Here is a 62,640-nt window from a genome sequence, read left to right on the forward strand (position 1 = left end):
AGACCAGACGGATTCGCTGACTAACCGACTCCATCAAACCTGGAGACGCCAGCTATCACGAGCTCCCTCGAGTCCATCCTTGATCCGTGCCATCGCACAGGCTTACGGTGGACCCTACCTTCTCGCAGCACTCTTCAAGCTGATTCAAGACATGCTGCAATTTACTCAACCCCAACTCTTGAGACGTCTGCTCAGCTTTGCCGATTCATTTTCGCCCGGTAACGAACCCGAGCCGGTCTATCGGGGGTACATGATTGCCGCCCTCATGTTCAGCTGTGGGCTGATCCAGACCTTGTTCTTGCATCAATACTTCGACCGCGTCTTCGTCACCGGGATCAGGGTCCGCTCGGGTCTGATCGGAGTAATCTATCAAAAATCGCTGGTCCTCTCAAATGAGGAAAAGTCAGGCAGGGCCACGGGCGATATCGTCAACTTGATGTCAACGGACGTCAGTAGGATCCAAGATAGCTGTTCCAACGGACTCATCCTTGTCTCAGGCCTCTTCCAGATTACTCTGGCCTTCATCAGTCTCTACGACATGCTGGGATGGCCCATGTTGGGCGGTATCGCAGTCGTGCTCCTGAGTATTCCGCTCAACATTGGTCTGGCCCGACTTCAATCTAGGCTACAGAAACTACAGATGAAGAACAAAGACTCGCGCACTAGGTTGATGAACGAGATTCTCAATAACATCCGGTCGTCAGTGCTCTTTGCCTCTCTTCTTAAATGAAATCGGTCTGTCCCAAGATTGTATATCAAATTGACGCTGTCTTTCTCTGCACCTTCGTGAAACCTCAGGATCAAGCTTTACACTTGGGAAAACGCGTTTACCCAGAAGCTTTTCGCCATCAGGAATGAAAGAGAATTAGGAATCCTCAGAAAAATTGGTTATCTATCTAGTGCCAGTATCTCCCTGTGGAATTTGTACGTTGACATTCTTATCTTCTAACACCAAGCAGCTGCCAACTGACGCGCTTTCTGATCTTCACGATACATAGTATTCCGTTTCTGGTAGCTTTTTCAGCTTTTTCGATCTTCTCACTCGTTGGTGACTCACCTTTGACCCCCGCCCTAGTCTTTCCAGCCATTTCGTTGTTTCAGCTATTGCAATTTCCTCTGGCGGTGCTACCAATGGTCATCAACCAGTGGGTAGAAGCATACGTTTCAGCCAATCGAATCTGCAATTTTTTGACAAGCAAAGAACTTCAACAAGATGCCGTCATACGATCTGAACACACTACTGAAGCACAAGGGCTGCCCGTCGAGGTCAAAGATGCCAACTTCACGTGGTCTTCTGGGGCAGATGCTACCCTTTCGGACATCAGTCTCAGTGTGCCACAGGGCGACCTTCTAGCCGTAGTTGGGCGCGTCGGCTCCGGGAAGTCGTCTTTGCTTTCTGGGATTCTCGGAGAAATGTACAAGCTGTCGGGGAAAGTCCAGCTGAGAGGCAAAGTTGCTTATGCGGCCCAGACTCCTTGGCTACTTTCTGCCACTTTGAAGGAGAACATCTTATTCGGGGCCGAGTATGACAAGGAGCTTTACGATAGCGTGATCGCAGGATGTGCACTGGTAGACGATTTAGCGATGCTGAAAGACGGCGACGAGACTCAGGTTGGCGAAAAGGGGATTGCTCTATCTGGCGGCCAAAAGGCGAGAATCAGTTTGGCCCGAACGGTCTATGCGCGCGCCGATGTTTACCTACTAGATGATCCTCTGAGCAGCGTTGACGCTCATGTGGCGCGACATTTGTTCGATAAAGTGATCGGCCCCACTGGCCTTCTCCGCAACAAAGCAAGAATTCTTTGTACCAACGCGATCCCCTTCTGCCAACAAGCCGATGAACTGATCATGGTCCGTGACGGAAAGATCGTGGAACGTGGGACGTTCCAAAGTGTACTTGCCAACCAAGGCGACTTGAGGAAGCTAATCGACGAGTTTGGCAAGAACACGTCTCAGGATGACATATCGGACGATCTCAAGCCGTCTGATTCAACTATCGCGGTTTCCGAGAATAGCAGCAAATCCTCAGCCAGCAAACCGCGTCAGGAGTCTGTTGCATTGATGAGACGACCACTTATTACCACCTCCAAAAATAACCAGATGCCCATTCTGAAAACGCGCAAGGCCCCTGGAAAAGTGTCTGAACATAAGGAGAAAGGCTCAGTCAAATACGACGTCTACAAAACGTACTTGAGAGCGAACGGCGTGTTTGGTGTAGGGATTGCATTGGGCTCAGTTGTAGTGCAGCAAATCCTTTCTCTGGCGACGACTATATGGCTCAAGAATTGGAGCTCAAGTAATCAGACTCACTCGGACGACGACGGACCTCACCTGGGATACTATTTGGGAATCTACGGCCTTCTGGGTTTCCTCACCAGTGTAACGGCTTTTGTGAACGGTGTCACTCTGTTCTCGATCTGTGCGGTCCGAAGTGCAAAAGTCTTGCATGATCAGATGTTTGCAAAGGTGTTGAGGGCTCCCATGTCATTCTTTGATAGTTCAGTGATCATTCCTTTCCATCCGATTATCTCACTTGATCATTCGCTAAACATGCAACTTGACTTTTGCAGCCACGCCTGTTGGGACGATTTTGAACCGATTTTCCAGGTGGGCCATGGCTTCAAACGCAAATCTTGCGATGTCTATATACTGATCTTTTGTTTCTCGATGATGATAGGGATGTGTTTGTCATCGACGAAGTACTGGCTAGAGTTTTCAGTGGATTTCTCCGCACTTCCGCAGGTCAGTTTGCGGTCCGTCCCTCCCGAGTAAAACCGTATAAGCGTACTAACATTTCCTTCTGTTCGATTCGGCAGGCGTTGTTAGTGTTGTGGCCGTGGTTTCGTGGGCTGTACCACCGTTTCTTCTGGTTTGCATACCTTTACTGCTAATCTACAAGGGTATCCAATCGTATTATCTGGCGACTTCCCGGGAAATTAAACGCATTGATGCTATCACCAAGTCTCCAATTTTTGCAATGTTCGCTGAGACATTGACGGGCGTGGCCACAATCAGAGCTTTTGGAGAACAAGTAAGAACACGTGCGACTTGATTATCATTCAACTTTTCCACTGATTTTTCATTTTCCTTTCGAAAGGGCCGGTTCGTTGTAGAAAATGAGACCAAAGTGGACCGCAACCAGGAAGCATGTTTTGCTTCGATTGGTGCAAACCGTTGGCTCGCCGTTCGACTAGAACTGATCGGAAATGTAATGATCCTCACTGCTGCATCCCTGGCAGTGACAAGTCTAGCGGCGAGCAAACCTCTCGACAGCGGAATGGTCGGGGTCTTGATGTCCTACGCACTTTCGATTACTCAATCACTCAATTGGCTTGTAAGGAGTGCGACAGAAGTCGAAACAAACATCGTGTCTTGTGAACGAGTGGTCGAATACACTAAATTGAAACAAGAGGGCCCTTGGGAGACTGACGAGCACCATCGGCCAAGCCCCAGTTGGCCAGAAAAAGGAGAAATCGTCTATGAAGGAGTTGAATGTCGTTATCGAGATGGGTTGGATTTGGTCTTGAAAGGCGTTGACTTCAAGGTCCAAGCACAAGAAAAGATTGGAATCTGCGGTCGAACAGGCGCTGGGAAATCAACAATTACTTTGTCGTTATTCAGATTGATCGAGAAAGCGGGCGGCAGGATTCTTATCGACGGCGTAGACATCAGCCAAATCGGTTTGAACGATCTGAGATCAAAGGTATCGATCATTCCTCAAGATTCGCAATGCTTTGAAGGTAGCTTGAGAGCCAACTTGGATCCTGAAGGCTTGAAAACAGACGAGGAACTGTGGAAGGTGCTCGAGCATTCAAAGTTGAAAGCCCATATTCAATCCTTGGTAAGCCTGACACATAGCATCGCTCTGCCGGAGAAAATGCCCAGGGCAGAATAATTGAGATTGTTTTTCTTCCACCGCTCAATTCACAGGAGGGCGGACTGGACGCAAGAATTGAAGAAGGTGGAAATAACTTGAGTAATGGTCAACGACAACTGTTATGCTTGGCAAGGGCAATGCTCTTGAAATCGTCCAAGATATTGGTGATGGATGAAGCTACTAGTTCAGTGGACCCCGAAACAGATGCCGATATCCAAGCAGTAATCAGAAATGAATTCAAATCGTATACCATCTTGGTGATTGCTCATCGGCTGAAGTAAGTCACGTCGTCGTCTTGCCCATCCATTCCCAAGCCTAGAGAGTCTTTTTTCTAACTTATGGCGTGCCACGCATTACTATTAGTACGATTTTGGATTGCGATAAGATATTGGTTATCAATAAGGGCAAAGTAGTTGAATTCGATTCACCGGATAACTTGATGAAAAACAAGGAATCGGAATTTTGCAAGATGTGCCAGGAAGCTGGCCTGATCAATTAACTCGCATGTGTGCGCCCACACTCATCCTTGTCCATACAGATAAATTCCCGCAGACTCTCCATCATCCATACTCCTCCCCTCCGTTGACCCACGATGTCATTTTACATAGACAACACAAATCCAGGAAAATCATAGAAATTGTGTACCCCTACTTTCCTGATTCATTTGTCTCACTCTTACCCGCATTTTCTTCCACTTCTCTCTCTATCTCTTTTCCCTTTTGTGAGTATCATTACGACTGTGATGATGATGATAAACGGTTGGGAATGATTTTGTTTGAGACATGACTTTGCTTTTTGTGGAATCTCACATTATTGTGCCCTTGTCCCTGCATCTAGCTGCGAAGTGATTCCTTCAGGACTGGGCCATTAACACAAAATATCCTATACGGAACGTGCACCAGAGCAATGCCACTGTCTCTCATTTCAGAATGGCTATCGCAAAATCGCAACGGAGCGGGTTGGGCAGGAGAAAGTGTTGTGCATGCACGTGTCCCGGTCATGGGAGAACCAACATACGCGCCGCTGTGCCTATCAGACTGGATTTAAGGCACCGCCGTGCACTAATTGGGAACATTTATCCAGGACCCTGGAAACCCCCTATAAATGTGGGCAATGTCAAATCCAGAATTTTGGCAAGATTCATACATTCTTGAAGTCCATTCATACATGTTTCATGCCTATGCAGGCCTATGCTCAGAGAAATTCCAAATTTTTCATATATATTTTCATGCCTAACATTCTTTTCACAAAGTTTGGGAGTTGTTTTTCCAAGACTCTTTTTGTTGATACAACCACTTTAATGTTACAGCTCTTCACTTTTGTTGCTTTGAAACATGAGTTGAAAACAGGGGGTGAGGTTGGTTCTACCTGGCAAGGGCCACTTGGGTATCTTGGAAGGAGAAAATCAAAGTCATTGTTGGTTGGAATTGGCCCAAGTTCAGTCATCATGAAGGCCATACTGAAAGAAGTGTTAAAGAGACTTGTAGTTGCATACATATCCGCATAGGACCTCTGCGGTATATGTAGCTTCAAGGATCAATGAGGTCCCATTCGGGCCTCATGGGTGCATTGTCACGCCTTCAGCGGTTCGTAAAGTCGGGATTACCGATCGTCCAACATGTCCAGCCGGCTGCAATCGGTGACGGTCAAAGTGCTGCATTCCCTTATTCTCACCCATTCCTTGGAGGCAACATCTGCCTAATGGTACTCTTCCTCATAATCACAAAACCCCTGGCCAATCTATTTACTATGTTTGATGACTAGACTGTCAAGTCATCAAACATGGGCAGGTCCGTCCCCATCTCAGCTTCTGACAACTCCCACTAAAGCCTCGAGTCCGCAAGCTGGGCGCAGTTCCTAAGCTTTTCAGCCTCTTCGTGCTGCTTGATTGGTAGTTCCGAATCCAACCGAGAAACGCTTGACGAACCATCAAGGACATCCGAGCAGATCTGAATTCAGGGGCAAGGGTAAGACTCACCTTTGCTTTGCCTTACTTCGCCTCGTAACGATCCATCACCTGGTCCATTATTGGGCCCCAGGACGACCACCTCAAGCCATACGAGAAATCCTACCTCGAAATGAAAGTATAAGTCTCCCAATCACTTGATCCAGTAGGGTGTTCACACGGCTAGCTGATACTTGTTAACATTCCAGTCATGCGCGTCGTATTTGGCGAAGAGACCAGGAGATGTTTTGCAGGTGATCCCTCCGAGATGGTACGATTACCAAACGCACTAGAAGCCATGATGACTGAACTTGGGCCAAATCGATGCTCTTTCTGCGAAGGCGTCGTCCGTCGAGAAGTAACAATCTTCAGCCTCCTCAGACCCCACTTCCCGAATTCTCCCATGAGTGTCGGAATGCGTAAGCTGGTGTGTTTAATTTCTATTTATTAATCACACGGAATTTGATTTAACTGCTCGCATCAGCTCGCATCACTTGAGCAAGTTGAGCGTTTGGATTTTGAGCGACACACCCGAATCGTTTGGTCATGTCGTTTGATCGATCCATGCGCTTCAAGGGTCAAGTCCAGCAGCCGATTGGACTTAATTTCCCAGCCACCCCATCGCCATTTTCGCATCTTCCGCCTCTTGCCACGGCTTTCAAGAATACATCCTCCGGCACTGCCAATCGAGGCTCAACCACTCCGGGAAGATGTTCGCTATCCTATCGCGCCGACGACCCCTTCTCGCTCTGGAACCCCTTCGATCAATCCCGCTTCGATCTCACCGTCTGCTTCAAGTATTCGCTCTACCTCCTCCCGTTCTTGGTCATCCTCATCAACGGCTCCGTTGATCTCTACAAGCTCTCCGCTCGGCCGGTCATCCAGCCCAAGTCGTCCAACCGAACCCTGATCAGGCTGTCGCAACTGACCTACATCAGCAAACTGCTCTTGATCATCGTGGTGTCAATCTTCCAACTGGCGTACTCCGCCATCCTCTTCGTCCGATCCGGATGGTGGGATCCCGTCGAGTGTCTCTCCAACCTTGTGATCTGTGCCAGTCTGTTGTTTGCGATCCCATCCACCTGTCTCACCAGCGATCCCAACGGTCATCGACCAGTTTGCTATTCTTTCACCTCTTCTTCCTCGTCACCTCGGCCATCGAACTGCGATCTCACCTCGACCACTCCTTGCTACACCAACACCCACATCAAACCGGGTTCCTCATCCTCAGATCTCTCTTGATCACCACCGTCTTCGTCCTCGAGTGTCTCGGCCCGTTCAAGTATGACGACCACACCTACTCATTCGGTGAAGATGGCTACGCGGCATTGCCCCAGGATGAGGCCGCTGACCGGCGCTCGGAATCGCCGTTGATTTACGCCAACGTGTTCTCCCGACTGACGTTTGGATGGATGACGCCGATGATGAAGCTGGGAAAGAGCCAGTACTTGACGGAAGACGATCTGTGGATGTTGCCCCGGGAAGACCAGACGGATTCGCTGACTAACCGACTCCATCAAACCTGGAGACGCCAGCTATCACGAGCTCCCTCAAGTCTATCCTTGATCCGCGCCATCGCACAGGCCTACGGCGGACCCTACCTTACCGCAGTGCTCTTCAAGCTGATTCATGATGTCCTGCAATTCGCTCAGCCACAGCTCTTGAGACGTCTGCTCCGCTTTGCAGATTCCTTTTCGTCTGGCAATCAACCGGAGCCGGTCTATTGGGGTTATGTGATTGCCGGTCTCATGTTTAGCTGCGGTTTTGTTCAGACTTTGTTCTTAGCTCAATACGACCACCGATCGGTGAGGACCGGGAACAGAGTTCGCTCTGGTTTGATCGGGGTAATCTACCAAAAATCATTGGTACTCTCAAACGAAGAGAAATCTGGCAGAGCCACGGGAGATATCGTCAACCTGATGTTAACAGACGTCAGCAGGATCCAGGAAGGCTGTATCAATGGAGCAATCATCCTCTCGACTCTGGTCCAGATCAGTCTTGCCTTCATCAGCTTGTATGACATGTTGGGATGGCCGATGTTGGGTGGGATTGCGGTGGTGTTCTTGAGTATCCCACTCAACATCGGTCTGAGCAGAATTCAATCAAGAATCCAGAAGCAGCAGATGGAGAACCAAGACGCGCGCACCACGTTGATGAACGAGATTCTGAACAATATTCGATCGTTAGTCATTTTGACCTATCCGCAACACGAAATGATGGAAGCTAACGAAAGTGACTGGCTCTTTCTGCATTCTTCCCACTTTGCAGGATCAAGCTATACACCTGGGAAAAAGCTTTCACCGAAAAATTGACCACCATCAGGAACGGAAGAGAGCTGGTCGTACTCAGAAAAATTGGGTACCTGTTGTCTGCAAGCATCTCATTATGGAATTTGTTTGTCCATTTTCGCTTGCTTACCCTGTACTTCCAGTCAAATGAGTTGCTTACGTCTTTCTGAGGAAAATGCAGCGTTCCATTTCTGGTGGCTTTTTCAGCATTTTTGTTTTTCTCACTTCTGAGTGACACACCATTGACCCCCGCCCTGGCGTTTCCAACGATTCTTCTGTTTCAACAATTGCAATACCCTTTGGGAGTTTTACCCATAGTCGTCAACCAGTGGATAGAAGGTTATGTTTCAGTCAATCGAATTTTAAAGTTTTTGACAAGTCAGGAGCTCCAACAAGACGCCGTCGTGCGGTCTGATTGCGCTACAGAAGAGCGCATGCCGCCCGTCGAGGTCAAAGATGCCAACTTTACGTGGTCTTCTGGGTCAGATTCTACCCTTTCGGACATCAGTCTCAGTGTGCCAAAGGGTGACCTTCTGGCCGTAGTTGGGCGCGTCGGCTCAGGGAAATCATCTTTGCTCTCAGGGATTCTCGGAGAAATGTACAAACTATCAGGGAAAGTCGAGCTGCGAGGCAAGGTTGCTTATGCAGCCCAAACCCCCTGGCTGCTTTCTGCCACTGTAAAAGATAATATTCTCTTTGGAGCCGAATATGATAAGGAGCTTTACGTCACTGTGGTCGAAGCTTGTGCACTGGTAGAAGATTTGGCGATCTTGAAAGACGGCGACGAAACTCAAGTCGGCGAAAAGGGCGTTGCTCTCTCGGGCGGTCAAAAGGCGAGAATCAGTTTAGCCCGGACCGTCTATGCGCGGGCCGATGTTTACCGGCTAGACGATCCTCTGAGCAGCGTTGACGCTCATGTGGCGCGTCATTTGTTCGATAAGGTGATCGGACCTACTGGTCTTCTCTGCAACAAAGCTAGAATACTCTGTACGAACGCGATCCCTTTCTGCCAACAAGCCGATGAACTGATCATGGTCCGGGACGGGACGATTGTGGAACGTGGGTCGTTCCAAAGTGTGCTGGCTAATCAAGGCGACTTAAAGAAACTGATTGAAGAGTTTGGCAAGAACACGTCTCAGGATGACATGCTTGACGATCTCAAGCCTTCTGATTCAACTATCGTGGCTTCAGAGAGCAGAAGCAAGTCTTCCATCAGCAACCTAAGCCGAGAGACTGTTGCATTGATGAGACGGCCATCTATCTCATTAACCAAGAACAACAGGCAAGTCCTGAAGACTCGCAAGGCCGCCGGGAAAATAACTGAACACAGAGAACAAGGCGCAGTCAACTACGACATTTACAAAACCTACATTAGAGCAAACGGCGTGTTTAGCGGTGCAGTTGTGCTGGGTGCGATTATTGCACAGCAAATAATCTCATTGATGACAACTTTATGGCTTAATAACTGGAGTTCAAGGAATCAGGACCAAGTGGGCGATCAGGGAGCTCACCTAGGATACTTTCTAGGAATTTACGGTCTATAGGGTCTCCTGACCAGCGTGGCGGCTTGCGTTGATGCATTCACTTCTTTTTCAATTTGTGCAGTCCGGTGCGCACGGACTTTTCATGACCAGATGTTTTCTAAGGTCTTGAGGGCCCCATTGACATTCTTCGATAGTTCAGTCAATATCTCCAATCTCGTCAATGATTCGTTGCTGATTCATTCTTATTTGCCGTTTTCATGACTATTCTGTAGCCACACCTGTTGGTACCATCTTGAATCGGTTTTCACGGTGAGACGCTACACTGACACTTTTTGAGTCGGTATTTAAGTTCTGTGACTGACCGTCTTTTTTTCCAAACCATTCTAGAGATGTGTTCATCATTGACGAAATACTTCCCAGGGTCTTCACTGGGTTCCTCCGGACTGCTGCTGGTTAGATCCCATCATCCGCTGTTTTCAGTTGCATCAGATTCACCTGATTGATTTCTCTGTGTCTAACAGGTACTCTTAGTATCTTTCTAGTGGTGTCATGGGCTGTGCCACCATTTCTCCTGGCTTCCATACCACTACTTTTTGTTTACAAGAGCATTCAGTCGTACTACCTTGCCACCTCACGCGAAATCAAACGGATTGAGTCCATCACGAAGTCTCCGATTTTTGTTATCTTTGGTGAAACATTGACAGGCGCTGCTACAATCAGAGCCTTTGGGGAACAAGTAAGCACGCAGGCAATTCGGTCTCGTTCAACCTATTCCGACTCATTTTTTTCTTTTCTCCAGGGTCGGTTCATTTCTGAAAACGAGGCCAAAGTGGACCGCAACCAGGAAGCATGCTTCGCCTCGGTTGGTGCAAATCGTTGGCTCGCCGTTCGACTAGAGCTGATCGGAAATGTGATGATCCTCGCCGCTGCATCGCTGGCAGTGACAAGTCTAGCCGCCAGCAAACCTCTGCAAAGTGGAATGATCGGGGTGTTGATGTCATACGCACTTTCGATTACACAATCACTCGCATGGCTCGTGCGGGTTGCAACAGATGTTGAAACGAATATTTTGTCATGTGAACGAGCTGCTGAATATACCGAATTGGAACAAGAGGGCCCTTGGGAGACTGACGAGCACCATCGGCCAAGCCCCAGTTGGCCAGAAAAAGGAGAAATCGTCTATGAAGGAGTTGAATGTCGCTATCGAGATGGGTTGGACTTGGTCTTGAAAGGCGTTGACTTCAAGGTCCAAGCACAAGAAAAGATTGGAATCTGCGGTCGAACAGGCGCTGGGAAATCAACAATTACTTTGTCGTTATTCAGATTGATCGAGAAAGCGGGCGGCAGGATTCTTATCGACGGCGTAGACATCAGCCAAATCGGTTTGAACGATCTGAGATCAAAGGTATCGATCATTCCTCAAGATTCGCAATGCTTTGAAGGTAGCTTGAGAGCCAACTTGGATCCTGAAGGCTTGAAAACAGACGAGGAACTGTGGAAGGTGCTCGAGCATTCAAAGTTGAAAGCCCATATTCAATCCTTGGTAAGCCTGACACATAGCATCGCTCTGCCGGAGAAAATTCCCAGGGCAGAATAATTGAGATTGTTTTTCTTCCACCGCTCAATTCACAGGAGGGCGGACTGGACGCAAGAATTGAAGAAGGTGGAAATAACTTGAGTAATGGTCAACGACAACTGTTATGCTTGGCAAGGGCAATGCTCTTGAAATCGTCCAAGATATTGGTGATGGATGAAGCTACTAGTTCAGTGGACCCCGAAACAGATGCCGATATCTAAGCAGTAATCAGAAATGAATTCAAATCGTATACCATCTTGGTGATTGCTCATCGGCTGAAGTAAGTCACGTCGTCGTCTTGCCCATCCATTCCCAAGCCTAGAGAGTCTTTTTTCTAACTTATGGCGTGCCACGCATTACTATTAGTACGATTTTGGATTGCGATAAGATATTGGTTATCAATAAGGGCAAAGTAGTTGAATTCGATTCACCGGATAACTTGATGAAAAACAAGGAATCGGAATTTTGCAAGATGTGCCAGGAAGCTGGCCTGATCAATTAACCCACATGCGTGCGCCCCCACTCATCCTTGTCTATACACATCGATACTCCTTCCCTCTGTTGACCCACGATGTCATCTTATGTACATAGACGACACAAATCCAGGAAAACCAAAGAAATTGTGTACCCCTATGTCACTGTCGCCCGCATTTTCTTGCCCTTCTCTCTCTATCTATTTTTCCTTTTGTGAGTATCATTACGACTGTGATGATGGTGATAAACGGTTGGGAATGATTTGTTTTGAGACATGACTCTGCTTTTTTTTTGGTGGAATCTCACATTTCTGTGCCCTTGTCCCTCCTCCAGAAGATGGTCACCAGCAAAATTAACCTTGCCCAAGGCTTTGCCGGAGGGACTTCATGACTTATCAGGAATTCTTGCATAAGAGATCTGGATAATTCACCACACTCATTGTTATATTCCTCATTACTCAGTAAATAATAGGGGGATTTAAAGTTGGCCATGCATGACTTGTAATTTAATTTTGTAAGTTGGTGTTCAAGGCTTTTCTTGAACACCAACTTTTAAAAAAACTTTCAAGCAGGTTTGGGGGGTGTAGTACAACTTGACTCGCATTCACAATTGCAACTGTGTTCAAGAATGAATGAACACCAACTTGCAAAAGTGCATGCAAGTTGCACCTGGCCAACTTTGAAACCCCCTAATTTTCAACCCCTCTTCACAAGACCCATTTTCCCCAAGTGGCATTCCTCTAAACAAAATTATCACCCATTTTAGATTCCTTCTATCAGGGAGGAGAGGCAGCTAGGATGATTCCTATGCTGACCTTGACCAGGGAAGAGAAAGGAAGTCTGAAGGTTTCTATTCCCGGCAAACATCAGAAAGTGGGGGTTCAGGTGCAAGCCCACAAACTCAGGGTTTTGGGAGAGCCTGGGCCGCGCGTGAACACCCTACACACTCAGAAAAACTGGAGAAAAAAGGAATGTTGATCACATCCCTACATTTCATACAGATCTCATTTTGTATCAACATAGCGCACTGACCCAACTGTCTTGGGACCCAATCAAAGCTACCTTTACAATTTTTTATCAGCAAATTGACCTTGATATGACTACACACAGGTGATTAATTTCTGATCTGATGGAAATTCCAAGAAACTCAAGAAAATGGATGTTTTAGAAAAATAAAAGAAAGGTGAAGATGGAGGCAAGGGTGGGGTGTCTGAAATTATATCAGAAGGAGGGCAGATGCAGGATGGTTTGGTATGGTCAGAGTTGAGTTCTGGTGGTTCAAAGGAAATCACTACCAAAACCAAAATATCCCTCATGCAAGCATTCCTGATAAGTCTTAAGTCCCTCTGGCACAGGATAGAGTCACCAGGGTGTATGGCTACTGCAGTGCCCTGTTGGTGCCCCAGTGCATGCCCTGCTGGTGTCCAACTTGCACTGTTGCGTAGTCAGGTCTAAGGCTCCCCCCACCATTTTTTCAGCAGCCTGGCATGGTGCTCCACATGGATCCCACAAACACCAAAAAGAGTTGACTTTTGAAATTTATATGTAGAAATGATTTCCAGGAACAGCAAGTAAAGAGCATATATTGATATAAATAACAGGAACAAAGAAGGTAGATGTATTGGACACAAAATATTACCCACTCCCACCTTTTTTAGGTTCTTGATGGTGTTGGAATGGAGGAGAAGAGAGAATGATCTTAGTGGACAAAGAATACATGTTGATATAGAAAAGCCGAAAATATGCACAACTCAGAAAAACAATAAACAAACATGGCAACATAACAGAAACAAGTTAGAAGACAATGAAAGGCCCTGTTTGTTAGCAATGTATTGCAAACATAATGATATAACTTTTGCATGACACCCTTTGTGACACCCAATTAAGTCCACTAAAACTTGATCAGGCGTCAGCATCACAACGCTTGTCACATATTGCTGACAAACAGGCCTGAGACAACAGGGTTGAATGGTTAAAGCTGAGAGAGTTTATGTAAAGATGTGATGAATTCGAGCGGAGACAAGATTTCGGTAGCCCCGTAAGTGATTTTCTTCGCCCCGCTGCCGATCCCGCCTGGCCCACCGGATCCTGCGGCCCCACCGGCATTGTAATTAGATCTGGCGGCGAATTCCTGTTGAGGTCGGAGTAATTTTGTCAGAGAAGGTTTGCAGAGGAGAGATAATAAAGAAAGGGGGCGGACTTGGAGGTTCGACGCCTCGACGTATCCGCCACCGCCGACGACGAACACGATCGCCTCAGAGAACGCGATCCGATTAGCCTTCTTATTCTGGTGCGAGGGGGTGGAGAAGGAGCGCGAGGCGCGCGGGTCGAGGGTGAGATAGTCGTCGATGTCCGCCAGGGCTTGGTTCGAGGCCGCCGCCGGGTCCATCAGCGCTTCGATCAGTCGGGTCACAATGAAGTCTTTTCGTCCCGGCAGGAAGTTCTTCACGCCTGAGAGGATGTTGTCGATCCCGCCGCCCAACCCGCCCTCTTTCAATCGATCGGTGAGCTGTATATTATGTGCACACATCCTGAATCAGTCCAGCCGCCATCTCGTTAGGCGTCTCCAGGAAACAAAAAAGACTTTACTCGGTTGCTGATCGAACTGAATCCTCTGAAAAGCTCGCCTCCTGGACCGGTTGATGCTGGTGGGGCAGCAACACTGGCCGAGGCTAAGGCCATCGAGTTGGTCATCCGCGATATCTCCCTGATCTTTTTCACATACTCCCAGGTGCCGAAGGTCTCGAGCCCGGACTCTTTGAGCAGCTTCTCGTATTCGAGCAGCTCGTCGTTGGACACCTCCTGGTTGCTGAGATAGTAGACCAGCATCAGCCGGAGTTTGTCAGTCGGATCTTTGGATGGATCTTTGAGGACCTCGAGCAGGGATTGCCGGGTCTGTTTGGTGATCGACTCTTCCATCTGGAACAGCGTATCGAGCCCTCGGTTCTTGATCCCTTGTAGTAAGGCCGTGGCTATGTTCATGTGTGTGTCTAGTGTCGTCTTTCGTGCGGTGAGTTCGGGTAGTGCGGTGATGGCTGCTTTGAGATGGGCTGCATTGGATGTGAGGTCGATTTGTGAGACATCATTGATATCTCCGATCCCCGTCGATCGAGTGATCTCTGCCGCATCGGATTTGTACCTTGGGACAAAAAAGGTTAGAAAACCATGGAGAGAGTTTAGTACGCGGATGTGGGCTTACTTTGTCAGTTCGGTATCGATCTCCTCTGCTACTTCTGGAAACGGTTTGGCCGAGTTTTTGGCCCAAAAGAAGTCCTTTGAATCCAGGTCGTAAGTTTTCTTCTGTAGTTTACCACTCTCAGGAGCCTGCAGGTTGGTAGAAAGTGAGTCAAAATGGGTAAGGAAGAAAAAAGAGAGGAAGATGTAGATGGACCTCAACAGTGACCCTGTTTAGTTTCATCTCGAGTACATCGGTGACCAAAGCTTGGTAGGTCCAGCTATGACTGATCATCGGGACAAGATCGAGGTTGCGATCGAGGATGACGAGGACGGGCCGGCTACCTTCGGAGGTGAAGACGCTGTTGGAGCGAGTGGAGAGCAGATAATCTCGGAGCTTGCTGTCGAGTTTTCTGGCGACCATTTCGGCGGCGTTCCCGCGCGGACATCGGATGATCGGCAGTTGAGCTGATGGTAGGACAGAGGGACAGGGGGTGGGAGCGAATGAGAAAGAGAGACGATCGAGGTTCTCGAAAAGGATTTCTCTGGATGTATAATGTATACACACAACTACACACCGATTGTTGCGACTACGCTGAAGAGTGATTTGGCGATCTGGTCGGCGATGGCTTCGATGTCTTGTTCGGATGCTCGGGGGTCGTTGAGGGCTTCATAGGTTGTTCTTTTGGTTAGCGCCGAGCTGCCTGGATTGGGGTTCGTCGAGCCGGTTGGAGAGGAGAGACAGAACAGATTGGGGTCGAGTACGATGAAGTCCAGAAACTGGTCATAAACCTGAGGAAAAGAAATATAGTCAGATCAAGTAAGAGTGCTTTTTGTTTTTGTTTTTTTTGAATGGGGAGGAGATGCAGACTTGTTCGATGAGTGAGTCCGATCTGTTTTCGACGACCAGACTGGCCAGTTCTTCGAGGAGTGGTCTGGAGAGGGTGCTGGTGAAGTTGAGATAGAAGGATTCATAGAGGCCCTTTTCGAGGTCGAGTGCGATCCGTTTGATTGATTCGCGGGAGGGGCTGACGAGGTAGACTGCGGGCACGTCTGGCAGCGGGGGGCGGTCGGCATTGAGTTGCATGTGGAGGGTGACGCCGAGTTCTCTGAGGTCCTGGACCCGCAGCGTGGTTGCCAGCACATCCTGGGACTGTTTGTCGAGCACGAGCACCTTCCAGGTCGGCAGGCTGGCGGGCTTCGTCGTCGTCGTCGTCGTCTTCTGTGTGGGCTGGTTGAAGCTGAGGAGTGCGTTGAGTGAGTCGAGCTGGTGGTCCCGGAGTGATCTCATCGTCGTCGGTGGTAGTTGGGGGGAGGCTGGGCTGGGCTGGGCTGGGCCAGGGTGTGTCTGCCATGCTCCAGATCGGGAGCATCCCCACCGCAACCCCACCCCATCCCACCCCCTCACCCCAGAACACTCGCCAACCCACCACGACCACCACGACCACCACAACACCCAACCTCCGATTCACGATGTGGCTGTCAGTCAACCCAACCCATCCCCTCATCAAAACTATCTGACACTGAGAAGATATGCGCTCCTCCCCCGCACAGAACGGACACGCAGAAGATCGGAGTCGGCATCACCTCGGCAGGAGTGATGTTCCTGATGCTGGGCAGCATGCTGTTCTTTGACGGCCCACTCTTAGCCCTCGGAAATGTCAGTATCCTCCATCTCAGGTTAGATTTCTCACCACTCATCCATCTCCATCCGCGTCCCCAGGCTCACAAACTAGACTAACCCTCAACCACCCCATCACCTCCTCCGCTCCTCAGATCCTCTTCCTCACTGGAATCACCTTCGTCATCGGCCCACAGAAAACTTACTACTTCTTTGCCAGGAGGAATAAAGTCAGGGGCACTCTATGTTTCCTAGGCGGCATCCTCCTGTCAGTCCCTCATCTCTCTCTCTCTCTCTCTCTCTCTCTCCAAAAGACGTACGATCATCGCTGACTAAACTTCCTTTCTAGGGTCTTCTTGAAATATCCCTTCTTCGGGATCTTGATCGAAATGTTTGGTAGATATATATCCATTCCAGCGCTTTTCTCTCAAAAAAAGATACCCCAGGGATGATCTCTAGGACTGACAGAAAATCCTTGCTTCATCACAGGATTCCTCAATCTATTCGGGTCAGTAAAGCCCGGCTCAAGACACGCACGAGAAGAGATATATTGATTGATTTGGCTTTTCACATCGCACAATCTGACCACCAAACCGCAGTGATTTCTTTCCGGTGATATTATCCTTCCTGAGACAAATGCCAGTCATCGGACAATTCTTGAGTCTACCTTATATCCGAGGCGTAAGTCTTACTCCCCACGTATGTTCTCGGCTATGGCTGATGTTTCTCGATCTAATCAGTTCACAGATCGGATCGCAGGCGTCCGTCAGAGTCCAGTCTGAAAAACTTCGACCACCCACTTCACATATCCCTACCTCTCCTCGCCCCTGGTTCACAGCCAAGACTTATCCTCCTCCATTGATCAACTTGTCCGCAAGAAAAAGATTGCCTTGTCAACTGAAAAAACCATAAACAATCATTTTCCTTTCAGATTTTTGTTTGTTTGTTTGCTTCCCCTTTTTTATTTCATTTTCGTGTTCGACATGCATATCCTCATTTGTTTTTCCGATCTGTCTCAGTCCAGTTGATCGATTGGGTTCTCGTTGTCTATAGAACATAGATGTGCATATATATGTACACAATGGATTATCGCTTCTTCTTCTCTTTTGATTGCATACTTAGCTACATAGATACTTACTGATGACCAGCGAGGATCTGGTTGATTTGACTCAGTATCTCAGAGTGATCTCATCATCACAAAAGCACGCAAAAGACAGCATTGTGGAAACTTCTATAAAGGCCTGTACCCAATCTTCCCTTTCCCAGATGTATTTCTCTCAAAATTTCTTGCAACTAAAACTGACCGTCACCAAAACCCAGTCTTCAGCCCAAATGTGAGGAATTTGAACAAATGAACCCTCCTCATTTGCATAATTAAAACCAATGGTAGAGGCCCTTCTTTCCTTTTGGTTCAAACTTGGCCCTGTTTGTTAGCATGATAAATGTAGTGTAACATGAAAATACAACAAGCAAAAGGGGAGGAATATAAGCAATAAAAGTAATTTGGATGAATGGGATTTGTTATGTATTCAGCTTGGTAGTACTAGTAGTTTACATTTATACAAACATTTGACAGAAAAAAATGACAGAAAAAAATGACAGAAAAAAATGACAGAAAAAAATGACATTCCACCATGTTTTTATGACGCTAACAAACGTGGCATTTTATGAAAACCATACAACTTGCCCAACCTTCTCTTATCAGTTGATAGTTTAGCCCACAGTCTTTGTACTATGTTATCACTCACTTGCCATCATGCCCGGTCACTCAAATGTTTACCAATTTCCGTTTGACTCTGCGGGCGCTCTTTCCTTCCACGGCTCGTCGTGACGCGACAAGAGACTGCGACCAAGCTGAGAGCTTCGGTGAAGCTACACAGACGGCCGGGGTGTGCTCTGCCGAGGCTCAGACACCCTCATAAGAATCAGAAATTTGTTAAGGTTACTATTCAGCCGCGACAGGTAAGAAAGACTTGACCAAATACAGACGCGTCGGACTAACATTACAACTTGCTGCGGTTGTCGGTTTTCGAACACGTAGCTGAAAAAAAATGAAGGCTTTCAAGGCCTCGTTAAAGGCAAAGCTGGACGTTTCTCCCTTGGATTTTCACTTCTCGACTGTCTACGGTATCGACGAGATTTTACAGCTCGCCAGTTCGTTCCCAGGATCGTATTTTGACAACATTGTCAAAAAAAGATGAGGTACGAGCTTATGTGCGGGGCCATCTGGATATTATTCGAGTCAATCCAACCGATTGTCCTGATTGGTGGTAGGGGGGCAGAAAATGCTGAGTTGATTGGAAGTTCTTGGCAGGCCGTAAGTAGTATTGTCGACCTGAGGAATAAACTCGAAAGAGATATGCGGAGTACTGACCAGCATTGACGCTTGCATGGCCAGCCTATCATGATACCCGAAGATTGTGCCAGTGATGCCACCCTGCAGCCCCATTCCTCATTTGCTGAGCCAGTCCAGCCAATCAGGACCGATGATGGTAAGATTCTTCAGACTCAGAATAACCATTCTAATCCTAGTGGACTTGAAACTCACTCTTCTTCTTCAATTTCTCATGATCCAGGTAGCCTAATTAGCCAACTTAATGATGCATTATTACTAGGTCAGACGATCGAATGTGAATCGCCTTTGCTATATCTTCCCAACCCACATGAGAGTGCACCGGTCCTAGATTCTTTAAAACACGCGCATCCTTCTCATTATCATTCATTTCAAGGTTAGCAGCAGTTCCACACGAGTATTTGCACATTAACGGCTTGATTCTCGTTCTCACGGTGTTCTACTAGTCGGTAGCACAGATGCAAGAGAGGCAAAAGAACATCAAAGTCTAAGACCAATGAAGCGCCAACGCTTGTATTCAGATGCTCTCGAAACCACGACCAGCACCTCGGCAAACCCGAACTCACCACCTTCGGTAGCGTCCGCACGCGATATAGCGGATGAGGGTAAGACTCTTCCTCGATCATCTTTCAACTCTCAAATATGAATATAAACGGGCTGACATCCGAACGTATTACATATCAGAATTTGTCGCATCTTTACTGAATGATCCGATGGATTTTGATGAGTTTGGACAGAGGCTATTTTCAGACTTTCCTGAAGCAAGCACGTCGGTGTTAGATCAGTCACGAGTTGTCCCTGCTTCTCACCATCAACTCCCTGCTGGTGAGCCTTTGAATCGGTGCACTGATTTTTTCTCAGCTTGCTTATTTGGTTTTTCGGATCACGAACTTGTCACCTAACAAGATTCAAGTGCTTCTCGACCTAACTTGGATTTGTCAGGGCAGCATGAGACTGGAATCGACAAACCCCGTACACGACAAATCATCGATCTCACGGGATCCCTGAAAGTAGAAAGCACTACTGGTGAAAGCTCTTCAACATATCCGACAAGTGGAAAAGGTATCGGCCCTGTTCCAAGCTCCTTCAATGTTGATGCGATCCCAGTCTACAAGTCATCTAGAACTCGAATCGTTAAAGTGTACGATCACATAACTTCTCATGTGCCCACAGCTCCATGGAATGATTTGCAAGTTCATGAGGGGGAAAAGCCTAGGGAAAAACAGTTTGAATATCTTCCAGTTGATATCATTGTTTGCACCACACCTTCAACAAAACCTGATACAAAAAAGTCAATTTGGATTTTGGACCCTAATCATTTCTATCAATCATCTACTACAATCAGAGGCCTGTTATTACATTTTCTTGAGTGCATAGTTTCGAATCAAGCTCTGTCATCAACAACCGGATTCAAAGATTTTAAATCTGGGATTCCTGAGCGAAAAGCGATGCTATTGTGGGTCGCAAAACAAATTTTCTGCCCCCAAGATAGTCTTCCAGTGATTGGATATGTTCAACCACATCAGCTTCAAAAAGGATTTGGACCAGTCCAGCAATGGATTATATGGTACCTTCATTTTCAAGATCAAGAACAAGCGTATGTCACCGCAACAGCAATATTTGGATTGTGGTGGAAAACTCAGTTCCCAGAAGAATGGCAAAATTTGATGAAAATCAATCATTCTTTTTGGGATCTGATGGCAGATTGTGCAAGGAAAATGCCCATTGGTCCCAATGAAACTCAAGCAATTGGATTCTTTAAAACAGAAATCACAAATCCTCCACCTGATCTTGCAGCTTTTAAACTAGATGAACTTAGAAGATTAACTCAGGAATCCCAATTTGACCATCTGATCATCAAGTCAAGAATCTCACCAGAGAAAGTTTTGACTGAAGAAAGGGGCATACTTGATAGATTTTGTGAGATTTACAAGGAAATGAACCAAGCAGCCAAGGAATTAAGATCAGAAAACGGGTTGCATACTATTTCAACCAAGGAAATTAATGGATTATCAGTTCTCTTAGAGCCCTGTCTACATCCTGAATCACAACAACCAACATTCTCAATTAGACTCATTGATCAATTTTCAAAGAATATAATTTCTTCAGAAATACTCCATGTAAGATTAACAGCTCTCTTAAAATCTCTCAGCTGGTGGCAAGAAAATTTCATCCAAGGATTGAAATTGAAAGGAAAGAAAAAAATCAAAAATCCACATCACAAATTTTTAACCTGGCTCAAAGGGATGTTTTTTGAAGCCAAGTATAGCTTACCTTTGTTTGGATTCATTGATCCAAAATTGGTAGACATAGTTGATGGTCGAGTTGACTTTGGTATCATACAAAGATTCTTGATAAATCATCTGACAATCCCAGAATCATCTGGCTCTGAGCCCTTAACCGCAACTGATTCAATATCTCTCATGTCCTATTTCTATTATTCATGCTTCCCCCCTTTCTGGAATGTTTTTGTTAGAAATAATGAGGACCTCATGGCATATCTCAAGGCAGGAATACAAAATCAATGCACCCCTGCCCATCAAGTTATTTGAGCTTTTTACACTGATAGTAATACATATATACTCAACTATCCACCATCAATTTAACTTTCCTCAATTCAAATCAAGACAATAATAAATTTGATTTCAAGACTTTTCAGTTCTACTTGTTGATCCATTCATTTAATTAGCTTTGAATACCCCTAGCAAATTGACACCACAGCACTCCACCTGCTTCAAGTTCTGCGGAGCATGTTTATTTTTGTGTAGCTGAAAACTTCCCTGCTGAGTCAAGATGATAATTGTGCAGCTTTGAGATGCCTATACTTAGGTTAGCCCAAATCAAATTATTCTGTTAGTGCACATGGCTGGGCAGAATCTCCTGAGTTTTTCATCCGGCCCATGCCCATTTCCATAGTCAGATGGAAATGGCTGTCCAGCTGCACCCCACCAAGAAACACTTTTCACACTGTAGAATCTTGCAGAATCTGTTGCCCTAATTTCCAGGATCACACCACACACCATGAACATTTTGAGGGGAATATTTGGCTGGTGAAATGAAGCTAACTTCAACAATTATTACAACCATGCAGTTTCAAGGGGAATATTATGGTAGAGATCACTATTGGAACCCACTGGTGGGTACCTGCCACTCTTTAACAGGTCCTGTCTGCCCTTGCAAGTTCCAGCTGGCGGGTGCAGGCCCATAGGGGTTTCAATTTTAGTAAAAATTTAGGCATGCAGCTGTGCCCCAACGTGGATATCTTCCAGGGCAGATAGGTACTTGCTGAAGGGTGACCGTGAAAGGTACCCACCAGCGGGTGCCAATGTCCATCTCTAGTATTACAGTATGGCCTAGCCCAGCAAGTAGAATCTGAGACATGGGCCCAATGATTTACATCCATAGGGGCTTGATGTAAAATTCAAATGATAGTTTTGGGCCCTTTGGAGGTTGTAGATTCTAGTTCTATAAGGGCTGAGGTTTCTGACCAGCCTTTTTTTCAAGCCCCACATTCCAAACCTTCCCATAAGTACATACCATAAGCCTATATTTATGGCTTTTTGACTTTGAACTTCATAACTATGGGTACATAAGCCCATTGAAATGTGGTCCAAGCCCTCATTTACCAATAGCTATCAAGTATCCAATTGCCCTTAAGCCCATCATGAACGGGCATTAAGCACTCCCTTGGCTTTCTTCTCTTTTTCTTTTTGACTAGACTTTGCTATTTTCCTCCTGGAATGGCCCTGCAAGATCTTTGCTTCCTTCTTTTTTTTCTACTTACATTGATGTTTTGACTGAGCTTTGCAAGCTTTGCTTTTGACCATCTCTTGGTGATACAATTGGCAATTCATCAAAATCTCATCAGTTTCCTTTCTGCTCCAGGTGATTTTTGCCAGAAGAGACAAGAATTACATAGATTTTCAACAAACATGTGGACAGATGGCACATAATTTGACTGAAAATTGTGAAGACAATCAACAGATTATGCTAAGTTGGACTGAAAATACCGGGAGCTTTTCCTCCCAAAGCTGAAAATTCTAAGTTCTAACTTGCCCCCCGCGGGGGGTCAGCTCTGTAGGGTGGGAATTGTTGATGATCACAAAGGGATTGTCTTTTTTTAATAGCAAGATTCAAATTGGAAGTGGAGCACTGCTAGTTTGCTTATACAGCTCTGCTTGCTGGTTTCAGAAATTACTTAACTCCCAGTGGCAGCCAAATTGGCTAAGTGAAAAGCTTCTGCTCTGCTGATTTGAAATTTTTGTGTTGCTGAAAATTTCCAAATGTTAACCCCCCTGATGTTAGTACTTTCAGATTACTTTACTCAATGTCATCTGTCACCTACTTGGCTCAGGTTTTTCATGGTGTTGAGGGTAACAAAGGTGACATAAGAGCTATGAGAGATGACAAGATGTCATGGACATGGTCCAGCACATTGAGTCAACGTGTAATTATCATTCAGTGAGGAAGGATAACAGTAAGGGGAAACAACTAGGGCCCCGTTTGGCTGCCGTGTTATACCTCATAAATGGTTGAATTTATGATGTGCAACCCCCGGGGGTTTGAAAGTTTTGGTGGCAACGGGGGGCAAACTTTGGGTTGCGGCGTCATAAATTCAACCATTTATGACGTATAATGGGGCAGCCAAATGGGGCCTAGACTATATACATGTACAATATAGGCTGAGTTGTGGTTTTATAGATTAGAAGCATACTGCATAAAGAAATGCTAGTACACTCTCTCAACACATGGTTGGCCAATGTATACTAATTCTGCAAAAATAGTACTTTGCGCAAAGCAAATTTCCCAAGAAAAAAGGGTTAGCTTTTTTTGTTGAGCAATTGTTGAAACTGCAACTGCCCAGGTTTCCATTTCTCTCCATGTCACACATCTTTTACTCATTTCTTCTCCTCCCTCCAGATGAATATGCATGTTCACCTTCTGCCCACAACTTGTCCCCCAGTTGTAATAGTTTATAAACTCTGCTTTACAGAAGAAATAAACTTATCTGCTTCTGCGCGCATTTCCCTGAGGTCTCTACAGGATACAACCTCTTGTAGCGTGTGCGCTTTTCCGCCACGCAAGCTAGCAGCTTTTTGCCCTCTCAGAGGGCTCCCTTGGCCTCTTTTTGTTGTCTCACTCAGAGCTCTCTGAGCTTGTTGTTCCTCAGGCCACTCTGCCCTTCCTCTCAGCCTCGACCTCCTGTCATAGCTTCAACAGCAATTAAAAGTGAGTGTCTTTGCTACCCCTCAATTGATTCCTTGAGGTGTTATGGACCCTCCTCATTCTTAAAAGAATGAATAATCATTGGGGTTTAGCTGCTTTTGGCAAATGACTCCTAAGCTTCAGGAAAAGAACTCCCAGGACTACGGAGCACCGGAAGGACAGCTTCTGGACGGCCAAACGGCCATCCTGGGACATAAGATATGGTCCAGGATTGACTAATTGGTGATTTTCACTTCCGCCCCTATTCTTTGTCTCCCTGGCAGTTCAGAAGTCGGTTCCTCCTAGGCTGGTAGGTACAGTGTATATCTACCGCCAAGGTCAAGGAGGAGTCCTCGCCGAGTGGGCACGGGAGTCGCGAGTCAGACCGGTTCCGGGGAGCCGTATCGAGCGCTCTAGCTGGCAGCTGCGGTCTGTGCCAACCGGCCAAGAGAAGCCTCCTGCATGAAGAATCAACCTAGGCCAGTTGGTCCACAGTACAGCATCCATTCGCCGATGAAGAATCATCCACCACTCAGCGAGCTTATGAGCCCCCGGATCCCCTTCACTCCACGGAGCTGGGTTAAGCGCGTCCCAAGCCCAATTGCCGGGGAAGAATCCACCTCGACCGGTCGGTACTGGCTGTATCTGCTTGCAGAGTGGGGCTCATCGGCTCCTTGCAGGTCGGTTGGCATTATAGATAGTCCCCACTCTCCAAGGAAGAATCATCCTCGCGCGCTGAGGAAAAAACATTGCGGAGTCAGTCTGCAATATACGGGCCGGAACTTAACACCAGTCCCTTCCGTGCTCCCGGGGTGCGAGTCCCTCCCGCCAGGTATGTACCGGGAGCTTAACTTAACTCTCTACGCATGACCGACAGGTTGAGGAGGTTTCCCACTCGGCCAGTGGCCGGCGCAGACTGTGCCCACTTGGCAAGGAGAACTCCTTAGGGATCGCCAATTGGCCAGTAGGCACAGACATACCCGCTCACCCAGTAATCCTCTTTGCCGAGTGGAACCTGTGCCGACCAGCCGTGATGGATTTCCCCCGGAGTGGGCAAGCAAGGAAGATGACCAGGCAGCCTGTCTCATGATCTGCTAGCTTCTCGTCGGCGAAATCAAGTGTCTGAGGCCAGCATCCTATACTCAGCCAATCTAGCCCAGCAGGCAGCACTGTTCCCAGCGATCAGCCAGCCCGTCGCAGTGCAAACCGGCTGAGTTTTCTCTACAAATAGCCGGTGATTACATGTGGTCTGTTGTAGTCTCACATCACCAGACCACGAGCTGCCTTGGTCTTCACTTTGGAACCAGTCCGGTTCATCTCACAAACTCCCCACCCGTTACACATTGAAGAGTCACTGAGCCAATACGCTGTTATTTCCATTGGTTCTAGTGAAATCACTATCTAGCCGGCACAAGGTGCCTCGGTGCTATGTAACCGAAAGAGCCCGCTCTGCTCTCTTCCCTTTAAAGAGACCCCTCTTTCCCTCCCAAAGTTCCAACCTCCATCCTCCTTCGTCTTTACCTCGTTACAATAACAGTTCTCTTTTTTAATATCCTGTTATTCTTTTATTTATTCTATTTACATATTCGTTTCGAGCTAGCCTCTTTCGATTATCAGTTCCTTCTTCATAATATATTTGTCCCTTCTTCGCATTAGTTTTACTGTCTGTTTTACCTTTATTTATAATAATTTTATTCTTGTCTTGATTTATTACCACAAAAACACGTCAAGTCAATCTTCCTTCACCTCAGCGTATCAACAAAGCAACAAGCAAAAAAATGGATTTCTCATCCCTCGTTCTCCTTTCAATAACAATGGCCGCCTTGAGTGGAATGCAATCGACTCAAGTCTCAGGAACACCGATTCCCCAGTATATTTATGGTGCTCCGCGCCCATATGGAGCAGTATGTTATTTCCTCACTTTCTTTTTGACTCCTTGCCCAACTAACTTCAGGGGTAGTGTTCAAAATGTTAACCTTTCTGTTCCTTCGGCGATGTTTTTATAGGTTTATCGACCTCCACCACCTCCCGCCTACTACGCCCCACCCCCACCCAGATCACCTACCGGAGTAAGTCATAAGCCGCCATTTGCAACATCGTTTTTCTGCTCTCGCGCTGACTCTGTCTTTCGGTCTACTTCCTTCCTCAGTTTTACGGCCGTCGAGAAGTCGCCACCTCGCCTCCGGGGACCATGATGAACCCTACAGTCGATCATACTACTACGATGACCTCAACTGATCCTGTGATGTTCCATCCAGCGTCCGCACCCATGACTGATTCTCACACTTCCAAGTCGATGAACACGATGGCTGCAACGATGATGAGCGAATCCACTAATGGAACAGCCAAAGTAAGGAAGGTCACTCCATGCATCTCTGAAGGACATCGTTGACATCCTGCTACTTTCCTTTCAGATCGCTCGTCGACAAATTTCTTCCGCAGCGTCAGGAGGAACCATGCAGATGGCTAACAATCCCGACGGAGGTATGATGCCCCATCCTATGGGCCCACCTGGAGCATTAGGTTCCCACATGATGTCCGCCACAGCAGGGTTTCCGGCAACTATGAATCACACTATGGCCTCAACCACCACTCTACCACCTGGATCCACTGTCAAGATGGCTCCTACCATCGCTTCCACGACCCAGCAACTCACCGAAGGCGTCGCGAAACCGAACATTCGTCGAGAACTTTCTTCATCGCCATGGTCAAACATGATGAATCAAACTAGTTCTGGCTCATCAAGCCATCCCATGACTTCCACCTATACCCCCTCTACAAGCGGAGCTGCGCCAGCTATATCAGCGAACATGATGCCTTCCAGCTCAAACTCCAACCTGGCAGCCGCAGCGTCTCACTTGATGGCCACTCAAGGTACCCAAGCGAATTTAGGACAGATGTATGGTACCACGCCTCCCGGATCGATGCAGATGCCTTCAGGCGGACCGAGTCAGATGGCTTCAATTGGATCAAACCAAATGCCTTCTGCCGGGCTGATGCAGATGCCGTCGACCGGGTCGATGCAGACGCCTTCAACCGGGTCGATGCAGATGCCTTCAACCGGGTCAATGCAGATGCCTTCAACCGGGTCGATGCAGATGGTCAGCATGAACCCCTCTTCCACTGGACCTGCTAGGACAGTAGCTCGCCGCGAATTTTATTCCACAGCCTCTGGAAGTACGCCCTCTGCAAACGCAATGCCAAGCACTGCTAGTACGACAGCCTCTGTCATGATGCCCAGTCAAGGCTACCCGGCCGCCATGAGTCAAAACTACGGCCCCCCATCCCAAATCAACCCGCCCAACATAAGTCAAAACTCTGTTAACCCGCCCAACATGAGTCAAAACTTTGGTAACCCGCCCAATACGAGTCAAAACTCCGGTAACCCGCCCAACATGAGTCAAAACTCTGGTTACCCATCGCAAGGGTACCCGGCCACCATGAGTCAACCATCTGGTCCTCCATACACCACTTACCCGTCTGCGCAAACTGGCTCAGGAACAGGTTCAACTTCAATGACAGGCTCCAGTCCATTCGGCTCAATGAAAGCCACATCTGGCGCTTATCCGATGATGAGCTCGGGATCAAGTCCTTATTCTTCCCCACTGAATTCGAGTGCGCCCATGGGTCAAATGACTAGCCAAAGTCCTTATGGGTCAGCCACCATGAATCCGAACTCGGCTGGAACCCCTGTCGTCTCGATCCAATACCTCGGCTCGAACCCCAGCACCTCAGCCCAAGGAAACCCCCTCACTTCTTCTGCATTGAATAGCCAACTTCCTCCCTCCTCTTACGGTTCTGGGCAGCCCAGCTCATCCCGCTCTCCAGCTGCTGCGCAATAGATCAGCTGAAGCGTTGAAACCTATTACCATGCTGAACTGTTGTGACCTCTAACCGTTTAATTTACCAATTTGTAATCGTGCTTAATTTTTGTTTTCTTGATTCTAAAGTGAAACAATAATAACAACTTAGAATGCAATAAAATATATCAAGATGATTACAGGAGTAAGAATCTTTTCCGGAAATTTGATTTTGTTCAGTGGTTGAGCAATGGACCAATAATCTTCCGTAGAAATATTCAGGAGCGGAGGAGAAAAAAAGTCACTTCAAATAATTTACATGCAGTCTATACATACGCGGCATCTTTTTCCAACTGTCGGCACAATACACGTGTGGCCGCGAGAGACTATGATCCCCAACTTGTTTTTATAATGATTTTCTTCGCCTCCGCCATCTCTTTTATCGGGTACTCCCTATTTTATAATTAACAGGAGGAGTTGAATTCCAGTGGGAACTTCGAGCATCCAGAGAATAGTTTGAAATATTATTGATTGATAAGTATGATTTCATCCAAATTCGATGATTGGCAAGTTATGATAAGTTTGGAATAACACATTGTTGACAAAGTCGCTGAAAGTTGAACCGGGCGTGCCAACGAAGGAAGTGGCTCTAGCCGCGACCATAGCATCAAGAAAGGGGACCATTAGTTTGCCGATTTCTGGATTCGATCTAACCTGGCGATCTTGAGAAAGTGTGATATCTTTCATCAACAAGAGATCAAAGTCGTTCAGAAGGTAAGTACATGGAAAAGCCTTGAAGAACGTAGCCAGAGCCGGTTCTACTTCCGGCAAGGGTGAATCAGTCGCAAGAAATAATGGTCGGTTGAACTTCAAAAGATGGGGCTTTGTGAATTTTGGCCTCCGGCATGTCATTTGAAGCCGATCACTGGAAATGAGTTCAGGCTGCCGTCGGCGATCTTGGAGATCGGACTCGAGTATTGCTTCTTGAAGTGAGCTGAGGGGAAGCTTCAAATGATCTGTGAGCAGTTTGCTGATGATCGTCGAGACAGTCTCAGTTGCGTGAGATCTAAAAAGGTTATCTCCTACTCTGACGTGGACGCCCAAGTATCCAATCGGAGGATGGAAGAGTTGAGAAGCTATTCGTCTCGACAACTTGAGTAGCACTGGATTGTTGAAGACCATTGCTCGACGGAAGCCCGAGCGAGCTTGTCGAGCAAGCGGATCGTTGCTAATCTTCAATCGACTGGTGCCAAAGAGAGAACCAATTTCGATCAAACTGGCATCCGAGTTGCCAAAGTGTTGATAAACATCGACAGACGAGTCGAATTTTCCCAGCTCGACTTTCTGCTCTACCACTTTCTTTCCAGCTTTCTTGCGACCTGGACGGATGAGAAATTTGTATTGATAGATCTTTTCTTCCTTGATTTGCTGGATCTTATCGGCCGGGTTTTTGATCCCAAGTATGTTGAACAGCCAGTCCTCCTCAAACGACTTTCTTTCAATAACGTTGACCGATTTCCTGATTTCATCCATGTCAATGATTTCTTTCCAATCAACAAAGGTTCCATGAGGTTGACTTGAACATTCCCTTGGAGAGACCATCTGCTCTGTGTCTTCTGAGTAGCAGTCATCAAATCCGATCGAACTTATTGTGCGTAATCGATTTAGAAGCTTGTCGAATTCGACCCATGGAATTGCAGTGCCGAGTATACAAGGAGGAATGATTAAAGTACGGTTTAGAACTTTGGCCAACGTGAGTGCATTCTCGAGTGCGATCCGTTGATTGTGAAAACCTGAATGAGGTAGATAGCTCAGATATCGAAGCCCACGATCAACTGACTCTCCGGGTTTTGAGAGCATATTTTCTTGTGCCAGCGGCTTTTTTGACGCGTGTTTCTTGCGACCGTCGGATTTTTGCAATCGGCTAGCGCTTTCTGTCCGATCGACATCAATCCACCAGAGTATCGTGAGCAACGCTATCAAGGCCAGGGTGAGGAAGACCACGAAGCGCCTTTTCCAACTCGTCCACGGTGATAAGCGTAGATATGATTTCGACTTGGTCTTGATCCTACCGGACGGGATGGAGCTCCGGCCCTGAGGATCCAACAAGGGCAATTCGGAATAACTTCGTTCGTCCATTCTCTCGGCGTTGTGGCAGTTTAAGAAGATGTTAGGTGTCCGTGTAGGATGTTGTTATTCCGCGCAACCAACTCGTGATTCTGTCATCGCCTGATGGGTACATCAAACTGGAGTGTCGGGCGACCATGCGCCGTTCACCATCTCTCAACAAATCACCCCATGCGCATAACCTCTTCCTCAATTCAAGGGAGGAAAAAATGTTACATAATGGGATCCCATGAGTTTCACAAGCCTGTAAACTGGATTTGTGGCCCAAAAAACCACGCATGTTCGCAAGGTTGATGTCACGCCCTCAAGGCTGCCTCGGACCACAATCTCACTTTTTTAGCCAAAAATGTCTCCATCACCTGCCCCAGATCCACCACCCCCACCCGCCGTATCCCTCCAGGAGACACCCATTCAGACGGCTATCCAGATAACTGGAACTCTTATTCAATTCCTCAACGATGCAGCCTCAAGCAAAAACCCGACTCAAGTACTCAATCTCGAGCAAATCTATCACGCACTACGAAGCACTCTTGCGATACAGAGAGCCTTGGAGAATATCAAACCCAGTGAATACAACAAACCAAAAAATCAGACTCTCTAAAAGATACTTGAACAATTAGACCGTATAGAACAACGACCAATCCCAACCGCTATCCCCCCGCACTTGACTTGGGCTTCGGTCGCTGCAAACCAACAAAGTGACGCAAAAAAAAGGGGACTCAGTCAAAGGATCCCAAGTTCAAAGTACCGACAAACAAAGAAATAAATGAACTTAAGACAGCTAGCCTAGTAATTCACACTCCCCCCGGATTTGCCAAACTTGCCGGCGGGCTACCAAAATTACAACCAATACCAACAAGGCTTTGGCCTCGATCAACACCTCCACTGACTCCGCACCAATTGAAGTGGCAGGGATTGCGGTCCTGCCTTCAAAAGACCTGAAAATCTACACTCCATCTAGACTAGAGATGGCACTTGGCACCCGCCGGCGGGTACCCATCACACTTCAGCACATAATTCTTTGCGCCTGCAGGTGCCCATGGCAGGTTCCAGGGGTTCCATTTTAGTAAAAATACATGCAGGGAGCTGCACGAGTGCAATGGGTACCTGCAAGTGCATAGAATTATGTGCTGAAGTGTGGCAGGTACCCGCCGGCGGGTGCCAAGTGCCATCTCTAATCTTGACCCAAAGCTTGATGGATGCTTGAAAACAAACACAAGTGGACCGGGCTCTTCTGCCCCAGTCTCATAACTTTTCTGAATTGATACCCGGTGCTGCTACATGGTATACCTGCCATTTTTGAACCCACCAACCAAAGCCATTAGAAGCCCTAGGCACGCAAAATCAAATTGATCCAAACTTAATTCAATTGGCGTGCTGGTTAAGCAATCCAGCGGACAAAGGAAAAAAGAACGGATCAATAGTACTACAACTCCTTGATAAAGACATTGCACTCAAGATAGAACAAACTGGCCTCTTCCTCCAAAATGAAATGTATCAAGGAGCTCATTACGCACAATCAACACCACAATGTTTCCAATGCTGGCGGATGGGCCACACAGCAAAGTGGTGCAAAAACAACCCACAATGCAGCAAATGCCATGGAAACCACAACTTGACCAAGTGTAAATCTTCTGCTCTGACTGCACAAACTTGCTGCGTCTGTATCTCACAAGAACAGATCACCTTCAACAAGACAGTTAACCAACTAGATGAAAATTTTGCTCATTTGCCGTGGCACAATCTCCAAATTTGCAAGAGACATTGATGGAACACATGATGATAGCACATTTCTTTTCCACTTCTCTTGCTCCTTCAATTCCTTAATCTAAGCTAGTTTAACCTCAAGTTATAAATGATGCGGGCAGTCTCCAAATATTTAGATTTGTTTTTTTTAGCCTGTAGATGCTTTTTTTACTTCCAAACGGAGGGTATACACCATAGTGCACAATGTCAAATTAAATCTGCACTTAAAAAAAAGATATCACACCGGTGTGGTGGACGGACTGGTACACACAACGGTGGGCCGCTACACTAAACTATCCGTAGCGTGCGCTATCCGCTAGTTTAGCGTTGCGTAGTTCCTGACACATTGCCGTTAGTTGTAGCGCCCGCTACGGGACGCTACGCTACGCTAACGGGCGCTAACAGCGCTATCAGCTTTTTTAGCGGTTGAATAGCACTGCTAGCGCTGATAGCGGCGATAGAGGCCCTGTAGTTTCAAGGGGTGCCTGTTAGCGGTAGCGGGCAATCACTGCCCGCTAACGGAAAACCCTGTCATTTGTAGTTTAGATCCGCTACGCTGCGCTGAACTACGGACTAAATGTAGCGTAGCGGCCCACCGTTGGTACACACGTAGGACCAAGACATTATTGTGTGCGGCGCGTGCCAGAGGATGTCAAGACTCAAGATTTCAGCCCTCAAGGCTCTCTCATGTTCAGCGGCGCATCCTCAAGGCGTTTCAGGATTTCCTTTCCTTCTTTTCCTTCTCCCCTCTGCTACTGTGTTTTTTTTTTGTTTGTTTTGTTTTCTTGTGTTAGTTTCTTACTTCATCCGGTTTTATTGTTCTTTTTTTTTTTCTTCTTTCATTCAGCGCGCGTTGGTTAGGGTTTTGTATGAGGAGGGTTGGTTTTTTGTCTTGTTTCTTTTTGTTTTGTTTTGTTTCTGCTGTTTTGTCTGTTGTAGCGCGCATGTGTGTCAGGTTGTGATGAGATATCTGCAAGATGTCACCAAATCCAAGGTTTGAGTTCAGTTCAAACTCAGGATTTGGAGCGGCATGGACCCACTCTGAACCATAAAAATTCAGTCTTCCATCAGAATCTAAAGTTTGTTGTTCTTGGCGCCAATTCGCCCGTATTTCCCGCTTTCACACGTCTTCTGAGTTTATCTCCTGAACACCAATCTCATCCAACTCTCTGGTTTAGATCACAACCCCGCCGGTGTAAGACTCAAAAGTGGTTGTGAAACCATTTTGCTGAATGGAGAAGGGGATGATGGAGGTGCAAACTCTGCCCTTCTATACTATCAGATAACAAGACCCACCAAGCTAAGCTTGGCAAGTTTTAATCAAGTGATAGGTCTGGTCTAGTTCCAGATGAAGTTGTTCAATGACAGGTATGTGAGATTTGAGAGTGAGTTCAGTAGTTATTTGCAAATATAAGGGTTGTAGTGATGTGTGAAGGTGATGGTAAGTGTGAAGGGTGGTATGTAAATAACTGGGGAATACTGAGCTGAGGGAAAAACAACTGGGGGGGAGAGAGCTCCTTATATAGACAAATGTGAGGGATTTTAGCTACAAGGGGGACCCTGGATGAGGGATTTTAGCTGGTGGGCTGCGTACAAGTGGTGTCAGAAGATACTAAATACAGGCAGAAAGTGGGGTGAGAAATGAAAGATGATGTCATACTGATGCAAGGAGTGCATAAACAAAGCGGGGAAACGTCAAATACAGGGGTACCTCATGCAAGGGGTGCATGAGTGGTGTCAGACTAATGCAAGGAGTGCGGAAATGGGGTCAGAAGACTGCATGCAGCTGCAAGGGGTGCATAAATGAAGCGGGGACGTGTCAAATACAGAAGAAATGGGGTTGGTCCCCTGCATATGCAGTGGAGATAAGAGGGATAGAAAAGAGTATGTGTTTGGCTGGGGCTGAGTATGCGTATACCTGGGAAAGGTGACTTGAGGGGTGTGACAGGTTAATGACTGAGGCTGGCCGTGTCCATGAGGGTCCAAGAGGGTGTAACTTCCAATCCTGCGGGGTTCCAGTGACGCTTCCAGTGGTTACTAGGGGTAAAATTGGCCGTAGAATCCATTTATGAGGTATATTTGGTCACTGCAAGAAAAACTCTAGAAACTGCTTGCAGTTGAGATGCAAGAGCTCATGGCAAGCTGTGCCTCATGCAAGAATCAAGCACTGGTCAATTCCATACACATTGTCTAATTTGTGCAAGAGTGAGTCTAAGGTACAAAAAACTAAGTACAGGAGTTAATACCTGTGCAAATTCCCCTTTCATGTGCACATACCCCTTTCATGTGCATATATCCCTTTTGTATGCATTCACCCCTTTCATAATGTGTACATAGCCCTTTATGTGCACATATCCCTTTCATGTGTGTATATCCCTTTCATGTGCATGTATCCCTTTCTCAATGTGTAAATACCCCTTTCATCATGTGTTCATGAACCTTTCATGTTTAAATGTCCCCTTTGAGTTTTTTAGATCCCTTTTAATACCCCTTTTATCATTCAGGTTTACATACCCCTTTCATGTTTAAATATCCCTTTCATGTGCAGATACCCCTTACTGCACATACCCCTTTCATGCATAAATACCCCTTTCATGCATACATACCCCTTTCATCATGTGTACTTATCCCTTTTATGTGTTAATACACCTCCTCACATTCCCCTTTCATGTGTACATATTTCCTTCATCTGTACATATCCCTTTCATGTGTACATACCCTTTTTATTTTATTCTGGCTGGATTCAATGGTGCATGGAGTGTTTATGTGTACATACCCTTTTTATGTTATTCTGGCTGGATGCAATGGTGCATGGAGTGTTTAATAAAAGAAAACAAAAAGGTGCTCAGGGGGATGCTCATTTGCCTCAGCCTACTGCATGAGCACTACAGCATGTTCAAAATTGAGATGCTGAACAAGGTACACACTCAAGGTGCACCAGAACGGAATTTGGGTGCTTGACTCCAGCTTGAGCTGAAGCTTGATTGAAGCTTGTTGCATCTCAACTGCAAGCAGTTTCTAGAGTTTTTCTTGCAGTGGGTGGTATCTTGAGGCCTAGGGTGAGTAAATATATGTATGAGAAAAAACTTTTGATTTTTCACTTTTCCGTCTACCACACCGGCAGTATCCCTGGCTCCTTTCTCAACACAAAAATTGCCAACGCACAACTCCAGCCGTCAGAAAATCACCCCCCCCCCACGCTTACACGTTTCTCTGCACTCATTCACGGCCAATCACCCCGGAGGGCATACACTTCTCAGGTTTTCCTTTTCTCATTCCCCTCCCCCAACTTCCTACCGCCTGGCACGGTAGGAGTTCCTCATTTAGTCCCCCAAGCCTGGATCAAACCAGCGACCTCAAGATTTACAGTCTCGCCGATTTTGGACGGTTTCAAGACGCTTGGCTGTCTTTGATTTCATTTTAAAGGTTCTTTTTTTAGGGTTCAGCGGCGAGAGCAAGGAGACTAGAAGTAAGTCCCTCCAATTGTGCACCTCCTGGGCTCTTCTACTACGAGTTTTTGCAACATTACATTGCCACGCATGTGAGCCTTTGATCTCCGTTTGCGTTCATTTCTCAGGACCATCAATAGGAATCTCAAATGGCCAAAAACAGAGCAGCCGGCTCTGATAGCCGTATGGTGAAGATTAAACTGAAAGATTTAAGACGACTAAGAGAGATTTATTTCTTTGTTAGACTCTGCATAGTATGTAACAACATTTGTTTGCTCTGAAACTTGGGAAGGGTAATTTATCATTTACCTAAGAGCAGGTGAAGGGCCGCTCTCTTAGTGAGAATAAAATTGATGAAAGAAAGATGTGCAGCGCAGCGGTTCCGCTAATCAACCTGCGTCAATCTGATTACCGTAGAAGCTCATTAGCTTTCATTTGCATCTTTCTATTTATTTGCTGAGTTTCATATTCTCTTACTCTTTCCAAGTCTTTGGTCCTTGTGACCCACTTGGTTGTATTCGGCGAAACGGCTGAGCAACGATGATACGATGTCTAGTCACAATTGTGAATGCAATCAGCCTGTAGTTTACTTCTGCAGCTTTTGTGGCTACAACACTCACCGTTTGTTTCCGCTTCTCTTTGAGATGGGACGGTTTGGTTGGTTTTGCTCTCCTTGGCTTTGTCTAGGAGAGTTTTTAGGGATGACACATTAGCTTTTTCATCTTGGGCGTTCAGAGCCAGAATAGTCAGTTACTCACCTTTGGCGTTGTCTGATATTCTAGCTCTTAGTAGCTTGGAGCCGGGATTATCCACAGGCCTGAGTTTGTTGCTTGCGAGTGTCGGACCTGCATTCATCAATAGTGATGTGTCAGTTTCACGACACCGCGCGGCTTTTTTGGACTGCGGAAATGGTTCACTTTGCTTACCATATTCCGCAGCTGATTTAGCTTCAGGACGCTCTCTCAATTTATGAGCGCTAAGCCTTTCACCTTGGCGTGAATTCTCACATAAACCACAGGACAAGTCTCTGGGTTTTGACGGTTCCAATGTGGAGCGCTTCTTGGCTGACTATCAGCTCAGGGTGTAAATGGGTTGGGCTGACCCAAAACCAACCCGATACCCGTTGGGTTTTGGGTTGGGTTCGGGCACATTCTTAAAGAAAATGACATGACCCAAACCCGACCCGACCCAACTTGCAAAATTGTTGAGTTGGGTTCGGGCAGCCTATTTCCTAGTTGGGTCAGCCTGCGACCCGACTATGACGCCTCCAACAGTCAAGTTGGGGGCTTTTGGCGCCTAAGAGGTCGGGTGGACCTAAGACCCAAACCAACCCAACCCGGACCCAACCTGAAATAGTATGATATTGGGTTGGGTTTGGGCAGCATATTCTAAAATCTGCCCCGACCCAACCCAACCCACGTTAAATGTTGGGTCGGGTTTGGGCGCTGTTTTTTGACCTGAACCCAACCCGTTTACACCCTGAATATCAGCTAGCGGCGAGGCTTGATGGCGCATCCAAGTTTGATATGGCTCAGCAAGTTTTTTTTTTCCTTCGCAGTGCTGAAGTCAAGGACGTGGTCAAAACATTGGATGGTTTTGACCCCCCCAATTTGACTTCTCTGAAAGCAGCTATGCTCTCATTGGGGCAATATTGATACGGCGCACTTTACAACGCAGGACCTTGAGAGTTTGATTCAACACTGGAAGGAAAAGGGAGGCGTTGCATTGGTTGTTGACTTTCAAGATTTTTGCAAAGCCTGGCAGCCTATACAGTCTTATTTGTTGCGCAAGGATCACATTGACTTGGTAGAATAAATCAAGCGGTTGTACTACCAGTCCTTCTCTTTAGGTTTGCAGGAGCGAATTTGTGAACAGCTGATCAAGGACAAGACCATGATCACCACTCAGGACAATCGTTTTAAGTTGCCTACTTTTGAGATTTTGAAGAAAGCCGTCAAGGAGGTCATCAAGACCCAGACAGCACTCACGTTTGAAGGTTCTTGCGCAGAGGCCCCGGTATAGACAGGTCCCTTCAAACATTCAAACAACGTGATGCAACAGATGGAGACCGACCGCTGCCCTAAGGAGACACCCGGCCAGGTTAGAGCTCCAGCTACAATGGATGAGATAGAACGCATGTTGCAGTTTTTTGAACAGCGTTTGGAACAGAAGATCACAGCTCAGGCAAGACCAGCGACGCCTTGTGGACCTATGGTATGTTATTATTGCCATAGGGAGGGACATGGACTCAGCTGATGCGCCGAGTTGCAGAAGGACAAAGAAGCTAAGCTCGTGGAGCAGAGGGAAGGGAGCTTTTTCCTGCCCAACGGGGCGCTTATCCCGGTGGATAACTCGCGTCCAATTCAACATGTTGTGGCATCCTACAACCCAAAAACGGCAATGGCTAGTGCTTCCAAGACTGAGTTCAGGACAATGTGCCGATCCCTCGACCCCTGGCAGCCGCCTTCTATTTCCTCACAGTCATTTGCGGGAACTTATCAGGCCAACCCTGCTTGTAAGAAACATGAGGTTCCAAAACCCTTCAAGGCTCCAGCAGTTACTCCGTTGGCTGCGCGAATTCCGGCGCAAAAGGTTCCTGCGCCTAAGTCAGGATTGGACATGGATGAGATGGCTGTTGAACCCAAGTTGTTTGAACGAGTTCCGGAAGCCCCTACAGCAGATGAGAAGGCTCAGGAAAGTTCAGCTTTGACGCTGTGGTAACCCTGTTCCTGTTCATACTATCACCCTCATATCACCTAAACCCTTCATAAATACTTCATTATTAATTCATATTCAGATTTTACACCCCATTTTACCCCCAGTCACCCACTCATTTCACCTAGGATTTCCAAATGGATCAGCAGTTATTGGCATGTATAGTTTTGGCAGGTATTTTCTTCATACATATCCTTAGCATTATTACATACATCATTCATTAGTATCATAGCTACATAGGACTGCAGATCTTACATAACTGTAGAGCGAGTAAAAGGAATAATGCGGACAGGGGGAATTGAACCCGCATCTCCCCAATGCATGCTGGGTTGCTCTACCATTGAGCTATATCCATGAGAATGACAAGGCTGCGGTACGAGGTTGTCGCAGAACTGCTGATGATAACGAGGAAAAAGAGAAGAGAAGGATGCGAGATGGGCGGTGAGACTGAGTGAGTTGTTGAACGCTGGGTGATTTGATGGGAAGTGTGTGTGTGGATGTGTGAGCTACAAGTGGAGTGAGGTGGCTGAAGAGAGACAAAAGTAATGGAAGCGTTAGTCGCTTATTTATATGAATTCATGCAGCAGAACAGGTGGAACTTCTGTTGCTACGTACTGGGGCTTGGTTGTGACTACATCAAGCCAGTCCAAGTAAACAGGGACACGGTTTCGCCGGTTTGGTCTTGGTCCGCCTGAGGCTTCACAATCATGTTCTCGTTGTCTGTGCGACACGGTAATCAGGAAAGGTATTAGATTAGTTACTGTTGACTGTTGCTTCAGGACCGGTTATACTTCACGGTCTGGTTCAGTCTTAAGGGTTTACTTACCAGTGGGGATTTGTTGCAAAGGGTTGATGTGGATATTGGAAGGAGTGATGACGCTCTGGATGGGTTCGGCTGATCCAGGCTGGTTGGGGCCTGTGGAGAGGTCAAGCGGGCTCGGGCCTGGGCCCGTAATCTGACAGGCTGCCGTGCTTCGTGCTTCAGAGCAGGAAGCAGAGATGCTGGTCGCCATTCCAATGTGATCTTTCAAAGCGGAGAAGATCTTGCTGCGACCAACGGGTTTGGTCAGAAAATCGGCCGAGTTGGCCGCAGATGAAACAAATTTAAGCTTGATGGTTTTGTTCTGGATAAGCTCGCGCACAAAGTGAAGACAAAGGTCCATGTGCTTTGTGTGAAAGCTGTTTTGACTGGTCTGGCTGAGAGCGAGATTGATGGCTCCACGGTTGTCGACGTGTATGATGGATGTTTGTTTCCCGGTGGTTAAGAGAATTTCCGTCGTGAGATTGCTGATCCATCCGACCTCCTTGCTAGCGTCTGTAAGGGCTTTATATTCCGCCTTGGTGGAAGAAAGAGAAACCGTGCACTGCTTGGTGGATTTTCAGGAAACAAGATGGCCGTTCCAGGAGACGGTGAAGCCGGTGTGAGAACGTCGGGTGTCCGGGAAATTGCCCCAATCAGCGTCAACAGACGAGTACAAGGGGGTTGGCAATTTGATGCGGAAGGCCAAACCTTGTCCTGAAGATCCTTTGAGGTGGGGGAAAACTTGCACTGCTGAGGTGTAATGGGAGAGACCGGGATTTTCAAGGAACTGGGAGGTTTTGCTGACGGCAAAGGATATGTCGGGCCGAGTGAGAACGCTGAGATAGTTCAGGGAACCGATTAGAGCCCTGTAGTTGAAATTGAGCGGAGCAAGGAGATCAATATCTTGAGGCGTCGCTTTAGAGAGATGTTTCTTGGGGTCAAGTGGGCAGGACGAATTGGGAAACCGAGCTATGTCAAATTCAATGATTTTTTGCTCGATGTATTGAGATTGATGTAGGACAAAACCGTCTGCAGTGCATTCCAGCTTCATGCCAAGAAGGAAGGAGGCCTCACCGAGGTATTTGATGGAGAATTCCCAGGAAATTTGCCCTTTGAAGTGCTGGGGGTCCCTCCCGATGATGATGAGATCATTGACGTGAGAGAAGATCCATAACGGGCTGGGTTCCGTCCTCCAGAAGACACACGGGTCAGCCAACAATATGTTGAAACTGATGCTCACAAGAAAAGAGCTGAGACGTTTGTACCAGGCCAAGGACGCTGGTTTGAGGCCGTAGATGGCTTTCTTCAAGAGTAGGACAATGTTTTTGCCAGTTTTATAACCGGGCAGTGGAAGCATGTAGACGATCTCATTGAGGTCACATGTGAGGAATGCACTCCTGACGTTGAGTTGATGGATGGAAAGATTGTTGGTGATTGCGTGGGAGAGAAGAACTCGAAGGGAGGTTGGTTTGCCTGTCGGAGCGTACTTCATTTCGAAGTTAAGACTGTATGTCTGACAGAATCCTTGAGCACAGATGCGCGCCTTATACTCAATAACCTGATTATCGGCGCCAAGCTTCCTTTTGTACGCCCACGTAGAAGGTATAACCGCATGAGAGGGAAGCCGAGGGATTTCATCCCAAACTTGGTGGTCGTGCATGTTGCGAATTTCTTTTGATTCAGCTGCCTTCCACTGCTCGTGATCATCGCACCGCATTGCTTGAAAGTGATTCCCTGGCTTGACCGTGGTGGCTGAATAAGCCACAGTTGATCGTCGGGGATGCCGAATGATGTTGGAGGCATCAATATCACTGTTGACCTGAGTGGGGTGTGGACCAAGGCGGAGAATCAGTCGCTGGCGAGGAGCAGAAGGATATTCCGAAAGCAGGGGATCATCAAGGTCCATGGAGCTCTGCTCGTCTGAGTCGGAGTCTGACTTGTTGTCCGAATGAATGGCTGGTTCAGTGTGATCATCACACTCGTCACTGTCATAAGAAGACAGGGGAAGGGGGTGAGTGCTGGAGAAGTTGGGTAGGGGATCATTGGGCGAGAAATCAGATCCGGGATTGAGCGCCGAAAGTGACGGAAAAACGGATTCGTCAAAGTAGGCATTCCTTGTTTCAATGATTTTCTTGTCCTCTAGCCGTACAATGCGATAGGCCGAGTAGTCATTAGCGTATCCAATCATGACACCATCCCAGGAGATCGGATTGAATTTCGTTGTTCTCGACTGACTGGGCTTGATGACCCATACTTTGCAACCAAAGGGGCGAAAGACTGACATGTTCGGTGGTTTGCCAAACATGAGCTTGATCGGACTGGTTTTCCCTTTAGCAAGAGAGGGAAGACAATTGGTGATCGCCATTGCAGTAAGAACTGCTTCCCCCCACCATTCCTTTGCTAGTCCGGACTGCACCATCATGCAGCGAGCCATGTTTATGATGGTTTTGTTGGCGCGTTCCGCAACGCCGTTGTGCTGCGGGGTGTAGGGGGGTGAGACGTTGTGTTGAATACCGCTTTGTTTGAGGGTGTCTGAGAGGAGACGGTTGCAGAATTTGCCACCGCCATTGGCAACGAGCTTTTTGATTGTGTTACCGGTTTGTTGCTCGAAGAAAGTTTGAAAGTCGAGTATGGCGGCGGTCGCATCAGATTTCTTCTTGAGTAGGGTAACACAGATGAAGCCTGTATGCTGATTGACGAGAGTGAGGAAATAGCGAGAGCCAGCGTTAGTAGATGTGTTAACCGGACCAACAAGATCCCCGTGAATGACTTTGAGGGAATGTTATGTTTTGTCGGAAATGGCCTTTAAACGGTGCCCTGCTGATTTTTCCTTTCATGCAAGGGTCGCAGCAGCCAGAGTTGACAAGGGATGAATCCGAGACCGCTTCTTTGATCCGAGCAATGCCCGCATGTCCTAATCTAGAATGCCAGGTCATGAACGGCGTGGTTGGTCCAGAATGAGTGGTGGATGTGATGAGTGCGGTGGAGACAGGTACGGGGCCAAGACAAGTGGCAACCTCGAGAATACCGTTGCAAAGGTGGCAGGTGAAAGTTCCCGATCCGTTGAGGGCAATGGTGTAGATTCCCTCTTTGCACGAAATAGAAGCAGAGTTTTGGAGGAAGTGCCCCATCGACAAGAGAGGATGGGTCAATCCGGGAACGTATAGAGCATCTTTGAGTAAGAGGATCCTTCCAGAGGAGTTAAAAATTTGTGCAGTGCCCGTCCTGGTCGCAGTTAGATCAATGGAGTCCTTGCCGGTGCTTATGGGAGTGTTGCAGCTCGTCAAATCTCGAAAAAATGCAAGACTGTTGAACATGTGATGTGATGCTCCGGAGTCGAGGACAGCAGGAAGGACGGTTGGAACCATATTGAACACACTTGCCGTGGTAACGTTTGCGAACGCGGGTCGCTCGAACCTGGAGGAGGGTTGCCCTGAATCGGCAGGAATTGGTGCAGTCGTGCTGTGTTGAGAGGGTTTGGCGGCTGGGTCTTGTTTAGGCCAAAGTTCCGGATGTATCGCCCAAAATTTGTCTTCCGGATGAGACGCAAGAGGGTTGTGTTCTCTTTTACACCTTGGAGGAGGTGTGGTCCGGGTGCTGAGAGCTGTGGCGGTCCTCTCTTCTGGACCCTTGCGTTTTGCTGGTTGATCTTCCTCAGCAATGTCCTTGAGTTGATTGATCAGCATCTCGTGGTTTGTGTTTAACTCGGGATACATGACAAAGGAGTCGGTTAGTGAACGACAAGTTACGCTGAGCTTGGCAATTACGATCCCACAGATGTCTCGACTGGCCATTGGGTGACCGATGGAGGCAAAGTTTGAGAGGCATTGTTCGACTTCATCCAGGAAGGTGAGCATGTTGCCTTTGTACTTCACGTTTTGCCATGCAGTGGTGCATCTAATGAAGCGTGTGGTGGTGTGCCTGGCGAAACGTTTGGTGATCTTCTTCCAGAGGAGGTAACCGCTGTCCTCATTGTCATCGGTTACAAGACTGACAAAGATCCTATTGGAGATTTTCATCAAGATGACGCTGGCGGAATCGTTGAGTTGTTTCTTGAGCGTTCTGGCAGGGTTTGGGCCAGGATCGTTGACTACAGCGCTCCAGAGTTCTTTGTTCTTCATGAAGGTCTTCATTCGGCGTGCCCATAAAGGGTAGTTGGAGTCCCCTTCAAGAGTGGGGAGGCACGCAAGTTCTTCCTTTGATGCTGTGGAGGTTGCCATTGTATCGCTGCCCTTGTGTCTTGGAGTGTTGAGGTGAATTCGTTCGAGAAGGAGTCAAGACTGTAAATCTGTGAGAATGGCAAGACTTAAGGGTTTTATTTCATCTTAAGGTCAGCTCATGGTGTTCAACATGAGAAAAGAGAAAGAGAGGAAAAACATGTGAATGTACCTTAATGGCAGTGACAGGCAAGATAGAACAGCAGTAACAAAGAGAAGAATGAAAGAAAAAAGAAAATTGAGAATGACAAGGCTGCGGTACGAGGTTGTCGCAGAACTGCTGATGATAACGAGGAAAAAGAGAAGAGAAGGATGCGAGATGGGCGGTGAGACTGAGTGAGTTGTTGAACGCTGGGTGATTTGATGGGAAGTGTGTGTGTGGATGTGTGAGCTACGAGTGGAGTGAGGTGGCTGAAAGGTGGCTGAAGAGAGACAAAAGTAATGGAAGCGTTAGTCGCTTATTTATATGAATTCATGCAGCAGAACAGGTGGAACTTCTGTTGCTACGTACTGGGGCTTGGTTGTGACTACATCAAGCCAGTCCAAGTAAACAGGGACACGGTTTCGCCGGTTCGGTCTTGGTCCGCCTGAGGCTTCACAATCATGTTCTCGTTGTCTGTGCGACACAGTAATCAGGAAAGGTATTAGATTAGTTACTGTTGACTGTTGCTTCAGGACCGGTTATACTCAAACTTAACAAAGTCCCTCGAGACTTCGGGCCCCCGGGGGGTAGGCTGAACTCGCGAAGCGAGCCTCCGTCAGGAGGGACTTAGACCATACCACCCCAAGTTGGCGCACGGAGATTGGATTTTTCATGCCTCTTTTCACTTTGTTTGTTGTACACTTTTCATAGATCACTCTTTCTGATTTTTTTTTGGCTGCTTGTCAGGGCAAGATGTTATTCAAGAGCCTTGTATTTTTTTATATTTATGTACTGCGACACATATTCTTTGAGAAATTAAACAAACCAAAATACTCGCAAAAAAGTAACCAACTCTGTAAGGGAGATCTGTAAATATTTCATTTTGCTAGAGCACGGGCCCTCATTCAATTACCCCGGCTTACCTCAGGTGTAGCTAGCTTGAGGACCGTGCTCACCACTGTGCCGGTGAGTAGAGAACTGAGATGGATGAAAGCAAGACCTGAACAAGAAGCAACAACTGCCCCAACATGTCCGATAACGGATCCACCTCAGATGTCTGGAACTCGTTTGTCCTTGCGGGCACCGGGTACGGCAAAAGCCGCATTGCCGAGATGTTCTGGGATTTATTCCCGAGTGGAGGTATGCGGTCGTGGTTGGAATCGGCCATTTTGTGGGACTGGTGGGGTCGACGGGCTGTGGTTTGTTGAGAATGATCGGATTGAATCCTGGATGAGCGGTACAATGTGTATGCGTGGGATTGTGCATTGGATATTCTGTAACTCAAAAAAAAAGGAACGTACATAAGCTGGTCAGCACGGATGCTCTCTGTAAACCAACTGGGGCAAAGGTAAAATTTTGACTACTTTGATAATTTATTTGGAGTGGATGGAGAAGTGTATTGAAACTCAGATTGTATGAGATGACGCGCAAGAAGCAAGGCTTTGCGCCAAGCAAATTTTTAGGGTATTAAGGTTTGAGGGCAAGGAACTGTGATGGTTTGAAGAAACCACCCAGCCAAACTCAGAATCTTGGCACGCCAAAAAGGGGCGATAGCGCGCAAGTCCCTCCTGCCGAGGGCTATCGGAGGCTTGCTTTGCAAGACCAGACGCCCACAGCAGCGAGGGTCTTGGGTTAAGTTCGGGTTATACTTCACGGTCTGGTTCAGTCTTAAGGGTTTACTTACCAGTGGGGATTTGTTGCAAAGGGTCAATGTGGATATCGGAAGGAGTGATGACGCTCTGGATGGGTTTGGCTGATCCAGGCTGGTCGGGGCCTGTGGAGAGGTCGAGCGGGCTCGGGCCTGGGCCCGTAATCTGACATCTAGTTTATAAGATACATGAGCTGGATACAAGGAATATAAAGTAAATGATAATTTTGTGGAGAGCAATAACATTAAGAAAAAATGGGTCTTGTGAAAGCTTGAGAAAAGACAGAGTAATGAGGAATATAACCATGAGCGTGGGCAATTATCCGGATCTCTCATGGGAGAAATGCAGATTAGTCACAAGTCCCAAAGCCTCAGGGGAGAGAGGATTCTACACTTGTTGATCTGTGACAAAAAGTTCTTTGATGCTCTTCAGAAGATTGATTGAATAGCCTGGGTGTTTTTATTGTGTGATTTTTTACATAGAATGAATGTAAATATGTAAATATGTGAACATCTAGAAACTTCATCAATATTGTCTTTGAAATATCTCTTTTTTACAAATGGAAGCTTCCGTTGAATCAGCCAACTATGGAGTTTGAAGGTCAAAAATGCAGTAAAGTAGCACAGTTAGAAAGCAGATATGGAAAATTCAAAAGAAAAACTACGATGTGCCAGTGTCCTTGATGTAGGATGATGAGATGCCTAGAAAATAAGCGTGCTAAACTGACTTAAAGCGAAGACGAATTGGAGTGGAAACTATTGAGTAAATAACTCCGATGCGGCAAAGTAATGGTGTATTTGCGGACAATCCTAGCTTTCTGGGTGGGAGTAGTGGTCTTAGTAGGCACCATCGAGAGGCGGCGAAGCAAGTGCTCTGCGTATGAAGATTTGAGCGACCTCCGACCGAAGGGCACCGCAAGATTATCTTTTCCATCCGGTGCCTTCTGGCATGCATCTCCCAGAAGACAAACGGATTGAGTATTTCCAGGCTTCTCCAGTGCACCATTCCTCTCGTTGAACAGACAGTCGACAAATGCTTCGTAACAAGTCACGTATTGTGGTCCGACGTCAGTCTTCTCGAAAGTGACGTGCAAAGCCGCGACCTTCGATTGGTACTGTGGGTCTGCTGGATCCAGCTTTCCGACACCTGAGGCTTCGATTTTGGCCGCTAGCTGAGGAGGCAAAACTCCGTAGATCTACAATAAACAAGCACATCCACAGGTCAGCACATTGAATGCGTATAAGAAGTCCCAGGTTGAGACTTACTTGTTGGATGTACCCGTAAACAATTTGCTTCACCGAGGCTGGTGCACCATCAGGCTGATATCACAACAACTGAGAATCAATAACGTATTACAAACAAGCGCATCGCATGGTATTATGCATATCTTACTTTCGTTAAACAATCTTTGGTGTTGGCGATGTTCGAAGCGGCGTGGGGATCGGTGGTACCAATGACACTGTCTAAGCAGTCCGCTAAGTTGTATGCATATGTAACCTAGAATGAGGGCACCCGATAAAATACAGTTCAATTTTCGGAGCTGGGTCTTTCAAGGTGACTAAACGTACTTGGTTGCCGGCATTGGATGCCACCAGTGAGGATGTCGTGTTCCTGACGGCTTGACGGAAATAAGCCTCGTCTGATGATGTGTCATTTTTGTCCAAGTAGTGATCAGCAATGTCGTGGACCGAGTCAATCACGTTGGGTTGAAGGTAGCCTACGAACTTGTATAATCAAAGCGAAAAACAAAGGGAAAAGGTTAGAGCTCAGAAACAACTATAAAACGCGCTGTAATCAAATTTACCTGGTTGGTGACGGATAAGTACAATGTTTTCAAATCGTTGTACACGGACTTTCCTTTGGGGGAGCGGTTACATTCTTGGGTCAACTGCATTTTTTGCTCGTATGTCCCGTCCGACTTCATAGCTGTTTCAAAGCAGTTCTGAGCGTCGTTGAGAGCAGCGATCAGCTGACCAGAGACGGAGGCTTGCACCGATGTGATGGCATTGTTGACTGAATCGTAGAAAGTCTTCTCTCCTGGGATAATAGCTGTGAACGATGGATCGAGAGCTTTGGTGGTCTCATGGATAACGGCGGGTGGAATGGCATTGTTACCAAAGTTTTTCAAAACGTTGGTCATAATCTGAGGTAATCGTGGGGAGACTTGATCACTATTAAGGTCATGATTGCGTGGAATGGGAGCTGAAGCTTACGTTGGAAACACCGGTGATGGACATTCCGTTCTGCAAGTAACTGTCAGTATTCAACGATGTGCACGATGCGCTTGACGAGAAGCTGACCATTACGCAGCTTTCGCCATCATGGAGACCACCCTGCTGAACCATTCCCCCGATGCAGTCCTTCAGATCCTGATAGTGCAAGGCTCCATTAGATTTACTCAAGATACTGTTTGCCGCGTCGTTAATACTGTTTAGAGTCGCGTTAATTGTGGAAGCCATTGAATTCAGGCGGTCTTGTGATGGAGTATCGCTTAAGCCAATGTTCTGATTGATAGGAGCGGCCATTGCTAATTTTTAGCACGAGCATGATACTTTTCAGCTAAAAGTTGCTTTAATCGTGTCTAGGTGACAATAAGATTTCTGTGCGTGCTTACCTCCTTTGACAATCGTAGTAAACAGTTGGGCGGTTTCCGCTGAGGATTGAGTGGTGGAGTTTCCCGATGCACTTGTGATCGCAGCAGAGAAATCCTGGATGGCAGCGTGAGCATCCGCTTTCAACTGAGCAGTTACGGCTTTCTGACCGGAGACAAAACCAGTGGAGACTCCCGAGACCGTGGCGGGAAGAGCGGTGTCAGTAGATGACAGGTCACGGGGCTGGTACTGATATCCATGTGCTTGAGCCAGAAATAATGAGACAACCAGGAAGTTCGAGCCGAAATGACGCATGTTGAAGTTTGGGGGTTTTGTTAAGCAAATGTGTCTGCAGTCAACAAATCAAGCCGAGAACACTTCAACCCTTAGCCAGTATTAGTATAGCAATGAGAAACAAAATTATCGATAGAGAACATTCAAAGGAAGAAATACAAAGCATTTATAATGGTACAAGGTGTCATAGCGTAGTAGGCACGGTCGAGCATTATGTAAGTAGGCTTCATGGACGATGTATGTATTAGTACATCTCGTAGCTTCACACCGCACACTGGAGGGGGTTCGAGAAGGACTCACGGACCTGGGGAATGCCTCGCTGGATTGGGGGAAGTCCAACGGTGCAATTTTTGACAGCGCACAAGCGCAGTACAAAGTGTCCGCGCACGCCCACCCTGCTAAATTGCCTTTTCCTTTTGACAATTCAAGCCTCGGCCAGCCTCTGGCTGATAAAATGGCTTGGAAAGAGTCTGGTTTGATGAACGAATTGCCTTTGCAAAACATGTACAATTGGTCGAGCGGCACCGGAGGCCAACGGTCCGACCGGCGTTGGAATTCCCGCTGTCGAAAATTTTCCATCATCTCCGTTCCGGGCACGTTCATTTTGTAAACAATTTCCCCATCCCTACACCACGGGCGCACTTTCTGGAATTGGGACCGTTGGCCCCGCGGCCGAGTTCTTCGACCGTCTCGCCAACCCCTCAGGCGTTGGCAAACTGGTGAGAAACCCCGGTCGGTGGCTCCACGGTGGTCAGACCGTTGGTCAACCGGTTGCTTTGAAACCGAAGACCAAACGGATTGAGCTGTGAATTGCCAACGGCTGCTGGCAAATTTGCTTTTGCCAGCAACGAGGCTTGAACTGGGGTCGGCTGCCCCCAGTACATGTAGCCCTGGAGCAAGGCAGCTTGCCAAGCTTACTACACTGACACCACCTGCAAGCAGGTGTGGTTTTCTCCGCAGCCACGCCCAGTGGTTTTCCAGTGGAACTCGCGCGGCCCCCGGAAAACCTGTGAGGCCCCCGGAAACTCGTGAGGCCCCCGGAAACCATCATTCAGGGTGATGATACAACACATAACTCACCCGCGGTCATCTGGCTGGTCAAATGACAACCAGCCAAGTTGTGCAGCTTGATGACCGGCGAGCCGCGGGTCATCAGAACACACCAATGATCGGACAACTGGCAGGTCATCAAGGTATACATGCCTCAATGACTGGTCAGAAGCCTGGTCGTCAAGTCAGACAGCTCGATGACCGGAGCCGGCCAGTCATCAAGAAGGTAGACACTTGATGACCGGCCATCTAACCGGTCATCATGAGGATACACCTCGCTCACCGCCGACCGGCCAGCTGGCTGGTCATTGAAGTGTCCTTGATGACCGGCTGGCTCCGGTCATCGAGGTACATGTATATACTGGCTGGCCATCAAAATGTGTACCTTGATGACCGGTCAGCTGGTTGGTCGTCGAGGTATACAGGCACCTTGATGACCGGAGCCGGCCGGTTGTCCAGGCATACACCTTGATCAGCCGGTCATCAGAGCCAGCAGGCCATCAAGCCCTTGATCATCGATGACCAGAGCCGACCTGCCATTAAGGCATACACCTCCCTGACCGGCCGGCTCGGGTCGGGTCATCAAGGTACATTTATAAGACACCCACACAGGTGAATGCAAATCTGACGATAAGAAGTGCGTCGCTGATCAGCTCAGGCACGCTCGGTATCGGGTCCACTCTCGGTATTGATTACACACCTGACGATAAGAAGTGCGTTGCTGATCAGCTCAGGCACGCTCGGTATTGGGTCCACTCTCGGTGAGGAAAGAGAGTGGCCGGTACCGGGCGCGCTGAGTTAGACTAGGTACAAATGGTTTATGCATGTATCTACAGGATTGTCTACATGCATAAACATGACTAAACTATGATTGATTAAGTTTGTCATCTTGGCACCCCCGGTCTCCAACATCCCCCCCCCAAGATGGCAAACTTCACGCTTTCAGCCCTATCAATGATCTTGCTGTCGCCATTTTGTTTGGTCCTAATTTCTTGGTGAATATGTCGGCTTGTTGGAGTAGAGTACTGGTCCACTTGATCTTGATTTTGTTTTCTCTTATGAAATCATTGATGAAATAGAATGCCCTTATCAAGTATTTAGTCTTCTTCTTCAACGCGTTGTCGCCCGCAATGAGGATTGCGGCTTCATTATCGCAGTAAATGTTCATTTTGAGTTTGTGGTTGATGTCTTCAAGCAAAATCGAGATTCCCGCTAGATGTTGTGCTCCATCTGAAAGTGCCACGTATTCCGCCGCGCACGTCAAAAGTGCGACCACTGTCTGTCTCTTCGCTCCCCATGCTATCGAGTCCCCCAAATGTTTGATAACAAAACCCGACGTCGACCTCTCGTGCTCGCCCCCCCAGTTTGCATCTGACCATAAATCCAGAGAATCTCCGCCGCCCTTGATCGTCAATTTCATTGAAGTTGTCCCTTTCAAATAGCCAATCAGAAAATCTAGCGCCTTCCAGTGCGTGTGTGACGGGTTTTGGGTGTATCTCGCCAAAAGGTTCATGCCGTAGGATAGATCCGGTCGTGTTCCAGCGGCTAAGTACATCAGAGAACCAATTATGGACCGGTATTTGGTCTGGTCAACCGGTTCACCTGAGTGAATTTCTAGCAAGGTGTCTGGTAGTGTGCTCCTTTGAGTATACATCGGTCTTGTATAGTCTGCAACAATTTGACTGGCCAATTTTTCTTGATCGAGTTCATATGCGTCTGCTGTTAGTTTGATGTTTATGCCCACGAGTTTTGCCACCTTATCAGACCATTTTATCTTCATGTCTTTTTCCATTGCCCTCCTCAATTCCGCCATCATTCCCGAGTTGGAAGCCACCGCAAAACCGTCGTCTACATGTAGCCAAATGATAATGAAATCATTTCCGCGCCGATAGATGTATAATGATTGCTCTAGTTCTGAGGCAATGAAACCAAGATTTTCCATTTTTGTCTTGAAGAACTTCCACCAACAGCGCGCCGCTTGTTTGGTGCCGTACATAGCTTTCTTGAGTCTCATTATCTTTCCTTTCAATTCAGGTTGGATTTCTACGGGTGGTTGAACGTATACTTCCTCCTCTATAGGACTATAGAGGTATGCTGAGCTGATGTCGAACGTGGCTATAGGGTAGTGGTACTTGAATGCCAATGAAATAAGCAGGCGCAGTGTTACTAAAGAGGCTGTCGGAGCATACGTTTCATTGCAGTCTCTTCCCATGACTTGATTGAATCCTTTCGCAACATATTGTGCTCTGAAAATTTCCGGATCGCCTTTGTTCACACCGTCCTTGATCGCAAATACCCATCTGCAGCCGAGGGCCTTTGCTCCTGGGAACGGTTCCATAGCTTCCCAGACATCTAGCTCAAAGAATTTGTCAATCTCATAATTTGCAGCATCTAACCAATCCTTTGAGTGTATGGCCTTTAACGCTGACTTGATATTCAAGGGAATGTGTCGGTCTTCTTGCACCGGTAGGTTCGCCACAGCTTTTTCTTCAGTAGTCTCTTCGCCTAGCTTCAGAACAATTTGGCTGATGATGAAATCGAGGCTCCCTTTGTCCGTTTTCTTTTTCACTGGGAGCGATTGGAATTTGGGGAAGATGACGGATGTAGAGTGGAGAATTCGGCCATCATACGACAAGTGTACAAGCCAGCCTCCACCGGTTGCTGGATAGCCAATCAGCTTGCCGATGTGCGCCCTCTGCGATAACTTGTCTTGTTTTTCTTTGGGTATATGGACTATTGCCTCTGCGCCAAACGGGTACAAAGCGTTGGGGTCAATCTCTATCCCATACAGCGCAGTGAGAGGGCATGAGGTGATCTTCTTGTTTGGTATGCGGTTATGAATGTGTGCAGCCATTCGATAAGCATAACTCCAGTATGGACAAGGCATTTTTGACTCATGAAGCATTGTTCGGGCCATGTCACCAAGTGTTTGGTTTACACGCTCTGCTTCGCCATTCTGCTCTGGGCTGTATGGCGGTACTGGTGCAAGCCTGGTGCCTATTGGAGTGAGCAACTTTTTTAACAAGGCGGTGTACTCTGGGGCGTTATCGCATCATATTGCTTTTGGAAATTTCCCAAATGTATTTTTCAAGTGGTGGAGCCAAGCCATGATCTTACTTGGCACCTCACTTCTTTCAGTCATAGCATCACACCAGATATATGTTGAGGCATGGTCTCGTAGTGTCAAGATATATCGTTTACCGGACATGTCATGGCTGAACGGTCCGGCCACGTCTGACACAAGCAAGTCCAGGGGTTCATCTCGCGGTATCAGAGAGTTGCTTCCTGGGGATTTACGGTTGATGCTTTTTGATGTTGCGCATTGTTGACAAAAGAATGACGCCCACAACTTTCCTTCTATTTCTTCGGGATAGTGTTGCTTCAGGTAATTTCGGACTACTTCCTCAGACATGTGGCCAAGTCTCCGGTGCCACAGGAAGGGGTCAAAAGACGGGCGCTGTGACACTTTGTTCAGGTGTAACAATTCATTTAAATTGCTCAAGAACCAGCAGTAGTTTTTATACAAGGTTTTGAAAACTATGCTATTTGGGCTAGTAAGGGTTGCCTCTTGACCTTGAAAATGTAATTCCCACCCTGAGCTCGTGAGTCGTCCGGCCGATAGGATAATACCGTCGACGCCTGGGCAATAGTAGACATCTTCAACTGTCACTGCGCCTTGCTTCATTGGGATTGAGATCGTCCCCTTGATGCTGACATCGACAGAGCAATCAGCCACCGCTAGTAAAATCTTCCTTGGTTTGCTGAGAGTCTCTCTTGATGTATATAAATCTAGGGAACCACTCACGTGGGTTGAGGCTCCCGAGTCCAATAAGATCTTCCCGTCGCTTATTTCAGGTACATCTAGCTGCCCGAGGCGGTTATTTTGACCAAACGGCCAATCCGGAGGTACGTAGTTTGAGTGGGGTGAACCATGGTCTTCAGGAGGTTGTCCTATGATACCTGCCTTGACGTCTTCCCAGAACAACTTGCAGTTGTTATACCAGTGACCAGGTTGTTTGCAGTAATGGCAACACGGCCCCCAAGTCTGGACGAGGTGGTTGTTGAGCGGGTATCCTCGATACGCCGTAGCCTTCTCCACGGAGATTTGATGCTTCTGGGCAATGGGGGCTTTAGGGATTTGGCCTGATTGTTGAGGATTTCGGCGGTGGGGCGGCGCTTATCGACTAGAGTTTGTTCTTATGGCGTTGACGGCGTCTAGATCCATCGGCGCATACGAGTCATCGGCGCCCACGCTAGCTTTGTGTTGGGATTTTCCGGTTGCCGCTTGTATCACAGTCATCACGTCGTTCAGTTCGACAGCGGCTGGGGACTCCAGTTTTTGACCAACTACGAATTCGAACGTTTTCGAATCTATCCCAACTGGCGCCGCAAAACTGTTCTGCAGGCACAATCCACCCAGTTCTTCAAAGGTAATCTTCAGCTGAGACATTTCAGCCCAAACCGTGCTCCACTTCGCTAGATCATTATCAGTACCTGGTTGTGATTGGTTCGCCATTAAATCGGCAAATTGGTTGACGAGATCGAGTTTATGTTGTCTGTCTGATTGATCACATTGGCTCTTGAGGTTCTTGAAGATGATCCAAGGGTCGTCCGAGTTGTTTCCATCAACTATGTCCAGGAGTGGGGCTTCAATCGTGGATCGGAGCAGGCAGGCAATAGCCGCTTGGTCCTTTGCCAATCTAGTTTTGAAGTTCGACTCTTGTGCTGTGAACACGTCTGCGGTTTCGAAGACGTATTTCAGGGTCCGATTGATCTCGCGGTCCCAAATTTTGAAATTCGCCTTTCCTTTTGCTAGGCGTGTCTTCTTGGGGTTATGCATGTAATGGAGGTCTAGCGGTTTCTTGTGAAAGGTTTGGGTCACGCTATTTGATCCATCTGGCGGTGCTTGTTGGTTCTGGCGAAGCAGGTTGGCATTGTTGAGTAGGCCTTCGAGTTGCTGCAGTTTGCCTTTGATATGGAAGTAGTCTTCGGCAGTTGGTGCTGCTGCCATTGCCGTCGAGATCAAGGATGATGGAACTGGTTGTTTGTTTTCTTCGTAGTATTTTCGAGATTTTTCTTCGAAGTCTCTGATTTCTTTAAGTTGTTCTTTTTCTTCAATTTCTCTTTCTCTTTTCTGTCTTTCTAGTGTCTCTTCAATTGCTTTTTCTCAAATTTCTTGTAGTTTCAATTTTCCTCCTCGACTGACCATCAATTCGATGATCTCCCGAAAAATGGATGCAATCCAAAGCGCTCTTCTGAGTCGGCTTTTAACCTATAAGACACCCACACAGGTGAATGCAAATCTGACAATAAGAAGTGCGTCGCTGATCAGCTCAGGCACGCTTGGTATTGGGTCCACTCTCGGTATTGATTACACACCTGACGATAAGAAGTGCGTTGCTGATCAGCTCAGGCACGCTCAGTATTGGGTCCACTCTTGGTGAGGAAAGAGAGTGGCCAGTACCGGGCGCGCTGAGTTAGACTAGGTACAAATGGTTTATGCATGTATCTACAGGATTGTCTACATGCATAAACATGACTAAACTATGATTGATTAAGTTTTTCATCTTGGCACCCCCGGTCTCCAACAGATACCTCAAAGACCAGCCGGCTGGCCGGTCATCGAGGTACACATTTTGATTTCCAGCCAGTTGGCCGGTCATTGAATTGAGTTGTATACCTCGATGACTGGTCGGACGGCTGGTCATCGAGGTATATACATGTACCTCGATGACTGGTCGGACGGCTGGTCATCGAGGTATATACATGTACCTCAATGACTGGAGCCAGCCAATCATCAAGGACACTTCAATGACCAGCCAGCTGGCCGGTTGGCGCTGAACAAGGTGTATCCTTGATGACCGGTTAGATGGCCGGTCATCAAGTGTCTAGCTTCTTGATGACCAGCCGGCTCTGGTCATCAAGCTGTCTGCCTTGACGACCAGCCGTCTGACCAGTCATCGAGGCATGTGTATACCTTGATGACCGGCCAGCTGTCTGGTCATCGGTGTGTCCTGCACAACTTGGCTGGTCGTCATTTGACCAGCCAGATGACCGGCCCGGGCGAGTTATGTGACATATCATCACCCCGAATGATGGTTTCCGGGGGCCGCGCGAGTTCAGTTGGAAAACCACTGGGTGTGGCTGCGGAGAAAACCACACCCGCTTGCGGGTGGTGTGATTGTCCAGTGGCATCGGCACTGCTTGCAGCCGTGGCATTGGCACTGCTTGCAGCCGAGCCACTGGCCGGAACATGCCTATTGGGCCCCCAGCAGTTGGCGGTGGCGGCCCGGGCCACCAGGTCTCTGGCGGCGACGTGGTGACCCGGGTACATTTTGCACCCGCTCCGGGGATTACCTCCAACGCCCAGCCAACGGCTTGGTTGGCCCAACGTTTACCCAAACATACATGTGTACCAATCTCCAACGGTTGCTGCCGCGGGCAGACAAACCGTCAGAACAACGGCAGCGCATACCTCCAGATGGCGCTCTGGTGCGCCCGTGGTGTAATACACCCGGGGAGTCCCTCCAAGTGGGGCCCACCGCGAATCCACGTGGATCCCACGGTGACGGGGTGCGCGAGGTCAGACAGGTCGGACCAGCGGCATTTGATCCACACGCCCTTGTGGCTGGCATTCCACATGCTTTCAGCTCTCAGTGGGCCCCCCGAGGACTCCTTGTGATACCGACGGAAAGGTTGGGCCCACGTGTACTTGATGCGTGGGCTCCCCAAGGAATCACCGTGATCCCAACCAAAGCATTGGGCCCACGAATGGAAACTCTGTCTGAACCCGTGGATTCCACCTGACTTAACTAAGCCTCCCGGGACTGGGGGTGCGGAGCACCCCGATGCGAAGCATCTCCCATTCCCAATGGGAGGCTTATGAGTAATCGGTTTTTTTCCGCGTGAGAGCTTCAGGAAATTTGTGGCTTTTGGCCAACTTTTTGAATCAAATTTACATTACACAGCGCGCACTCATTGTGAGTCAACGAGCTGAAGTACACGGGATAGCTGAGCATCTCAGCTTCAATGTAGTGTCACTTTTGTGATATCTACACTTGAAGGAGAGTGTTGCCCTTGCTCAGCAGTCAAGCTGGATGGATGATGGAGTTCTGTATTTAAATTGAGTCCAAATGGATCTTCTGGGAATTTGCATACACACTTCTGGCCAAACACAAAAAAATCACAAACTTCAAAGGGGGATGGAAGGAGTTTGTGAAGGGGGAAAAAGTGGTGATTGACACCAAAAGAAAGAAAAAAATCAGGCCTTTAATCTGGCACCACAGGCAATAGGAATACACAAGGAGAAGACCCCTGAAAGGGGAGCGGGAAAAAACTCCCACCAAAACACTGAAAGCTCTCAAGCCAAATTCTTGGCTTTACCTGCAAGTCCCTCCTTTGGAGGGCCCGCTTCGCGCAAGGGCGCTTTGCGCCAGTCCAGGCTGTACCAGGGCCCTCTGAAGCGAGGGACTTGTGATAAGTCAGGGATTCCACGTGGCTCATTGGTGGGATCCACAGGTTCAGGTGGTCTGTTGTGGGTGGCGTGGCTGGGGTCGCCGGTACGGAGCGGATAGAATCCACCAGGTCAAGATATAGCAGAATGTGGTACCACCCGGGTGCCAGATGCTGCATTGCACAATGAATGGCCGTATTCAAAACATAAAAAAAAAAAAAAATAGGAAAAAAAAGACAATCAAGCAACAGACAAGAGAAAAGGAGGAGGAAATACAGTAAAAACAAACAGGAAAGAAGGCTAAAATGAGTCATTTGCACCTTTGTTGTTGTCCTTGTTGGTGGTAGGCTGCTTGGCTCTGCGGAGGAAGGCTTGCTGCACCTCGTCCTCAGAGGGGAGGACAACTGAGATGCGGGCAAGGTTGGTTGCGGTGTTGGTACTGTCAAACAGTTGGCTATCATAAGCCAATATGAGGCGGGCTTACCTGGTTATTAAAGCAATATCAGCACAATGTGCTCAAGAGACACTAATAAACTCACTGTGCTTTGTAGTTTTGGGAGTGGTGTAGTAAGCCCTCCAAGTGTTGATCTATCACCTCCCAGCAACGGTGAAACAATACAATACGGGATTGGTATTGGCCAATACTACGTATAGTATTGTTTTTTTGATACATCAGAATTCAATACCATGTATTGTATTGAAAAAAAGATACAATACGGTGGTATTGTATCTAAAAAAAACAACACCTTTTCTGGGCAATTGGTGTTCAATCCAATGGCCCCTCCCAGCAATACACTTGTATTGTATTGTATCAGAATGTATTGGCAATAAAATACCATGGATTGTATTGGTTTGGTGACTTGATCCAATACCAATACATGTATTGGACTCAAAAAAATACCAATACATGCACCGTACCGTTTCACCGTTGCTCCCAGAGTGAGCAGGCAGGTGGTGGTTTAATCTGCTTGACGCTGGATGTACATATGCCATGCGCACCTATGAAATGCCAGAGTGATGGCGGTGAGCTAGGGACCGAGTGATGGGACTGAGAAGCAAACAATAGAAATGCACCTGAAGATGGTGCGGGCAATGAGACACAATGTGACTGTGAGTGAGGAAGAAAAGAAAAAGGAAACACAAGGTATGAACTATCTTCTAACATACAAGCTTTGGAGCTAAACCTAATATGATGATAGTGAAACCGCAGTTGTTCCTCCTCACCCCGCCAAGTCGCCGAGTCGCTCCTGTGATAGGTCTGTGTAACTCAACAGCCCCCCGTGCTTGGAAGGAAGTGCCTAAGTTGATGGAAGATTGAGATGAAGAAGTTTCCAGATCCTTCTGGTCTTGATGGGAGATAATGGTTTAGTCAAGATGTCAGAGACGTTGTCGTTAGTTGAGACATAACAGACTTTGAAGTTCTTGGCTTTCTTGATGTGATGGCGGAGCCAGTGATGACGGACCATAATGTGGTGTGATTGATGTTGGTAGATGGGATTTTCCAGGAGCGCAAGTGACCCTTGATTGTCACAGTAGAGATGGACAGCCAAGAAGTCGATGTCAATGAAAGGGGAAATGTCATCAAGCAATTGTTCTGCCCAACGGAGATCATGGCCAGTTTTGGAGCAGGCTCTGTATTCCGCTTCTGTGGTGGATAGTGCCGGGCCATTGTTGTCCTGTTTGGCACATCCCCACCCCACCGGTCCATGGAAAAGGACAAGGCTTCCGGAGAAGGATGAGGCATTGATACCATTGGCGTAGCTTGAATCGGAGTACCCGGCTAGGTGTTGCTCCCCAGGTACGTTGCCAAGATTCAAATGTAGTTGAGCTGAGTACTTAAGGTACCAGAGAACGTGTCAGAAGAAATTTTTGTGTGTCTTGGTTGGCGCGTTGAGAAACTGGGACAAGAAGCTTCATGCAAACGCCAGGTCCAGTCAAGTACACCGCACCAGGTAGTTCAGTAGTCCGATGGAACGTTGATAGTTGAAGCCAGGTGTGACCAGGGAGGGATTGGTGGGGCACGTGAGCGCGTTGAGAGGGAGAGTTGCGGTGATGGGGTGACAGTTTGACATCCCAAACTCTTCCAGGACTTCTGAGATGTATTGGTCCTGACACAGAGAGACTGTTTTGTTGATTTGGTTCGACGTTACCCTCATGCGTAGAACCCAATTGCATTCGCCAAGGTCTTCCATTTCAAATCAAGCCTTGATGAGATCTTTGAAGAACCAAACTTCAGGACCAAAGATAACCATGTCATTGACGTGGACAAACACAAAACAGGGTTGCGACTTGTCTTAGACTTGATGGATGAAGAGGCAGGGATTTGCAGCAGCTGGTTGAAAATTGACGGACTCAAAGAAGCCCTTCAGCACTTTGTACCAGCATCTGTGGCTCTGTTTGAGACCATAGAGAGACTTTTGAAGCTTCAGACCATAGCCCGGAGGTATTTTGATGTTGACGCTATTGGGTACCTTGATGAAGATGTCCTCATCAGGGATCCCGTCGAGGAAGGCGCACTTGACGTCCATTTGTTGGAGATCCCATCCTCAAGCCGCTGTCAGACCAAAGAGCATGCGGAGGGTACACACTCTGCCGATCAGAGCAAAGGTATGATTATAGTTGAGTCCCTTGATTTGTTGGAACCCACGGACGCAAAGTCGTGCCTTGTACTTGAGGAGCTCCCCATTGGCATTGATTTTTGTTTGAATACCCAGACTGTGTCAAGCTCTTTCGTCCCCAGTATGAGGGGAGCAACCACCCAAACCTCGTGACGCTTGATGTTGTTCACCTTGACCTCAATGGCCACAAGCCACTTGTTGCCGTCCAAACGGCCCACCGCTTCCGCATACGTGATGGAATCCTTTGGGGAAGCTGTTTTGTCCACCAACAGCATGGTCATGTTTCGACGTCCCCAGGCAATCATGTTTGCTGGGTCAATGTCACTTGAGATGTCCTTTGAGGCCGTGTCATAGAATGACACGTACACGTACCCCTTACTGGCCGATTTAGATATGGCTTCTTGACTAGCGCCGGATTTGCTGGATGAGGATTGAATAACCCCCTTGGGGAGGATCGGACTCCCCTTCAACCTGAGGGATTGGGTTTCCCTCTGGGACCAACGGAGCGGGAACTAGCGAGTCGTGGTCAGCGGAAGCAAGGGATCCGGGGTGGTCATTGTTGATGACTGGGGCTTGTGGGACGTCTGTGGTGGATGTTGCTGGAGTTCTTGCGGATTCAGCTTCAGGATTGGGCATGGTTGCTGTCGGGAGTTCAAAGTCAAATAATGATGCGGGCCCCACTGGCTCACTACTTGAGGTGAGATAGGGAAAGATATGAGGAAAAGTGCGTATGTGATGAGAGTGTTGGATGAGATACTGAGAGGGGACCCACACTTTGTAGGTGTGATGTCTATCATGATAGCCAAGGAAGATGGCCTCCACCCCCGAAGGAGAGAATTTTGAGTCTCTCCATTTCTTCTCCTGGTAGACAACAACACAACAGCTGAGTGAGATCTGGCTTAGACCCATGCCAGAGCTCATAAGGAGATGCCCATTGGATTGAGCTGTTGGGTGTGCGGTTTTCAAGGTAGACGGCGGTGGTAACAGCATCCCCCCACCAAGACAGGGACAGACTGCTGGTCATGAGGAGGGTTCTTGCCTTTTCAAAGGTCTTCCTGTTACCCCGCTCCGCAAAAGGATTTTGCTGAGTTGTGTACGGGGCCGTGGTGTGATGGATGATACCTTTGCTTTCATACAGGGCCTTGAATGCATGATTGACAAATTCTCCGCCGTTGTTGGAGACTACAGATTGAAGATGGTGATTTGTGAAGTTTTTGTGAGACTTCACGTCTAGGTGAAAGGCCGCAGACCCATAAATTGGGAAAGCGGCCGGGATCCCCAATAGCTGTGGCAACTGGTAAGCAAAGCAAACCAGTTCTGCAGTCCAAATCTGGTTCCGCGGAGTCAAAAAAACTGACTCATCACTTGATGTATGCAGACTCAGCTCCAATGATCAGCAAAGTCAGTCTTGTGGAAAATCCCGGCCCCAAGTCACTGAAAACTAGAATATCAGCTATTGCCAAAGGTGTGTAGATGATGTTTAAGCTTACATGTGACAAGATATGAGCTAACACTCTATCCCAACCCTCTGGTAGACAAATTCAACCCAAAAAAGATCAGCACTACCAATTCCCCACAAAGTGAAGGAAACTCCATTGGTAAGTGTTTGTATCCAAACCAAAAAGGAGAAACTATAGGCTCACGTGCAGTGTAATCATGACACAGATAACATTGCACTCTTCCTACGCCGTTTCACCAACACTAAAGTGAAAGGACCCTAAGGGTCAAAAAGGCTCTAAGAGCACTAGCTCTATCAAAACCGGTCTCATTTCTTTCTAGTTTTTCTATCTCTCTTCAGTAGAGAGCAGCCCATTGCCTGCTCTTATTCATTGGTATTCTTTCAGTTTTCAGCTTGATTGAGAAAGCTGACAAAAATTTGGAAAGTGTCGGACTTACATTGATGAACCAATACTTGCTGAAGCCATTGATGATCTTGAGAAAGTACCTGTTCCCCCCTCGCGATGCAGGAGTGATTGGTCCACACAATTCCATGTGAATGCATTCGAAGGGTTGGGATAGTTTGGGAAAAGATCCTGAGAATGGGACCCAGTGCATCTTGGATAGATCACAAACCAAACAGTCAAACTTGCTGATGGGGACGTTGGGAAATGCTTTCTTGAGGTAATTGATGCTGGGATGACCAAGTGCTCGATGAAGATCCAGGACACTTGAAGTGTTGACTGATAGCGCCTTGAGAGGATTGAGATTGATCAAGAGCACGTTGGATGTGGTGGTTCCGGTAAAGAGGACACCTTGAGGAGATCAACATTCAAACCGTTTCCCGCCATGAGTTGGGGAAAGGGTGAATCCACATTGAAGTTAGAAAGTGAGAGGAATGAGAGAGTTGGAAATTTTGGGCGCATAGTATGCCTGCTCAATTTGCAAGGGACTTGCCAAGGTGTGAATGATTGCTGATACCTGTCCAATGATTGGGATAGTGGATCCGCTGGCCACATAGACAGTGGTGGCAATAGTCTTCATGTTTTCAAAGTACTCTCTATGTCTGAGATAGTGTCCTGAGGCGCCACTATTGAGTACGATTGCATCCATGATCCCATGTCCCACATGCAAACCGGACTTTGGATTAACTCCAGCGCTGGCTTTGAGTCTCTCTAGGGCCTCTTCATGGTAAGCAGCCGCTCTTCCGGGATGAAGTTGATAGCAGTTTTTGGCTGAGTGATTTGTCTCTGGGTTGTGTACCCCGTTTTCACAGATCCAACGCAGCTTCTTGGTGTGAGTGGATTGGGAGGATTGACCCTGTTCTGTCTGACGATTTGACACTGCCAAGGCGCTCAAAGTGGCAGATGGATCCGCCTGGCGTTTTATTTCTTGCTTGAGGTCGGCAAGAAAACTGCTCATCAAGATAACTGCATCTGGTTTGCCGTATTTGGTGTACTTGATTGTCTTGAACAGAGCAAACTTTGTCTGAAGTGCAATGAGAACCCAGTATACCCAGAGTCTCTCAACCATTTTCTTCTCCCACTTGTGTTTGGTAGTTTGAACAAGCCTTGGAAGTCATTGATTGTTGAGCTTGCTGAGTCGGTCCCAAAATCATAGGCCACAAGAGTTCGCATTAGATTGGCACCATTCTCCATTGATTTAGCCGTGTAGTAGCTGCCAATGGAGTCCCACAATTCCTTCGGCTTATAGGTGTTGATTTCATCATTGTACACAAACCTAGCTGAATTGTCTCCATCAAGATGCATCCTGATGATGTTGGTGGTTAACTTGGCTTTGTGGTCGCGGTCAGAAGTCAAGGGAAGGGTTTCAAGACTTTTGTTGACATATTGGTCAAGATTCAGGGGGCTGATTGAGGTGTAGAGTTCTCGTCTCCAGGCAACAATGGGCCACTACGCTACGCTACGCTACGCGCCAATATCCGTTAGCGTATCCCACCGTAGCCAAGGTGTCAAATCATGTATTGTTATCTTCAATAACAGCGCAATACACTAACTGTTAGGGTAACCAAGATTTTGGTTTTAGGAGTTCTGGTATTGTTAGCCAACTGTTAGTGAGGATACGTTAACAAGTAGCGTATTGTTTTGGGGATAACCATATATTTTGTTACATGTTATCGTATTGAAGTTAGGATAACACTACGCTACACCACGCGTTGCGGATAACAATACGCTCCAGCGCGCTGCGGATAACAATACGCTACACTTTAGCTGCGGATAACAAGTGGTTAACACTTGCGTAGTGATACTCACTGCTCTCAGCAAAATATGATTCTGGCAGGTAATCGAACCCGCGACCATGCCATCCAAGCGCAGGCAGCAACACGATCAGGCGGCAAATTGCCACGCATAGGCTACACCACCTGCAAATGGGTGTGGTTTTCTCCGCAGCCACACCCAGTGGTTTTCCAACTGAACTCGCGCGGCCCCCGGGAACCATCATTCGGGGTAAACATAACTCGCCCGGGCCGGTCATCTGCCTGGTCACATGACGACCAGCCAAGTTGTACAGCTTGATGAACGGCGAGCCGCGG

The 62,640-nt window shown here is 47.5% G+C and overlaps 8 protein-coding genes across 8 annotated transcripts in view; 5 read left to right on the plus strand and 3 right to left on the minus strand.

Annotated features, from left to right (window-relative positions):
• The window catches only part of PtA15_8A14 (uncharacterized protein), a gene marked incomplete at both ends in the record, with an annotated part of 5,338 nt that extends 962 nt beyond the window's left edge, over window positions 1-4,376 (plus strand). The window contains 9 exons of the mRNA XM_053171549.1: window positions 1-699; window positions 799-924; window positions 999-2,497; window positions 2,571-2,607; window positions 2,678-2,742; window positions 2,817-3,031; window positions 3,098-3,841; window positions 3,931-4,154; window positions 4,241-4,376. The exon at window positions 1-699 is cut by the window's left edge and continues 962 nt beyond it. Of these exons, the coding sequence (XP_053022668.1) occupies window positions 1-699; window positions 799-924; window positions 999-2,497; window positions 2,571-2,607; window positions 2,678-2,742; window positions 2,817-3,031; window positions 3,098-3,841; window positions 3,931-4,154; window positions 4,241-4,376 (3,745 nt within the window). The remainder of the gene's footprint in view (window positions 700-798; window positions 925-998; window positions 2,498-2,570; window positions 2,608-2,677; window positions 2,743-2,816; window positions 3,032-3,097; window positions 3,842-3,930; window positions 4,155-4,240) is intronic.
• Window positions 4,377-6,033: 1,657 nt separating this feature from the next.
• On the plus strand, window positions 6,034-11,672 carry PtA15_8A15 (uncharacterized protein; the record flags this gene model as incomplete). Its single annotated transcript, XM_053171559.1, has 13 exons — window positions 6,034-6,241; window positions 6,346-6,845; window positions 6,917-8,004; window positions 8,091-8,216; window positions 8,292-9,646; window positions 9,716-9,787; window positions 9,867-9,903; window positions 9,982-10,046; window positions 10,116-10,330; window positions 10,394-11,137; window positions 11,227-11,356; window positions 11,396-11,450; window positions 11,537-11,672. 13 exons carry the CDS (start codon window positions 6,034-6,036, stop codon window positions 11,670-11,672), a joined length of 4,731 nt encoding a protein of 1,576 aa, XP_053022669.1.
• A 1,943-nt stretch (window positions 11,673-13,615) lies between these two features.
• On the minus strand, window positions 13,616-16,108 carry PtA15_8A16 (uncharacterized protein; the record flags this gene model as incomplete). Its single annotated transcript, XM_053171570.1, has 7 exons — window positions 13,616-13,774; window positions 13,844-14,152; window positions 14,233-14,782; window positions 14,843-14,967; window positions 15,035-15,285; window positions 15,396-15,609; window positions 15,689-16,108. The coding sequence occupies 7 exons, from the start codon at window positions 16,106-16,108 to the stop codon at window positions 13,616-13,618; spliced, it is 2,028 nt and encodes a 675-aa protein (XP_053022670.1).
• A 182-nt stretch (window positions 16,109-16,290) lies between these two features.
• On the plus strand, window positions 16,291-17,498 carry PtA15_8A17 (uncharacterized protein; the record flags this gene model as incomplete). Its single annotated transcript, XM_053171581.1, has 8 exons — window positions 16,291-16,298; window positions 16,372-16,477; window positions 16,594-16,706; window positions 16,788-16,834; window positions 16,928-16,946; window positions 17,038-17,119; window positions 17,186-17,307; window positions 17,492-17,498. The coding sequence occupies 8 exons, from the start codon at window positions 16,291-16,293 to the stop codon at window positions 17,496-17,498; spliced, it is 504 nt and encodes a 167-aa protein (XP_053022671.1).
• Window positions 17,499-18,489: 991 nt separating this feature from the next.
• PtA15_8A18 (uncharacterized protein) lies at window positions 18,490-20,816 on the plus strand (the record flags this gene model as incomplete). The annotated part of the gene is made up of 9 exons (XM_053171592.1): window positions 18,490-18,592; window positions 18,721-18,755; window positions 18,837-18,930; window positions 19,015-19,167; window positions 19,238-19,396; window positions 19,476-19,616; window positions 19,698-20,032; window positions 20,162-20,766; window positions 20,789-20,816. 9 exons carry the CDS (start codon window positions 18,490-18,492, stop codon window positions 20,814-20,816), a joined length of 1,653 nt encoding a protein of 550 aa, XP_053022672.1.
• A 4,994-nt stretch (window positions 20,817-25,810) lies between these two features.
• Window positions 25,811-27,838, plus strand: PtA15_8A19 (uncharacterized protein; the record flags this gene model as incomplete). The annotated part of the gene is made up of 3 exons (XM_053171603.1): window positions 25,811-25,900; window positions 26,146-26,346; window positions 26,411-27,838. 3 exons carry the CDS (start codon window positions 25,811-25,813, stop codon window positions 27,836-27,838), a joined length of 1,719 nt encoding a protein of 572 aa, XP_053022673.1.
• Window positions 27,839-28,342: 504 nt separating this feature from the next.
• Window positions 28,343-29,935, minus strand: PtA15_8A20 (uncharacterized protein; the record flags this gene model as incomplete). Its single annotated transcript, XM_053171615.1, has 1 exon — window positions 28,343-29,935. The coding sequence occupies one exon, from the start codon at window positions 29,933-29,935 to the stop codon at window positions 28,343-28,345; it is 1,593 nt and encodes a 530-aa protein (XP_053022674.1).
• Window positions 29,936-45,370: 15,435 nt separating this feature from the next.
• On the minus strand, window positions 45,371-47,549 carry PtA15_8A21 (uncharacterized protein; the record flags this gene model as incomplete). The annotated part of the gene is made up of 8 exons (XM_053171626.1): window positions 45,371-45,838; window positions 45,909-45,962; window positions 46,036-46,140; window positions 46,212-46,367; window positions 46,448-46,786; window positions 46,857-46,886; window positions 46,944-47,170; window positions 47,258-47,549. The coding sequence occupies 8 exons, from the start codon at window positions 47,547-47,549 to the stop codon at window positions 45,371-45,373; spliced, it is 1,671 nt and encodes a 556-aa protein (XP_053022675.1).
• Window positions 47,550-62,640: the final 15,091 nt, after the last annotated feature.

Source organism: Puccinia triticina, chromosome 8A, assembly GCF_026914185.1.
Source record: "Puccinia triticina chromosome 8A, complete sequence".
In the NCBI taxonomy this organism is placed as follows: domain Eukaryota; kingdom Fungi; phylum Basidiomycota; class Pucciniomycetes; order Pucciniales; family Pucciniaceae; genus Puccinia; species Puccinia triticina.